This window comes from Lepisma saccharinum, chromosome 13 (genome assembly GCF_977018435.1).
Source record: "Lepisma saccharinum chromosome 13, izLepSacc3.1, whole genome shotgun sequence".
In the NCBI taxonomy this organism is placed as follows: Eukaryota; Metazoa; Arthropoda; class Insecta; order Zygentoma; family Lepismatidae; genus Lepisma; species Lepisma saccharinum.
This window is the reverse complement of record NC_139241.1, coordinates 6,925,915-6,998,003: the sequence shown is the minus strand read 5'-3', so window position 1 is coordinate 6,998,003 and position 72,089 is coordinate 6,925,915. Positions and strand designations below refer to the sequence as shown.

General features: G+C 38.7%; 1 protein-coding gene across 1 annotated transcript; it reads left to right on the top strand.

Annotated features, from left to right (window-relative positions):
• The first annotated feature begins 30,380 nt into the window (after window positions 1-30,380).
• LOC145996862 (uncharacterized) lies at window positions 30,381-59,011 on the top strand. The gene is made up of 3 exons (XM_083133403.1): window positions 30,381-30,445; window positions 47,509-47,823; window positions 56,154-59,011. Exons 2-3 carry the CDS (start codon window positions 47,570-47,572, stop codon window positions 57,280-57,282), a joined length of 1,383 nt encoding a protein of 460 aa, XP_082989529.1. The 5' UTR covers window positions 30,381-30,445; window positions 47,509-47,569; the 3' UTR covers window positions 57,283-59,011.
• Window positions 59,012-72,089: the final 13,078 nt, after the last annotated feature.

Sequence of the window (72,089 nt, the reverse complement as noted above, 5' to 3'; positions counted from 1 at the left end):
TGCAATATTTATATAAATGTCTGCATATGTCCATAAAAATAACGGGCATAACATGCTGCAAATGTCGGCATCTCCGTCAGCGCCGCCGCCACGCTTCTCCCGATCTCTCGGCTGCAGATCGAAATGGACGCACGTTACTTAATAATAATAATAATAATAATAATAATAATAATAATAATAAAAATGTTGGTTCTGGGTTCGAATCCCGGCTTGGAGATGGATGTTTGTGAGTGTCCATTCATCAATTTCATCACATCATCACTCATCCCCCTCTTCGCAAATTAGCCAAAAGTGGCACAAAAGCCAAGTAAGATAAAGCAAATTAATAATAAAAATAATAATAATGTTATTATAATAATAATAAACTATATATAAATATAATATAAACATTATTATTATTAACATTATTAATATTAGCATTATTATTATTAAAATTATTATTATTATTATTATTGGTACACTTATCCTGGTACTTGTCCCCCCCAAACAAAAAATCGAGATTACGATGAAACCTGTAAAACATCCACAGATATTTATTCGCGAGTGGTCCCTTTGACAAAACATCAATATTCTCAAATTTTCCTAACGAACTGTGTAAAACATTGCAATACTCCAAAAACTGAACCTGCTCTGCAACACAAGGAAAATGCCTCATTTATCAATCAATGTGCCTTTGTTAAGTTGGTAAGTTCAGTATGGCACTACATTTTAAATAATGCTGATGGAATAAATCAATAAAGTTTGTTAAATGACAACGACTCCTTACCACAAGAATATAATTATTCTTTACGGATATCCCCTATAACGGTTGGGGGTTCGACGTGCTGACCCCACGTCACCCCATTACTGGTTAAAGATCTCCACCCCTCTAAAATTTTAGGTAGTATTTTGGGAGGGAGACTGTCAGTCGGGAGATAGACCAAGGCCCTTCTAGGGCTGTCGAACCACGGGTTATTTTATATTTATAGATGCTTAAATATATGTGCAACCTCACATGTCTCTCCAGTGACTTATTGCAAGGGTTTGTTATTAATAACAGTAATAATAATAATTTACTTCAAAATTACAAAAATGTATTTACTTGTTCTTGTTTAAATTTTCGATTCTTCGAAAAGTTTGTTAAGGAGTTGAGTTGAGTTGGTGTTTTTAAGTCCACTTTATGCACAGTAAGGCTAATCGGAACTGGACCTACAGTTTAAAGTAAGATCCGGACCACTGTGTACCTCCACCCATGTACCGAACCCGGGACCCCTCGATTACAAGGCAACAACGCTATCACTGCGCAATCGAGGAGGCATCGTTTGTTAAGGAGGATTCTCAAAATCGGTCTTAGGGGCCTCCCCGATGGCGCAGTGGTAGCGTAGTCGCCTTGTAAAAAAGGGGTCTCGGGTTCGATACCCGGTTGAGGCACATAGTGGTTCGGATCCCACTTTAAACTGTATCTCCAGTCCCGATTAGCCTTACTGTGCATAAAGTGGACTAAAAACACCCAATCAATCAATCAAAATCGATCTTCACGATATCTAGAAAAATATGCGACTCGAGAAATCGTACAGTTTGTGAAGATAATTACTTTTAACACGTTGCATGTTTTAGACTGTTTCAATAGTAGAATAGATATTTGGTGCGAATAATACTACTTACCTGAAGATATGAGGCATCCTGCCACCATTATACTTATTTAGCGTGTATTCCGCTCTGATTCGGGACCAGTTGTAACTGTTTGCATATATGTGGTTTACCGCTGCACAAGCGGTAGTTCTTCAATCTACCCAAGCTCAAAACATTGTATGGACGCAAAGCAACACTCAACGCTCAACTCTGCCTCGTGTTGACCTGCGACTGCTAGGGGTGGAAAGACCGCTCCCTCAAAAGTTCGAGAAACAACGCAGTTCTAGGTTCCTACATTGACATCCACTATAGCTAGAACCAGGAAAACGGGAAAGAAATGTGGTTTTGGGTTCGTGCCACTCAAATTAAGAACAGTGTTTCTAACTGAAAGAAAAAATTACTGAAAAACTATTTTGCAACATTTGTCACGAAAGTAAAATTTTCAGCAAATGTAGAACAGTTTGCCGGGACCACGTGAACGTTTCGGGGAGCCAGTGCCCGCCCGGACCCCCTAAGGACGTCCCTGGTTTCCTCACACCTGGAAAATGATACATTTGTTACAATCATGCAGTCGAAACTTTTACATGATTAAAGATAGGTTGAGAAATCCTTCACCACTGCATTTATCGTGTAATTCCAGCCTGTTTTGACTCTATTCTGACTACCGCGCGGGAAAGTCGGGGTGGGTGATCGATGGTTTTCATATTGTGTACTAACCTTGACTACAGAAGGTGTTGAAAATGATGTCCCTCTGCTGCAACACATTCATGGCATCTCCGAAGGAAACTGACATTTATACGTGCAAGTTCGTCTACTGTAATTCTTTCGATTTCTCGTACAATACTCCCTTTTAACTCACGGATTGTGTGCAGATTGTCCTTGTATACTTTATATTCCTATTTTAATATCCACTTTCATTCAGAACTGACCCTGTTACTCTAAACCTTTTTACGAGGTTTAATATAAGCGACTGTCGCTGACCCGTTCACCGGGAAAGACAAGCTCTGATGCCGGGCCGCTTGCCGCCGAGTCTCGTAGCGAATGTCAGGGAATGCTCTGTATAACACGTAAACGTTTATTCTTACTAGTAGCTGGAACTCGAATATGAAATGGTTGCATTTTCTTCTACCCGCTGTATGGTTGACGCAGTTTCAGCTGGATTCAGAAACTGTAGTAATATCACAACATACGTCATGATAGAAGCAGCAATTTCAAAATAAGTAAACACATTTACTTAGTTTACTGCATATGCATATTATCATTATTATTATTACATTGAATGTGGACAACATGTATTTACATAAATATAATGCCCCGTCCCGGTCACATAAATTGTCAAACTGCATAGCATGTACACATATTATTCACTAACATTAAGCATGAAACTTACATTTGCCAAGGTAAAAGAGAATCTAGTTACCTTTGAACTTTTCACATCCTTTTTTTTCGGGGAGGGCGGGGGAGAAACCCCTTATTTTCTTTAAAAAAATATATTATTCAGGGGATGTCCCCCCCTTTCCCACTGCATATGTACGCCGAATGTGCATAAATTATATATCGTCTGAATCTGTGATTCATTCTGCGTACAACGGTATATCGTTCATATCTCCAGGGCAAATAGTCTCTGAGCTAAAGTCATTTCAAGGTACCACTGCATTTTGAAGCTTGAATCAGTGACCATTCCTTTTGGGGGTACAAATCACATTACATTGGTCATATGATAATAATGCAAATATTTATGTGTTCCTTACATGTTAGCGATCATTTCCATGTGCATGTCGACACTGTCATGTATTTTTTTCTTGGGGGGACCCCATTTTTTCCCCGAAATTTTGGAATTTTGAGAGTTAGCTCCCTCCTCACCGCCACATATACGCCGAATTTTCTTAAATTTCATATAGTCTGAATCTCTGGTTCATTCAGCGTACAACGGTATATCACTCATCTCTTTAGGGCAATTAGCCTCCGATCTACACTCATTTAATTGAAACTCTGCATTTTGCTCAAAATCGGCTCGGGACCAAGGGGGTTACATGTGAAAATGGTCTTAGGATTCAAAAGGTAAGAAACTAGATGTGTGCATAAAATTTCATATATATCGTCATCATTCTCCAATGTGTACAGTACGACGCCACAAAAGACTCGTGCATGTCCCATAGAATAGTAGTTAAGGGTGTCGCCTTGCACTAAAGGCCGCCGGATTCGATTCTGGTATAAACAATATACATGAGATACCTATCTTGAACTCATTACACAAACATTTCATTTTCGCACCGTTGTCATACTTGTACGTACACCTGATACCAGCACCCTTTTATATCTAAACCCACGGAAGAGGGTTTTCTCTACTTCTTAATTTTCTTCGAGCAAATTTACAAATCTAGGGAGTAAGGACTAATGACATTGTTCTTGGTGTCTCAAAAATCTGACATAAGGGAAAATACATGGATTTTTAAAGACTGTCTAGATGCCATTAAGTTAATAAGTACATTCTGCATTTAGATTCCAGAATAATGGCCGTGGATTTCGCGAGTCTATATCCTTAAATTTTTGGGGCTACAGGAGAAAATAATGTTCTCTTCCAAGAAAATTATATATATACACACACACACACACACACACACACACACATATACTGTACATATACTTATGTAGGCCTATATGGTATATTAATAGTAGTTTGTTAGTTTTTAATGGTTTAATAGAAAAACTATCTTAAGTATTGCCGCCCCCCGAACTGATCAACCTAGCTACGTCCCTGGAGTAAACCGTGTCACATAGATATACTATATCACATCAGCCCCTTCCCATTTAAAAATTCTGAGTTAAATTCAGTATTACGCTTGGGACACACCAATGTGGTTCCCCTAAACCTAGCCTGCTTCTATCATGACCAATTGTACCCAGCCTAACTCCTTTACTCTTTTATACGGGGAGTTAAGGGACTTTCGAATCACCCTTTACGTCCTGATATGTGACTTTGTCAACATGAGATTTAGAATTACACACACACACACACATAAATTATAGTATATATGTATTTGAATTCATATATTCATAAATAAATAAATAAATAAATATATATATATATTATATTATATATAGCCTGTATATTATATATTCATACACACACAGACATATATATATACACACACACATATATATACTTGTATGTAGAGGGGGCCTTTGGTAATATCTTGCTGGGGGCCCAAGATTTGTAGATCCGGCACTGAGTGTACTTTTATGTTATTACTGGATGTAAGTGTATGTGCTTATTGGATTGTGTTTTTTTAGCATTGACAAGGGCCTAGCAGGGAGGGAAGTGGAAGCAATGCTTCCGTTAGAGTTAACGTGGAGATGTGCTGGCAGTCCCCGAAAGGGAAGCGGCTTCATATACCTACCAGTTTGCCGCTTGTCGCGCGCCAAGTGAATTTGAAAGCTCCACACAGCGCAACGTGACGCAGTAAGATAGCGGTAGTATAAATATTTAATTTTCACACTAATGGCAACAAAATATAATTTGTTCGGGGGGTGGGGCTGCAAGATTGCAGCCCCCCTTCATCGGCAGCTACTGCTGATATTGAATTAATATTTCCCGACATTGTCATTTCAAAAGTGATATGGTCACCCGATTTGACCCCACCAGACTTCTCTTACAAGATTATCTCAAAAGGCATGTGCACACCAACAAATGACGCACGCTGCAGGATTTACGGGAAAATGAATTGTTGAATGATTTTTTTTAAGCCCACTTTATGTATATAGCCTATAAGCAAATCGGAATTGGACCTACAGTTTAAAGTTGGATCCGAACCACTTCGCAATGTGCCTCCATAGAGTATCGAACACAGGGCCCCTAGATTACAAAACAACGAAGTTACCACTATACGCCATTGGGGAGGCCCGATTTATGAAAGAGCGTTTGACGCGAGAACCAGACTGTGTCTTCTCAGTCTCTGGCTGTCACCTTCACGAATATGGAGCACCCTGTTCAATTTGGACGCTTTATAAGGACACTTCGAGAACATACCAACCTCCGTGGCAGAGTGGTTAGCATGGTGCGCTACGACGACAGGAGTCCTTGCTTCGAATACCGGGCTAGACATTGGTGTTCTTAGTGAGTGTCCCTTCATCAATTTCATCTTTACCGTCGCGATTATTCACGAACTTGCGTAAAAGATATACAAAATAAAAATATATGTAAAAGAATATTTGCAATGCATGTTGGGTGCGTCCCCTATTTCTCAGACATACAGGAATTATACAGCGGCGTATACTCTGGGTCATCTAGGTAATCGCAGATGACCCGGCTGTATTTCCTTTTTTTAATATATATATATATATATATATATATATATATATATATATATATATATATATATATATACACACACACACATTTCTTCGCAATATTCTTCCAAACCAATTTCGATGCATACATTTCTTTGCTTCCAGCGCGCGAATGCTTCCAACCGTTTGCCGCTGAATGTTGGGGAACCTTTCTCCAGCCGGTGGAATGACTTCAGGGAATCTCACCCTGACGTCATTCCTCCCGCTTCCCTTACAACCCTTGGCGAGGAGGGAGGAGAGAGGAAGAGGGAGAGGAAACACTGCTTTTCAGGCGCGGTGATTCCGTGGCCAGGGTAAGCTCCTTCTTGTGAGAGTCCACCCCCACCGGTCGCACTCTCAACCTTCAGAGCCTTTCCCTTTCCCTCCGCTGAACTAGGGAAAACATACCTGGTAGAATGCGAAGAACAGGAAAATTTAATAACATGGGCAAACCAATTCTACGCTAATTTTCACTTTACATTTGCTTCTGTCTTGCTGATTTCTGTTACTTGAACATAAATTTATCAAAAGGAAAAAGCTTAAATATTGAAGATGAAGCAAACTAAATTAAAATTCAAAGCTTAAGCAATTAAAGCACCTATATGCTGACTCCCCCATCCTTGTATTTACAAAAATAGTGATTGTTTCTCCTCTCTAATCTTCAAAAGCAGCGAGAATACTTCTTTCACGGAACTGAATATCTTTTAAAGGGAAAGATATCAAAAATAAATTATATATATATATTAGTTAATTTAAGTTGCTATATTCCGTCTCTTTAGATTAATAGTGATGAAGATGAACGAATTAAACATAAAACGAAAAAAAACAATCAGGCACGTAGCCAGGTGGAGGAGGACTCGGGGGAGCTGAAACCCCCCTCCCCGAAATCCTACAAATATCTAATTTAAAAAGTGTGTAGTGGTAATTAATTTTACTTCATTAGGAGGATTAAACAGCTTACATAATACGTTGTAATAATCTGAGATTCATAGTAGAATGACAGCATTTTGTTCCTACGCGTCAGCAAAAATTTGATGCGCCTGGTGTTACGTTACATCCGGTTGTAGCGGGCCACGAGGTGATTTTATTGTTGAGTCAGCAGAACGTGTCTGATCACCTTGAAGACATCGGAAGCGGTGGGGGGAGGGGGGTCAATGGGTTTGTCACGTTGTTTCTTGATGTATGTTAAACTAACACGTGCGTATGTTTGTGTGTGTGTGGAGGAAATGCGCGCGCAACCATTGCGTATGATTCAAAGACATGAAGAAATGATTTAAAGATGGCGCCGAAGGTGCTTTACCCCCGAAAGTTTAGCGGCTAAGGTTATTGCTCTGTAAAACAAGAGGCGTTGAGGGTTCGATTCCTGGTAGAGTCAATATTGATTGGTTGATAGATTGAGTTAGTTTTTTTAAGTCTGTTTTATGCACGGCAAAACTAATCAGGATTGGAGCTACAGTTGAAAAGTGGTGATTCGGACCACTATGTGCCTCCACCGAGTATCGAACCTGGGACCCGTTGATTACAAGGCGACGATGTCAATATTGAATGGTCTCGATTAGCCTGTGTGTAAATAAAGGCAACAAAATGGTTGAGTTCGAAAATCGAGTTGGGTTAGTGGTTAATGTTGTCACCTGGCAATGAAGAGGTCGCGGGTTCGATTCTCTAGGTAGTTAAATTAGGCCAATTGTTTTGCCCCGCCATTATAGGTCCCGATTAGTCCATCTGTGCATAAATAGTATTTGAATAAAATCAAAATGGCGGCCGCGTTTTGTGTTTAGCGGCGGCGGCGACCGGGGCGCGGCGCGGCGCGGGGCGGCGCGGCGCGGGGGGTGTTTTTTATTCCGCGAGATGTTTTAACCAAGTGGTTGAGGGTTCGATTCCCAATGTTGGTGAAAATTGGATATTCAATTGTATTTGTTTAAAAGTTCCGATTAGCTTTTTGTGCACAAAGAGAAAATGAACTAATTGGAAATAGGATGTTTATGCTGTAATGAAAAGGTCCCCGGGTTCGATTCACAATGTCAAATTGGCAGATAATGATGTTGTTTAAAAAAAAAGAAGTGTGTTGAGTCCCCATTAGTATTTAGGCAGGAACAGATATTAAAAATCAAAACAAAATGGCTGTGACTGGTGTTTAGTATTCGAAAGGTTCCAGGTTCGAGTTTCTAGTTTTAATTATTTTTTTTTTAGTTTACAGAATTAGTCCCCATTTATTGCGTTTTGGCGAACACGTTCTCCCCCTTTGTGGCATTTGGACATGTTGGAGATATACATAGAAATTGTTGTCAAAGTGGCTAATAATGATTTTCTGTTTAAATAAAAAAGAAGTGTGTTATCAGTCCCGATTAACACGAACAGATATTCAAAAAGCAAAACAAAATAGCTGATATTGTTGTTTAGTATTCAAAAGGTTTTGGGTTCCAATGCTGGCAAATTTGCAGAATAACATTGATTTGTTTAAAAAGTGAGTTACTATTCCCGATTATTTTTGATACACAAATAGAAAATGGGGTGATTTTGGAGTTTTGCAACCAAGGGGCTAATGTTGGCGTTTTTTTAACGCAGTCCCGATTAACCGTAATGCATAAAGCTGTTTCAACAAATATCGAACCTGGAACATTTTGATTACAATGCAAAGACTTTACCGCTAATGTATGCTATGTTTTAAAACCAAAAATAAATAATAGTATCGAATTTGTTAAAAAATGCGTTACCAGTCTCGATTAGCCATTATGCACAAACAGATGTGTTTTGAAACCAAAGGGGGTGGGTCGAGGGTTCGATTACAACTGGGTATGTGTGTTGAGGAAACTAAAGGTAAACTGGCATGGAAAGTTTTTATTCGCCATCTCAAAATAAGTTTTTGGGCTTGGTACAGGTAGCTTTTTGTAGAAAGCCCCACAACGACAGCAACGTGGCTACCATCTGTGGGGGCCTCTTTTTTTTTTTAAGTTGGAGAGGGGCACAAAGCCGTTTGTACCATACAACGTTGCACCGAAGAACCAACTTGTCAACTAGTCACTCACTCCATCATTAAAGTGCACAACATAATATCAGATTTGCACTGATAATAAGCAAAAAATTATAGCGGCTGCATAATTATATTTCAATGACAGCAAATGGTTTCAAATGAATGGTTTTCACTTTTATTTTTTACTAAGTAACAGATTTTGTAATGAAAAGCTTTAACATTTGCATATAATATGAGATTTGTTTTGGTATCCAGTTTGTATGTTGACCAAATCACAGATATACTATTACTAAGGATAGCATTAACTTAATCTAATAAAAATATATTCCACTGCATTACAAAATTAACTCATTCTGTTTTCTGTTGTTTGAATCCATATGGTAAAGTCTCGAAACTTGATGCACATCTTTTTCTTTTGGTATATACCACCTGAAAAACCCTTATTTCCGGCTTACTAACAACGGAATGTGTTTTTGTGCGTACGATTTTGTTCGAGTTGAGTAAAGTTAAAGAGGAGGTGTTGTTGAGAATAGCATTGGTGAGTGATTCGAAATTGATTGTGCTGCTGTTTTTATGGTTTAGACATATGCCTTTCACCTTGCAAACAGTAGTAACATTAGTATTGTCTGGATTTATTACCTCAAATGCATAACTTTTCGGCCCACTGGATGAAAATGCTCTGATATAAGCATTTTTCCCATAGAGTTCTAGTTCATTTGTTAGAAAAGGCGCATTTAAGAATTCCCCGAGTCACAGGTAGTAAAGTCCAACTTTTGCCCCCATCCAGCAGAAAGTGATTATTCAGTATTTTTAAGTTCAAAAATAGTTTCAAAAACTCAGTTTGCTGTGCTCTGTAGTGAGAAAAAGTTAAGCCGATTGTTTCGCTGCTATACTTTTTTATTTCTGCTGCAACCCCACAATGCAACTGGAGGTAAGTGCGTGATATAAGTTTGTTTTTCTAGTTAACTGTTATTTCAAACTGCTTACCCTACTTCTCTAATGGTTACTTATTTTAATCTCTAGTGCGTGTGTGTCTGGTGTGTAGTTTGACCAATGTAGCTCAACCAACAGTAGAATTCACCAACGATAAGATGTAAACCAAATTGAAATGGAATAAAATTAACACTGCAATAAAAAATTCTAGGGTTCGAATCAAAGCGGGTTATATGTATCTATATAAATTTGTTTTTAAAAACTGTGTCACCAGCACCAATCAACCGCTGTCCGCAAACAGCGAAATTGTTTAGATGCCCGCTTTATGCACAGATGGGGTAATCGGGGCTGGACCTATAGTTTGAAGCGGAGCCTTATGTGTGTATTTAAATTAGTTTTTAAAACTGTGTCACTAATCCCAATCAGCCGCAGTGCGCAAAAAAAAAAATTGTGTAGATGCCCGCTTTATGCATAAATGGGGGTAATCGGGGGTGGATCTACAGTTTGAAGCGGAATCATATCTATCTATTTAAATTAGTTTTTAAAAACTGTCACTAATCCCAATCAACCGCTGTGCGCAAAATGAGAAATTGTTTAGAAGGCCGCTTTATGCACAGATGGGGTAATCGGGGCTGGATCTACAGTTTGAAGCGGTACTATATGTAACTATATAAAATCACTCTTTTAAAACTGTTACCAGTCCCAATCAGCCGCAGTGCGCAAAAAGAGAAATTGTTTAGATGGCCGCTTTATGCACAGATAGAGTAATTGAGACTGGATCTACAGTTTGAAGCGGTGTCATATGTATGCATTTAAATTAGTTTTTAAAAACTGGCACTAGTTCCAATCAGCCGCAGTGCGCAAACAGAGAAATTGTTTAGAAGCCTGTTTTATGCATAGATGGGGTAATCGGGACTGGATCTACAGTTTGAAGCGGAGTGATATGTATCTATTTAAATTAGTTTTTAAAACTGTGTCACCAGTTCCAATCAGCCGCAGAGAAATTGTTTAGAATGCCGCTTTATGCATAGATGGGGTAATCGGGCCTGGACCTACAGTTTGAAGCGGTACCATATGTGTGTATATAAAATAACTCTTAAAACTGTTACCAATCCCAATCAGCCGTTGTGCGCAAAAATAGAAATTGTTTGGAAACCCCGTTTTATGCATAGATGGGGTAATCGGGACTCTACATATAGTTTGAAGCGGAGTCATATGTATCTATTTGCATTTGTTTTTAAAAACTGTGTCACCAGTCCCTATCAGCAGCTGTGCGTAAAAAAAGAAATTGTTTAGAAGGCCAGTCCCAATCAGCTATTGTGCGCAAAAAGATGAACTGTTTAGTAGACCGTTTTATGCACAAAAAGGTGGGTAATCGGGACTGGACCCCACAGTTTGAAGCAGAGCTATATGTATTTACATATTTTTTTTAAATTGTCACCAGTTCCAATCAGCCGCTGTATGCAGAAAAAAATGTTTAGAAGGCCACTTTATGCACAGATGGGGTAATCGGGACTGGGTCTACAGTTTGAAGCGGTGTCATATGTATGTATTTAAATTAGTTTTTAAAAACTGGCACTAGTTCCAATCAGCCGCAGTGCGCAAACAGAGAAATTGTTTAGAAGCCCGTTTTATGCATAGATGGGGTAATCGGGGGCTGGAGACAATTTTACAAACACAGTTTTATATAGATTAATGATGGAGTGAGTGACTAGTTGACAAGTTGTTAGGTAATTTTGAACTTTATAATTTTCAGATATCTTCGAAAAATGGAAACTGGAAGTACTACTAATTTTGAGAAGGTTATTGAAATAAGCACCCAAGAGGTGTTGAATAAAATCAGAAATGAAATCGGAGAATTTAGTCAAAGTAGCTGTATAACCACCCAAGGTGTGCTCAATGATTTGGATTTGGCCTTGGGTACAACTGGGGGAAATAATTCGATTGACAACATAGACAAAACCGTAAACATTGATACTCAGAATATTTTTGTTGCTGTTGCCAATGAATTGGGGGAAGACATTGCTAATAAATCAACTGGGGTTGATTATTTACAACAGCATAATAAGCACAAACAAAATGTCTCTTCTACTGTTCATAGTTATGGTAGTTATAGTGACTACATCCAATCTACGCCCTCCACCTCAATGGAAAATGCAGGCACTGCTAATTTTGAGAGGGGTATTGAAATAAGCACCCAAAAGGTTTTGAATACAATCAGAAATCAAATTGGTGAATATAATCAGAGTAGCTGTATATCCACTCAGGGTATGCTCAGTGATCTGGATTTGGCCTTGGGTACAGATGGAGCAAATAAATCGATTGACAACATAGACAAATCTGTAAACATTGATACTCAGGATATTTTTGTTGCTATTGCCAATGAATTGGGGGAAAATAATGCTAATAAAACAACTGGGGTTGATTATTCACAAGAGCATAATAAGCACAAACAAAATGTTTCTACTACTGTTCATAGTTATGGTAGTTATAGTGACTACATCCAATCTACGCCCTCCACCTCAATGGAAAATGCAGGCACTGCTAATTTTGAGAGGGGTATTGAAATAAGCACCCAAGAGGTTTTGAATACAATCAGAAATGAAATTGGTGAATATAGTCAGAGTAGCTATATATCCACTCAGAGTATGCTCAGTGATCTGGATTTGGCCTTGGGTACAGATCGAGCAAATATATCGATTGACAACATAGACAAATCTGTAAACAATGATACTCAGGATATTTTTGTTGCTATTGCCAATGAATTGAGGGAAAATAATGCTAATAAATCAACGGGGGGTGATTATTCACAAGAGCATAATAAGCACAAACAAAATGTCTCTTCTACTGTTCATAGTACTGTTCATGACCTCAACCAATCTACCCCCTCTACCTCTACTGCTATTAACAGCAATCAATCCAGACCCTCTGTCTCTATTTCTAGTGAGACCAACCAACATGTTGAAATGTTTCCTAACAACTATAACAACCAGGATACAGAGATATTTGGGTGTATTGGAACAATCGATGAAAAATGTGGAGATATTTTCCATTTAGAATCTGTTTTAGACACTAGAGAATTGGAGCAATGTACAAATCATATTTCGCCAGCGTTATACCAAATGGTGCTTAGGGATTGTATTCAGGAAGCGGAAGTGTGCAGACAGGTAGGCGGTGGCGATGATGCAGTGTTACATCATGTTGAAGTTATAGAAGAGACAAAAAGGCGTTACCAAAGATTCAATATGGAAGGACGAATGGTGCGTGCTCGGTTGCGGGGGGCACCACACAATGAGAATCCGGTGATATGGGTTCAGGAGGGATTGCAAGAACTGGTCCAATATGTTCTACGTGATGTGGCCGCGCATGACCAAGTTGGTATTACTATCAGAAATGAAGATCACCCTGATCGCCCTTTTTGGTTATCTTTTCGGGAAGCACAGGCGGTAAATATGGAGATATTGTGGGCAGCATTGGAAAAAGTATTGCAGAGCAATACAACATTTCTTTCTGACAACAATTTCTATGTATATCTCCATCATGTCCAAATGCCACGAGGGGGAGGACGTGTTCGCCAAAATGCAATGAATGGGGAACAATTCTGTAAACTAAAAAAAGGAATTATAACTATTAAAAATTCCGATAGCAGGTGTTTGGCTTATGCGTTGGTTGTGGCAAGAGGTATTAATGTTTACAAAAATGAACCTAAAAAACGTTATCAATATGTTAGACAACATAAATGTGTTATGGAAGAAGAAGTGGATAAACTGTGCAGAGAAGCTGGGGAAAATTTGAATGATGGTGGAGGAACTACCGAAATTCAAAAATTTCAGAACTATTTATCTGATTTCAAGATTACCGTATATAATGGATCTTCCGGGAGTGATGTGATATATGAAGGTCCTTTATTACCTAGGCGCGAAACTTTAAATTTGGTGTACATAAACAACCATTTTAGTGTTATAACATCTCTTACAGCTGCATTCTCCGCTAATTTCTATTGTGAAACTTGCCATAAAAAATATGATCATGTTTCTAGACATCTAGGATCCTGTACAGCTGTTTGTTCACAATGCCAAGAAAAGCCCAAATGTACTGTTTCAGAAACCAAAATAAAGTGCACTGATTGTAACAGATTTTTCTATTGTCAAAAATGTTACAATAATCATAAAACATGTTACAATAGAAAAAACTCTCTTTGTCAGACAGTAAAATGTTGTGAAAAATGCCTGAAAGCGTATGCTATTCGTACAAACAGAAATCCTCATATATGTGGAGAGAAATTCTGTGTCAGCTGTAAAAATATGGTACCATCTGAACATCTATGTCACATCCAAAAAATTTATGGCAAACAAATATCTTCTCTTATATCAAAAAAAGCAATGCTTGTTTTCTACGATATTGAATCGAGGCAGGACACAAAACTAGAAGGCACTGAAAACAAATTTCTGCATATTCCAAATCTTTTGGTGTGCCAAAATGTATGCTATAATTGCATTGAGAACAAAGATATGTCTCAATGGTGCAGTGTATGCGGAAAAAGACAGCACATTTTTGATAGTACAGAACCTGTTTACAATTTTCTGCAATTTGTTTCAGCTCACCGCACCAAAATTAACAATATTGTGTGTATTGCACACAATAGTAGAGGGTATGATTCGCACTTTGTACTGCAAACTATGATCGAAAAAATGAAATGGACACCGTCTGTGATCATGAATGGAGCCAAAATATTATCTTTGAAGATGCACAATATCCATTTCATAGATTCTCTCAACTTTATTCCAATGGCGCTCAACAAATTACCGAAAGCATTTGATCTCCCAATGTCCAAAGGGTATTTTCCTCATTTTTTTAATACTTTGAAAAATAAAGAATATGTCGGATGTATCCCTGGTACTGAATTTTACGCTGTTGATTCTATGATGGAGAATCAGAGAACCAGTTTTTTGGAATGGCATAGTGAACAACAGAAAACAGGGGTAGTTTTCGATATGCAGAAGGAGTTGAGAAAATACTGTGTAGAAGATGTTAATGTACTACGTGCTGCCTGTTTGAAATTCATGACCACTTTTGAAAAAGAAACAACAGTGAACCCATTATTGGAAGCCATCACCATCGCTTCAGCTTGTAATAAAGTATTCCGTAAAAGATTTTTGAAAGCAGAACATATAGGAATTATTCCTAAAAACGGATACAGATGGTGTGATATTCAGTCTATAGAGGCTATTCAATGGTTGGTATGGGAGGAAAAAAAACATAAAATCGAAATCCAACATGCAGCCAGAGGACCAGAAGTAAAAGTTGGAGGAAATTTGAAAGTAGATGGATATTTTAAAGATCAAAAGGGGCAAGAGCATGTATTTGAATATCAAGGATGCAGAACACATGGTTGTGTCAAATGTTTCCCTACTTCACGTACAGAACCTCTTCATGATGACCCATATGATACTTTGTCTTTTCGGTACGAAAGAACAGAAAATAAAATTACCAGATTAAAAGCACTTAACTACATTGTCCATGAGATGTGGGGGTGCGAATTTCACCAGCAGTTGAGAAATAACAAAACCATGAAAGATTATGTTGAAAAACATCCGTTATCAATTAAAGCCCCCATAATTCCCCGGGAAGCGTTTTATGGTGGTAGAACTAATGCTACCAAACTACATTACACTGTGAAAGAAAATGAAACAATTCAATATAAGGATGTATGTAGCCTGTACCCTTATTGTTGCAAAGTTAAAAAGTTTCCAGTTGGCCATCCGGTGAAAATTTATGTGGGGGAAGAATGCCCCGATATTTATTCTTTTGAAGGACTTGTCAAAGCAACAATACTTCCACCGAGAGATCTGTACCATCCTGTGTTACCATATCGAACCAATTCAAAATTAACTTTCCCTCTATGTAGAACTTGTGCCGATGAAATAAACCAGGCGGAATGTAACCATACTGCTGGGGAAAGAGCTATAACTGGAACCTGGGTTGTGGATGAAGTTCAGAAGGCAGTTCAAAAGAAATACAAAATTTTAGAATTACATGAGGTATGGGAATATAATGTTGAACAATATGATCCTGCAAAAAAATCAGGTGGTGTTTTTGCAGAGTACATCAATACATTTCTCAAAGCAAAAGTTGAAGCAAGCGGCTGGCCATTGTGGTGTATTGATGAAGAATCAAAAAAAAAAAACATAGCTGACTATTTTGAAAAGGAGGGTGTGTTGTTGGATGAAAACAGAATATGTGCTAATCCTGGATTACGAAGCTTAGCAAAACTTATGCTGAATTCATTTTGGGGTAAATTTGGACAGAGAGAAAACCCTGGTCAAGTTAGTATTATCAACAACCCTAAGGATTTTTTCGATAAACTAGAAAGTCCCAATGTTGAAGTACATCAAGTTATACCTATAAATGAAGATATGTTGATTGTTCACTGGCAATATCTCGAAGAATCTGCACTTCCATTATCGACTGTAAATGTAGTTATTGCAGCATACACTACAACACATGCACGATTAGAGCTTTATGAATATTTGGATACATTAGGTGAAAATGTATTGTACTATGATACCGATAGTGTTATTTATATTCAAAGGCCAGGTGATGTTGATCTGCCTGTTGGAGACTACCTAGGGGAGTTGACAAATGAACTAGAACTCTATGGGAAAAATGCTTATATCAGAGCATTTTCATCCAGTGGGCCGAAAAGTTATGCATTTGAGGTAGTAAATCCAGACAATACTAATGTTACTACTGTTTGCAAGGTGAAAGGCATATGTCTAAACCATAAAAACAGCAGCACAATCAATTTCGAATCACTCACCAATGCTATTCTCAACAACACCTCCTCTTTAACTTTACTCAATTCGAACAAAATCGTACGCACAAAAACACATTCCGTTGTTAGTAAGCCGGAAATAAGGGTTTTTCAGGTGGTATATACCAAAAGAAAAAGATGTGCATCAAGTTTCGAGACTTTACCATATGGATTCAAACAACAGAAAACAGAATGAGTTAATTTTGTAATGCAGTGGAATATATTTTTATTAGATTAAGTTAATGCTATCCTTAGTAATAGTATATCTGTGATTTGGTCAACATACAAACTGGATACCAAAACAAATCTCATATTATATGCAAATGTTAAAGCTTTTCATTACAAAATCTGTTACTTAGTAAAAAATAAAAGTGAAAACCATTCATTTGAAACCATTTGCTGTCATTGAAATATAATTATGCAGCCGCTATAATTTTTTGCTTATTATCAGTGCAAATCTGATATTATGTTGTGCACTTTAATGATGGAGTGAGTGACTAGTTGACAAGTTGGTTCTTCGGTGCAACGTTGTATGGTACAAACGGCTTTGTGCCCCTCTCCAACTTAAAAAAAAAGAGGCCCCCACAGATGGTAGCCACGTTGCTGTCGTTGTGGGGCTTTCTACAAAAAGCTACCTGTACCAAGCCCAAAAACTTATTTTGAGATGGCGAATAAAAACTTTCCATGCCAGTTTACCTTTAGTTTCCTCAACACACATACCCAGTTGTAATCGAACCCTCGACCCCCCCTTTGGTTTCAAAACACATCTGTTTGTGCATAATGGCTAATCGAGACTGGTAACGCATTTTTTAACAAATTCGATACTATTATTTATTTTTGGTTTTAAAACATAGCATACATTAGTGGTAAAGTCTTTGCATTGTAATCAAAATGTTCCAGGTTCGATATTCGTTGAAACAGCTTTATGCATTACGGTTAATCGGGACTGCGTTAAAAAAACGCCAACATTAGCCCCTTGGTTGCAAAACTCCAAAATCACCCCATTTTCTATTTGTGTATCAAAAATAATCGGGAATAGTAACTCACTTTTTAAACAAATCAACGTTATTCTGCAAATTTGCCAGCATTGGAACCCAAAACCTTTTGAATACTAAACAACAATATCAGCTATTTTGTTTTGCTTTTTGAATATCTGTTCGTGTTAATCGGGACTGATAACACACTTCTTTTTTATTTAAACAGAAAATCATTATTAGCCACTTTGACAACAATTTCTATGTATATCTCCAACATGTCCAAATGCCACAAAGGGGAAGAACGTGTTCGCCAAAACGCAATAAATGGGGACTAATTCTGTAAACTAAAAAAAAAAAATAATTAAAACTAGAAACTCGAACCTGGAACCTTTCGAATACTAAACACCAGTCACAGCCATTTTGTTTTGATTTTTAATATCTGTTCCTGCCTAAATACTAATGGGGACTCAACACACTTCTTTTTTTTTAAACAACATCATTATCTGCCAATTTGACATTGTGAATCGAACCCGGGGACCTTTTCATTACAGCATAAACATCCTATTTCCAATTAGTTCATTTTCTCTTTGTGCACAAAAAGCTAATCGGAACTTTTAAACAAATACAATTGAATATCCAATTTTCACCAACATTGGGAATCGAACCCTCAACCACTTGGTTAAAACATCTCGCGGAATAAAAAACACCCCCCGCGCCGCGCCGCCCCGCGCCGCGCCGCGCCCCGGTCGCCGCCGCCGCTAAACACAAAACGCGGCCGCCATTTTGATTTTATTCAAATACTATTTATGCACAGATGGACTAATCGGGACCTATAATGGCGGGGCAAAACAATTGGCCTAATTTAACTACCTAGAGAATCGAACCCGCGACCTCTTCATTGCCAGGTGACAACATTAACCACTAACCCAACTCGATTTTCGAACTCAACCATTTTGTTGCCTTTATTTACACACAGGCTAATCGAGACCATTCAATATTGACATCGTCGCCTTGTAATCAACGGGTCCCAGGTTCGATACTCGGTGGAGGCACATAGTGGTCCGAATCACCACTTTTCAACTGTAGCTCCAATCCTGATTAGTTTTGCCGTGCATAAAACAGACTTAAAAAAACTAACTCAATCTATCAACCAATCAATATTGACTCTACCAGGAATCGAACCCTCGACGCCTCTTGTTTTACAGAGCAATAACCTTAGCCGCTAAACTTTCGGGGGTAAAGCACCTTCGGCGCCATCTTTAAATCATTTCTTCATGTCTTTGAATCATACGCAATGGTTGCGCGCGCATTTCCTCCACACACACACAAACATACGCACGTGTTAGTTTAGCATACATCAAGAAACAACGTGACAAACCCATTGACCCCCCCTCCCCCCACCGCTTCCGATGTCTTCAAGGTGATCAGACACGTTCTGCTGACTCAACAATAAAATCACTCGTGGCCCGCTACAACCGGATGGAACGTAACACCAGGCGCATCAAATTTTTGCTGACGCGTAGGAACAAAATGCTGTCATTCTACTTTCATCTTCAGGACTTCTAACCCCACTGTCTCAAATTTATGTGGCGGCTGCTAATAAGGGATGATCCCCATCCCGAAATAAAATTCTGGCTTTGGCCTGCAATGATTCGAAGTTTGCAAACCTGTGATTTCGAGCTCGGAAAGGGATTTTTTTTATCATTCATAGGGAACTTCATTCTGAGCCAGGAACACAACAACAGAAGTTTGGCACGTGAAACTGAGTGCGTGTAGTCGTTGGCTTCGTGCTGTGCTTCGTGTTTATTATTTATTTAGGTGTTAGTGTTTGTCGTGATAGTGCTGCGTTAAAGGGTAATGGATGTGATACAAGATTTGCTTGTGAAACCTTTTGGAACAAGATCTTTTCAGGAGAAGTTGCAAATTGTTAATGCAGGTAGGCCAGTGTCATCGCTTGAACTTATTTCTACACACAAAGACAAAAATCGGGAATATGTGAGGCATTTTCGCAAGCAAATTATGACAAAACATCATGGTTGACAGGAAGTATAAGTGTTAATAAGCTTTGCTTTTTTGTTGGACGTGCTTACTTTTCGGGGCTGAAAAGAATGTATGGACGCGTGGCGGATACAGTAATCTTTGCAGCGCTTGTGCCAAACATGAAAAATCCAAAAGTCACATAACTTCCTTTGTTAAGCTGCAATCTTTCGCCCAGACACGTATTGACGTGCAACTGGACAAACAGCGTGCTTTGGATGTAGTACGGCACAAGTAATCGGGTCCTGGGGTAAGTTGAATTTTGCACTTAAATTAATATTGCGGGTTTTTATTTCACTAGCGCACGTCTTTCATTTTATATTTCACAGGTTGTTTTTTTTTTTATAGCTTTATAATACTGTCTTGTTTTATTATTTGAAATTCTACACGTATATTAAACTGCAATAACGAGAATTATTTGATTGTGGTCGTAGCAATAAGACAAACATTCCGACACAATATTCCTAAATCCAATATGGATCCCGACATAAATTGCACGGAAACTTTTGGAGTTTGAGGATCAAGGGTCGGAGATTACCCACTCGTTAGAACCAGCATACGCCACTGGAAGGATATATGAACATTTCGCATTATTTGTGTCTGCCTTGTTAATTTGAATCAATGAATGATTTATTTTACTTCACATTTTGCCATTTTTGGCTAATTGCAAAGACGATGAGGAATGGGGAGAATCTATTTAATCTTGTCACCTTTTATCTTAATCTTCGCAATGAGCCGAAAGTGGCAGAAGTAAAAGAAATAAAGTCATTCATTCAAATCAAATCGTTCATGAAGGGACAGTCACAAACACATATGGACAGCACACATATCACAAGTCTCATAGAGGAATATACTGGGCATGGATTGAGACGTCAGAGCCTCGATAGTATGCATAATGCAGTCCAATTAGATTGGCATTAATGTGTCTTAAGAGAGAGCCCCCCTTGTTAATTTATACTGGCACTTTTCGAGGCTACCTTTTAAAGGGGACATCCTGTATGAGTGTTATGGTCGTCATGAGCGCACACAGAATTTTCACAAGTCGAAAATTATCTCTTTAAATATGATGAATGACGCACATGCGTGCTCACGGGGGTGTGTCTGGGCACCCCCTAATTTATTTTTACATGTTGAAACCACCGTTAAAATAATGCCTATCTCTCTTTCCATCCCTCCAAAACAATGTGATATGCTTACAACACTAATAAAGAATCACGTACTTAGTAAATAATATATTTTTCACTTTTCAAATCGCACAAAGCTCCTCCACAAGTCGGCCCGCACGGATCTCTCTACCGAACACAGCCTCGATTGCTAATAAAACCTTCAACTCACAAGGCTTATTTGTTTATTTACATTTATACTTATCAAGAACATTGCACTAGCAATCGAAACAGCACAGCAAAAGGAAAGAAGAAATGCAAACGGCAAATATATATATTAATTATGAGATGTACTTTTTGTCGAGTAAGACAGAAGCTTTGTTTTGACGATTTACCTTGCAGTGGACTTAAAGTGATAACGAATACTTAAAGACGGTACGATAATGTTCAAATTCCATTGACATATACCTAATAGTTTCTGCGAGAAGGGAACATGATTTTACTGCAATGAAGCTAACATTGTTCAGAAAGGGATTAGTCTGCGCACGCCTATGGTATGACGTCATGTTTAGGTGCCAGGAAGAAAAGTTTAAAAGAAGAGAGAAAGGAGGAGCATAAAAGACGGCCGTCTCCAGGCACATCCAGCTGTGGACGCCTAAGGCGGTAGAGAACCCGCAATAAAGGGAGAGGAAGATAAGGGAACGAGGAAGAAAAGAGAAACAGGACACAGAAAGAAAAATAAATCGAGAGACACAGAGCGGAGAGAGAGAGAGAGAGAGAGAGAGAGAGAGAGAGAGAGAGAGAGAGAGAGAGAGAGAGAGAGAGAGAGAGAGGAGCAGAACAGAGAAAAATAAAGAAGAGAGAGAGAAAGTTTGAGACCTCAAGATGCGAGACACAGAGAGATAAAGATAAATATATATATATATATATATATATATATATATATGACCGCGGTGGCTCAGTCGATGTCGACCTCCGTGGCGAAGTGGTTAGCAGAGCGCGCTACAACGCCAGGGGTTCTGGGTTCGAGTCCCGGGTAAGGCATGGGTATTCGTGTTCGTCCAGTTGATAAGAAACAAAGAAAATGTAAGAATTTAAAAGTGTAAAAGTGAGAAAAAGAGTGAATGGTGGGGGATACCTCCGTGTAGGGGGTATTTCCTTTAAAAAAAAAAAAGTCGGTAACGCGTCTGACTACCATGCTAAAGGTCCCGGGTTCGATCCCCGGCCGGTTCAAATCCGGGAACTTTTCTAACGATGGAAGCGGCCCCGGCGCCCACCCAGCGTCGAATAACATGGGTACCTGGGGGAAACCCTGGGGGGTAAAGGCGGTCAGGGGCGTGATGCTGATCACATCACCCCCACTCACGACCGGATCAAGAAAGTGTGGGGCGTTACCCCCACACCCCCTATACGCCTTCATGGCGTGGTGCTATGCACAGGGGAGCACTTTACTTTTTTATATATATATATATTGATGAAGGAATTTTTTAACATAAAGGTAGAAACATTAATTTGCCTCAAACATCGCTCTGAAGCTCGCAAGTTGAACGCTCATTCACCCCACATTCCACCGGATGCAGAGCCGAGCAACAAGAATTTTCCACTTGGCTCTGCACAATCAGCAAGGCAACGGCCCTCGCCAGCGGTGAGTGCACCTCCACTGTAAATTTCCATCTGCATCCAGGGATACCCCAGGTTCACAGTGGAGGTGCAAAGTCCACAAAGTTATGACTCAAATCCAATGTATAAAACCCCTGGAGACGGTAAATCGATCTCTCACTTCGCTCCAATATCACCACCAAACTGATCGACGAGACGACGACGACGGCCTGCTGAAAGATCGCTACGTTACGAGGCGGCAACAAGCGAGAAGTCCATAAGCAGTCCGGATTAAGCCAGCCGAAGAATCTGCAGTTCATTTACAATCAAGTCGCCGAATTGCCTGCCGTCTCTTATCGCCACCTTGGATCTCTCCAGCGGGCACCTGTCACCGTGCAACCGTCGCCGACGCCAGAAGTCGAGGGCCAAACCTACAGCAAGGGGTGAGTAGAGTTCAACACCACAGGCTCCCAACAATCCTTCATATCCCAGCGTTTAACTAACGCCTGGAAGGCTTCGGCATAGAAAGATTTATCCTTACGGCGTAACCATTGTAGGACAGCATTCTTCACTTCATCATCAGTGTTGAAATGTTTTCCTCCAAGGAATTCCTTCAGGAGTCCAAACAGGTGAAAATCACTTGGCTCTAAGTCAGGACTATAGGAGGGGTGGTAATATCCCCCAGCCGATTCCCTGGAATGTTTGGAATGTGCGTTGAGCGGTATGCTGTCGTGCATTGTCTTGCAAAAAGAGAACACCCTTTGTGATGAAACCCGGACGTTTCTTCCGTAAACTCTTATGCACATCACGCAGAACACAGTAGTAATACTCACTGATGATAGTGACACCATGGGGTAAAAAATCAACGTGAATAATCCCCTGTTTATTTAAAAAGGCACATTCCACGCGCTGAATGTTCCCACGAATGACTGCCGTGGGCTGTGATCCACCACGACCGGCATCGTCAGTAATAGAGATACGGCAATTTTTGAAGCGCTTATACCATTCAAATGTCTTACTGCGACAGAGTGTCTCATCACCGTACTGAGCCTGAAGTCTTCTGTAAATTTCAGTAGGTTTTCTGTCCTCGTTCACTAAAAACTTCATCACAACACGCTGTTCCATGTAGACGTTCACACTGTTGTCCGCCATCTTGAATAACGGTCTATGCAGAAGCCTGGGAAATGAGCGCCGCCTACCAGTAACAGCACATAGTTGCCAGTTCGTACTGCATACAAAACCTCCAGCCTAGGCGTCTATTTAAACCTGGAAAAAAAAGTCCCCGATTGACTTGAACGCCCTCGTATATATACATGTGTGTGTGTGTATATATATATATATATATATACCTGTATGTATATATATATATATATATATATATATATATATATATATATATATACCTGTATATAAAAGCAAGAGAAAGAAAGGGTGAGAAAGAGAGAGGGAGAAGAGAAGGAAAATGAAAAGAATTAAATAGATATTGATTGATTGTTTTGGTTTATTTTACTTCGCATTTCCGCCACTTTTGGTTAATAGCGACGATGAGGATGAGTGAGGAAATTGGATGAACTAACACTCGCACACAACACCCACACCCAGGATGGGATTCCAACCTGAGGTCCCCAGGAAAATGAGGGGGAAAATTAAAAAAAATAAATGGTGAAGAACACAATAAAGATCAATAAAACAGAAAAGTATCTCTTTTTTTTCCTTATTCAAGGAGCAAGCTTGTTTGGCATGCCTGCGGAGACCCGGTGCCCTGATGTCCGAGTTCGAATCCATCCTGGGTACATCATCATTGCTTGTGTTCACCGAGACGGTCTTTTAAAAAGCAAGACGAGAGCAATTACGAGAAAGACGAACATGGTGATGGACAATTTACACGGTAATAATTATGGATTCCACTGTACCTTGGTGGGGTGGTCAACATCAAATTCTGCGATGCCAACCAGAGGAGCTCCAAGCATCGAAACCTGGTCAAGGAATTGATGTATCATTGTGCTTGACAGGGTCATCCATTTCATCTGCTCATCATCATCATCGCGATTAGACCATGAGGTAGAAAATGCACGTAAAATAAACACAAGAGAAGAGGCATCGAAATAGCTTCATAAACAATAGCCTAAAAAAAAGTTTCAAATCGTGGAGCAGTATGATATTTTCTGAATGCTTTGGTTTCTAAGTCGAATGTTGTAGCGTGTTTCGGTGCAGACCAACGGCTGTTTCTTATTCTTAGGCCGTGTCCCAAAGGTGCAAGATTGTACTTGAAGCGAGCATCCTCCGAGTATGGTCCTGGAGTGCGGTCTTGAAGTCGTGGACTGGAAGTGAAAGTCTTTCGACTTGCGCTTCGACTGCAGCGCCAAATACGATCAGTAGATAAAGCTGAGTACTCGTTGTTTTCCCCACGTTATAAACACTTTTTTTCACCATAGAAATCACGTTGCATTTTCAAATGTTCGTACACATACACTTCCACACATTAGAAGCACTTAAACCAACAACTTGCTGACCCATAACGTATATTTAACCTGTGTTGCTGACCTTCTACCTCCGCGATTTTAAACAAACGAACAACGAGTGTGGAAATCACGTGACCGAGTCAGCTTCCATCTGCATTGCGAGATATGCACTTGCGTACTCCTGTACTTGGCGCTTTCGAACTGTACTAGTACGTACTTTGTACCTTTCGGACAGAGCCTTAGATATGTAATATTTCCATCACTTCAAAAATGTTTTTGTTGTGTGTGAAGGCAGTTGATTATTGACATTTTTCAAGTTGCGGGGATTTCTGTTGTTCGTTTACAATATCATACCATATTCAAAACTTTTGTGTGGCAGTTGTATCACTTTACCTTCAGGTACCCATTCATTTGTGGCTGGGTTAACCCTAGGGCTGCTTTATGCATAGACAAATCCGGAAAATTTACGACTTTTGATCACGCACCAGAAATCAAACCCGCAGTGACACTAAATAGGGTCAAGATGATCTTCCCCCATAGAAAACCAACTGGTCCCCTGTTTTTAGGAGGAAAAAATCTTTTCATTGTCAATATATAGATGACATCATTATAACCAGGGTGGGATTGGAAGCGGGATACAGGGAATTTCCCCTTCTTATTTCAATGTGCTAGAGAACGGAGTTGAGATCGGGTGTCGTTAGGAGGGGAGAAGTTGTTTCTGCTAAATTCTTGTGTGAATAAATGTGAATGAATAAATTAACACTTTCTACATACATATTGTTTCACTGCAGCCACCTACATTCTGAAGCAGGAACCGCCTCTGTTTGATATCTTTAAAATGCTGTGTTATTACTTATCCGGACTGTACTTCCTGGTAAATGTTTTTTCGTACACTCAACGACAAAAGTAAAAAGCAGCCAGATTGTCCATTACCATTTTCATTTAGGTTAGTAAATTCCACAATATAAGCATTATATGAAATAGAAATGTCTATAAGGACAGGACAACCTTTGCTTTGCATCAACAGAATTCTATTCCTTAAAACATCACGGTGAATAGAATAAAAATAATAAAAATAGTGATGAACAATTTTCATACTAATTAGAATGAAAAAAACATGAGAAAAGCAATGAGCATGTTTTATACTATTATCTTTGTACCTGGCTGTACCAAACATTTATGGAAATACAAAACAATACGCCATTCTGAAATGGTAAATGTGATTTTGAACTCCGCTCTCACAATGAAAGCTGCCATCTTTGTCACAGGCAGGCGTACGCAGGGGAGTGAGCCGATGGGGCAAGTACTTCAGTACTTTTCTTGCTGGAGTGAAGTCCCTACCTCCACCACTATTTCAATAATATGAGTTGTGGACACGACCTTCTTGTATTTTTCACACATATATTTCCTAAAATCAAAACTTTCAGAGGAACAACCACGAATTTTTGTCTGGGGGGTGTAACGTGTTGGTCGCGTACTAGAAAAAAGGGGCAATAAAGCCTTATGGGAAGCGTGAGGAAGCAGGTCCGGGATCAATTAAAGTACGCGCTTTAAATTAAGCAAGAACCAACAGTTACAAGTCACAAGTCGTTGAGGTTATTGGCCAGTGTTTATCACCGCCACCTCAGTCTCAAAGGAGAACCAATGACAAGACTGTGTCCAAAGAACAAGAAAAATATGTATATATAATCCTCCGTTCTGGTCTCACCTTTAAATTAATCAAAATAAACTTATGGGCAATGGCATTCACAAAATATCGTGGAAAATTTTACTCAGGTTTGACAATTCTTTAAAGTATCCTGCAATACAAAAAATACACACTAACTATTCACAAAAAACACCAGGATCAATACTACTCAATGAAGTTCATAACTTCCTTTCTTACCAATAGCGACTTCGCAGCTTCGCTTTCTTATGTGGAAGGTTCGTGAACAAAATGTATAGAACAGTATGCAGATTTTAAAGACTTGAGTCAAAAATTTATTAGATTCAATCTCGAACAAGAAACGATCAATATCTCAATTATCATCAACATGAGAAACATTTCATCATGAACAAACCCAGTTTAATTGCATTAGAAAATCTCTCCAATTGTAACTTTAACAAATCCTTCTTTCGATCTATCACCCGTCATTTGACGTATCAGGAATATGTATTACAAATTTAAACGTTAACAGCAACATGAATTACAATCACAATTAAATCCTTTCCCTTGAACACATTGTAAAATCCACTTGGGCATCAAACCGAATATTTACAATTAATTAACTAATGACTCACTTTAGTCTGTTATCCTTTTGTCACATTAAATTATGCAATTCTCCCTTTTTTACATTTGATGCTCCCACTACATTAATTTGGTATTGTGCCACCCTAATATTAATTACTTCAAGATTTAAGGATTCGCGACGATGGATGGGAATTGACACGCGTACGCCTCGCTAAATTTCAATGTTACGTGAACGTCGCAAGTTCCATCATTTTCATTATCGTATCACAATATATTTAACAAGTCGTGTCTCATTAATTAGCCAACGTGCGTTAGATGCAATTTAGAATAGTTTAAACTTTCGCCGCCCGTTCTTCCTTCGTTTGCTCATTTAAGTTTTTGACTCAATCGTGATAAAGACACGGGATTCTAACCCAGTTCACGACTTGGACTTCGCAGAACTAAAAGAACGTATCGGCACTGTACATACCTCCATTAAATTCCTCCAAAATGTTCCAACCTCTAATTCGACACTGTAAAGGGCGATCAGTCAAACGGAACTCTGTCTTCCTTCTCGTTCTGGCATCAGAATATTGGGATAACGTCTGGAAACGTCCATCAAATTCGTCCCTCGGCTATAGCTCTGGATACAGGTCCTCGTTGCTGGAAACTGACGAAATCTAACAGGGCGTCGTTAAACTTCTCACTCCATTCAAATGCAACTTCCTTGCAAGCGTATAAGGTCCGTCCAAAAAAAAAGGTAGTTCTGTCTCGCGTTGATGTGCCGAATTTCAGAGAGAGTAGCAGTAACATAGCGTGCAAACACAATCAGAAAAAGTTTAAGTCTCGCCCGCGAGACGACTTGCACACTTAAACCAGCACCATACTCTCTGCCTGCCTTCCTCTCGTGACCCAAGTCACGCTGACAGTTTCGCGAAGGTCTGCCCAGTCGGTACTGATACTGCCGTTTTTTATTATATTATTATAACATTTTTATTATTATTTGCTTTATTATACCTCGCTTCTTGTGCCACTTTTGGCTAATTTGCGAAGACGGGGATGAGTAATATGATGAAATTGATGACTGGACACTCACAAACATCCATACCCAAGCTGTGATTCGAACCCGGGACCAACATTATTATTATTATTATTATTAGTAGTAGTAGTAGTAGTAACAAAGACCTTATTGCCTCGTAAATTATGCAAAAAGGGGGTAGACGTTTGTGCTAAAGCATTTGTGTTCGAACAAATTATTTGAATTTTTTTTCCAACGCGTTCAATTTCACATTAATAATGGAAAACAAGCATACAAACTAATGTTAAAAGACAGAAAATGCCTGATAAATGCATTCCAAATATAATTATTTTTTACATTAACATGTATAACTTTCATGCACAATATATGTTTCACATACATGCAACATGGAGCGACGTGGACACTAAATTGTGTAGGTATTCAAAGTTTATTTAATATTACATATTATATACAACTTATATTATTTAAATACATTGCACAACCAATTCATCGATCTCACAATAAACCATCAGCAAAAATTACATAAATTATCTCACAAATATGCATGTTCTCTTTCCTCAAAACAATTGTTCATGCATTTGAAACAAAATCAATTAAGACAAGTCTTATTTCTCTGCCTGGAAATTCACAATGTATTACAGGGAACAATGAGAAATTCCGAGCGAAGCGAGCAAGAAAATTTTTGGATCCAATTTTTTTTTGCAGGCTCAATGTTGATTTAATTAGGCACAAACAATTTCACGGGACGCCAATGCATTCTCTCCTTAACAACTTTTTTGCCTCCCTGATGGTGCAGTGGTAATATCGTCGCCTTGTGATCAAGGGGTCCCGGGTTCGATACCCGGGGAAAGCACATGGCACAGTGGTTCGGATCCCAATTTAAAATTTACGTCCAGTCCCGATTAACCTTTCGGTGCGTAAAGTGGACTTGAAACAAAAAATAAATAAATAAATAAGTCTTACAACTTATTTTAATTTAGATCGTTCGGCGCCCAGGGCCGATTCCCGCCTCCCCATAGCTAGTGGCGGAATGCCAAATAGGCCCACTAGGCACGTGCCTAGGGGCGGCAAATCTTTTTTCCAGAATATCAAGAATAATAAAAAGTGTCTTACGTACACATTACAATTTAGACCTATGAAACAAATGTTTCAAATCAACGGTTTGCAACACTTTCGCTTCATACGAAAGAAACCTTGATGTATCGGATTTATGTGTTATCAAGAAATGTTTCGTCTGGCCTGCCTCCTTCAGGCGCCAATCAATTTGTTTTTAACCCGTGCTGTGGCTTTTATCGCTTACAATGACAATGCAAGCCGCCAGCCTTTGTTGGTTTGTTTTTGTAAATACATACCCCTCGATCTTCCACTAAGCGTTTGTTAATGGCCAGGCAGGAAAGAAGACTGATTGTTTGAAACTCGCATCTGTAACAATGCCAGTCTTAAAAAAAAAAATAAACACATAAACACTGCTGATAAGTGAGTGAGTGAGTGCAGCTTTCGCGTGGACCGCAACTAGTTTTTGTATTACTGTATTCTCTGGCTGGTGAATTCAGTTTGTTGCTAGTGCGTTTTCGATTTGGTGTTTTTTTTTTTTATGCAGCAGGCAGCATGAAGCGAACAAAGTTAAGTGGGGCCGCTTATCGTAAACTTGCAAACGAAAAGCGTGAAAGAGAAGCAACCTTACAGAAAAAAAGCTTGGTACAGTGGACACGTTTTTTAGGCGAAAGTTACAAGTGATTTCCGAAAGCAGTTCAAAAATTGAAGTGGAAGCGGCTACATCGAGTGAACTCTGTGAAACGCAAATATTGTGGGTTTAGTGGAGGATTTTGAGGTTATTGATGTTTATCCTTTGTTTTTTATTTCAGTATGTTCACTAATTTTTATATTAGCCTGTAAAAATACTGCAAATAAGTTACTACTTTTCTTTTGAGAAGGGCGCACATTAAGTTTGTGCCTAGGGGCGGCAAGGAAGCTTAATCGGCCACTGCCCATAGCTACGGTTCTGAACTTGACAAGACTAAATGGAGGCACTGCGAGCGAAGTGAACAATACAATTTTACGAAAAGTATTATTATTTGCATAAAATTTGAAGTTGTGGTCGGTAATTACCTCCTGCAGGTACACTTGGCCGTCAATGTTTGCCCACCCTTGAACTCATTTCAGTCTAAGGGTGACCTAACAATGCCCCCCTGCTCCCTCCTGTGGTTGTGCCCACCAGGTGATTTTGCCCCAACACTTTAGGGTTATCACTCTCTAGTACCAACACACTCCAATAAAATGATGTTTGGCAACACTTGGTATATTAAGAAAGAAGAAAAGCAGAAGACGTAAATTCGTTCGTAAAAACCATTGGTTCCGAAGGTGAGAGTTGAAAGAAAAAAGATTTAGATTTACAATTTTATTACAAATACATTGATTGTCAAGTATATTTGATTTGATTGTAATGTTGCTTTTACGTGATTCGAAATTTCATTTTTGTGAAGTTCTGTGAGGGACACTTTAATTTCTCATACGTTAGTCTTCATACGTTAGTGCAAATTTAAAAACGTGTAAAAATTTACTATCCTTCGGACACCTCTAATTTTTTCGTTTCGTCAATTTTTGACATTCGTACTTACGTATCTGCTTCGCGGAACATTCCTGAAGGTGTATCAACGTTGTTTTGATGAAATTTGAACTATGTTTCCTAACCTAACATAACTAACGTAACCACGCGTGGGGCTAGCTCCAATTATTTCCAATTTCTAGATCCTGATACTAACACGACATCAAATTTTGGTAAATGTCTGTTATATCGGAGACACATTTCTAACGCATATTTTCAATTTTCAAATGGTTCGTACTTACCAATTGTGTATTGCGGAACTTATTTCAAGGTGCCATTATGCTTTTTACACGAAAATAACGGTAACACTTTACTATACCGGAGACGGATTTCTTCAAATTTACAGGAGAAATTACTTACGCAAATAATTTTCTGTAGCGTTGTCAGGTGCGGTGCCAGAAATTTTCGACCGGGTGTGCAGAAGCTCCATATTGATAGATAGGGTGGGTAGTATAAATTTAAGATCATATATATGTGCACGTAAGACGTATATGTATCCCCCTCTCTCTTACACTCCCGATTTTATTGTTGCTTCTTTTCCCTTTCCTTCTCTTGTTTTCCTCTTTATCCTTTTCTAATCTATTCTCGCATCTTGTTCCATTTCCTTTCGCATTGTCTCTGATGGACACAATTATTTCAACAAAGTGTTTATCCATGCGCAGCCATACATTCACAGTCACATTCTTTCATGCATGTTAATGTAATTAAATAAATGTGAATTAGGTTTAAGCTTGTGTTGCATCACATTTTGCACTTCGAGAAAAGAAATACAAGGCACACACTTGATTTTATGTATTCGGCGACAGTGATAGAAAGTGCGATGGTAGACAAACGTGAAGTTTCTCGTAATTTAAATGCACGTTCCTGAGGATAGTATTTTCATCGTATGAGTTTTTCACTAAAAGAGTTCTCTTACTCCTTGGGGGTCACTAGTCTTAGCTTACAAGGTTTGTACAACTGACAAATATATCTGAATGTTTGCGGTAGGGGCGATTGGGTGCCAACATTTGAGGGGCAAGGGCATTTTACTTTATTTTGGTAGAAAAGGCTTAGCATAAGGAGGTCATAGTGCTAGGGCAAAAAGTGGCAAAATGTGCAGTAGTAACTGCATCCCCGACCTCCCGCTCCCGCCGCCACTGAATGTTTAGATTAAAATGAACGTCTATTAGGAATGGTTTAAAACACACATGGAAACGAATTCGTTGTTCATTGACCATGAAGTATTCCTAGGCTAATGAAAGGCTATTTTGACAAAATATCACTCATAAGTAATAAACAAGCAAGATTGAAAAATCTATTCAGAATTGAAGAGATTATTAGCTAAGTTGATTTTCGTTTTCTGATCTAAAAGTCATGTTACTCATGCGGGAGAAGCAAGACACGTATGCTTACATGAACGTATTTTTTGAGTTAACATAATTATTTAGGACACAAGGAATTCATCGGAGTTGATCACCGTACCGGAATAATTCATCTATTTTTCATAGATGTCTTGGGTTGTATGCCATGACCATTTCGAACACACTAGAATGTCAACCTCTGTCCTGTACAGCATACCCTGCAAACTTTATTCGTGAGGGAAACGAGTCCTTGGCGCCTGGAACCACAGTCGAAGTAATTATTTATGGGGGTTTGTATCTTGAGTTGTGTGTTTGTTTTCGCCCCTTCGTCACTTTCATCTAATCACCATTGAACCTTATTGTCGTCTTTATCAAAATCATCCACAACTTACTCTTCCAAAAATGGAGTTTCATTAGTACATACCACTTCGAAAGTTGAGGTGGTAGTTTCTACTAATGAAACACATTGCACAGTGTTCATTAGTTGATCAAGCCAGTGAATTCCGTGAACAATGACGTTATTTTCCAAAAGTCTCAAATATTTGTCTCTGGCAATACACGCTCCTAAAATGGACGCATATTCTGTGGTGGTAAAATGACACGTTTGTTGCGAGTTCTTTTTGTATATTTTTTCTCCAGTGGCATAACGCTGTCGCATTTTAATGAAGAGGTCCTGTGTTCGACTCCCCCCTCCTCTGGTGGAAGCACAATGCACACTGGTTCGGACTACACGTTAAACTGTAGGTTTAGTCCCGATTAGCCTATCTGAGCATAAAAGTGGGCTTAGAAACAAACTCACAAAAACGTCTTAGAACTTTTTTTCTTTACTTAGCTGCATCTACAGAGTGTCGACATTTTCGGTTGATTCATGTGACAAAATTTGTGTTGAATGAGGATTTCTAAATATGATAAGCCAGTCATTAGCAATTGAAAAATTCTGTAGCTTTTTCCATACATAACTTGTTTATGAAAATTTATTCAGTTCGGTATTGTAGTGATTATTGCGATTCCCTCTTATTAGAACGAATATAAAGTTGATATTTCACATAACATATTGGTATTTGAAGATGACAAAAAATTGTAATGAAATAAAGAAAGGGACACTTTGGAATTTCAATGCAGAACAAATTAAATCTATACTACACTCTCTAGCATACTTAAACCCAAAGGTTTATGGCTGCAGCGACACAAGCCTTCTATCTGTCCCTATCCTGGGCAAGATCAATCAAATCTTTTCCATCCTTACCAATTTCCTTTAGGTCCATCTCAACGTTATCCCTCCATCTTCGTTGTGGGCCTTCCTACTGATCTCTTACCATCAGGTTTCCCAACAAGAATCCTGTAAACTTTTCTTTCCTCTGCCATTCGTGTCACATGGCCTTCCCATCTAATTCTTCTTGATGAAATTATTCTAATAATAATTAAAAAGGCGAAATAATTTATTGTGTTGTTGGAGGAAGTAACGCTAAGATCATGTTTCTATTTGTTTATTTGGAGATTATTTTAACCATACTCAGGCCGCGATTTATATACGTATGTAGAGGCCCGGAGCTTATAGCACCAAGCCTTCACTCCAATCCCCTCTACACAGTTTCAGTTATAACTTCTCGCCAAGTTACATGGTGTGGTTTGTTATTATATTTTTACCACATCCGAAGTGCCTACTTTTTAATTATGTGGTACTTTTCAAAGCAGTCTTTCCCAGTGAAGGCCCGGAGCTGCAGTCCTCAAGTTCACCCTCAATTCTGATTTAATCTTGATCATACCCTGCATAATTTTGAGCCTCCTAAGTCTACTAGCTGCTTTTAATCATAGAAGTATTAATTTCATCAGAGTTTTTTTTGTTTCAATAGCTCTACTAATTACTTTCACTGTCTATTGACAAAATTGGCTTTTTATGGGTTGATAATATGTGAACATTTCTAGCATAGATAATATTCACAAGTAAAATATACATGTTATGAACACCAGAATACACTTATTTATTGAGTCATTTACATATCCCCAAGTATATGCACTTATTGAATTTGATTGGGTGGGCAATCGGGTGGGCACAGGAATTTTTGGGTGGGCGCTAGCCCACCCGTGCCCACCCCTGTCGCCGTCCCTGAGCGTTGTTGATGTTCGGAAATGTAGTTTTGATCCATTTTAATGCGAATGCATGTGGTTTTCTACGAAAATCTATTTCCGATGCACTATTGCTGCTGCCGCCATTTGCTTTCTGCACGAGAGCACAATACGCGCTATTGCTGCTGCTACAAGCCGATGTTGTCCGTATGTGTTAAATTTAACGAAAGGAGTGCTAATGGAACCTAACCTAACCTAGTAGGCATACCTCGTCCCCGTGATGGTTCGTGGGGCTATCGTGAATTTTTGGGCTAACGTCATTCTGGGAAATAAGGAACAACAGTAAGTACTAGTTAATGTAAAAAATATACATTATTTTCGTTAGAAATTCATTATTTCACCTAAAGAAATGTTCCGCAATGCAGAATAGTACATTAGCAATGTAAAAAATTGTGAAATATATCATTGAGAGGTGTCTCCGGTATAGTAAAGTAGTACCAAAATAACTTCGATTTTTCACATTACGAGTAATTCTTTTGGGTACTTTCTTCCGTTGCGGAAGCTGTGGATCATCATGCATCGTGTTTGTGTTTTGTTGATTTGGAGTGGGCATGCAGTGTTGCAACCTTCTTAACCGAAAAATACCTACTTTCGTGTTCATTATGTCATCACAAACCATTGATGGATGGAAAGCTCCAAAAACCATTCCCGATAGCTCCAAACACCATTGACGGATAGCCCCAAAAACCATTGACTGATAGCCCCAAAAACCATTCCCGATAGCCCCAAAAACCATTGACGGATAGCCCCAAAAACAATTCACGTTAACCCCACGAACCATTTACGGCAAGGTTAGGTAAGCATAGTTAAAAAAAAATTCTGTTAAAAAAAAGGCACGTTTGGAAACACTTCTTCCTCTCGCGAGACCGCGTGACTTTCGACACTCGCGCCATCTGCAGGTTCATAATGGAAACAACGGCATAATGTTGTTGCTTCGCACAAAAGGCTACTTTATTACATCAAAAGTGTTTATTTCCTGTTGTGCAGCATTCCATAGTGACAAAATACCTCCACGAAGTTTGATAAATGCAACAGAAACTCATTTCTGTAAGTAGTTTCTCCTGTAAATTTGAAGAAAAGTGTCTCTGATATAACAGACATTTACCCAAATTTTAACTATGTTTCCTAACCTAACAGAAGTAACCTATCCACGTGCCAATGGTTCGTGGGGCTAGCTATTCTCCGTCGGAGAATTAATTTTCAACGAACAACATGAATTTCAGCTATGAAACATTCCCACATCACACAAAACACCTTCCCGTTGTTCGACAATGCTACAGGAACTTATTACGGTAAGTAGTTTCTTCTGTAGAAATAAATAAATGTGTCCGAAGGATAGTAAACAAGTACTCTCATATGCATAGCGGAACATTTCTCAACTTTGGATTTCCTTTTTTCCCATGAAAAAAGTGTTATTTTTAACATTATAATTATTTATTGGTCGTTGCTAATTCAGCGGGGAAATCTTGACTCATGTTGTCTATCGTCAGCTGATGTGCAGTGTTTCCAAACTTATGAACCGATAAATGCCGCACAAACTATTCACAAAAGGTTTTTAAGCAAAAATTGATCCACAAACCATTCATGCAAGCTTAGGTTAGGTTCAGTTAGGTTAGGCAAACATAGAAAATTGAATTGAAAAAAAAAAAAAACAGCTCACACGTCATCTTGTAAAACTACCGCGTGGTTGTTACACTAACACCTATTAACTGAAAAATGATTGTTATTAATCCACAAACCATTCGCGGAAGGTTAGGTTAGGTTCAGTTAGGTTAGGCAAACATAGAAAATTAAATTGGGAAAAAAAATCCCGTGTGGTTGCTAAACTGACAGGGAGTTACATAATCGAACGCATGGAACATTTGATTCACGTAGTCGATGGTAATGGTGGCACGAGCTATCGTGTAACAGAGATACATGAATGTCGAAAAATACCTTATTTACATGCCAAATAAGTTAAACGATTCGAAAAAACACTCTCCCCAGCTTCAGAAAGTCCACAAGAACTAAATTCCTTAAGTACTTTCTCGTCTTTTCTCCTGTAAATTTCAAGAAATGTGTTTTTGGTTTATCTAGTCCTTTACCATACTCTGCTGCTATTTTGTGTGCAAAAGAAGAGAATAATTCGGCCCAAGTTCCTATTGTTTAATTCCGATTTCAGCATGATGGTATGCATGCATTTTTTTATGGTTCGATTTCAATTTATGTCTGTCAACACATACTAAGGAGTTTGGTACTATTATACAGGGTATACCAAAAGTCCCATTACCCCCCACCCCCCTTTGAATTGTAGACAAACCTGCAAAAAAATTATTTTAACAGCATTCGTATGATGTGAGGATGGTAGACCATTAAATCAGACCAATGACCACTATTTAATCCAGAGGCTCTGTGTGCACACCGCCATTTTCATGGCACAGTATTATTTGCCTCAAGGTGCGATGTGAAATCCTACGTAACATAAGATGTCAGATCTGGATTTCGGGGTGGCCATTTTAAGAGAATTCCTCAATTATGTGTTCAGAGACAAACGGATTGGATGAGGATCGCCAATTTCACCAACACCTTTAAAATGGCCACCCCGAAGTCCAAATCTGACATCTTGTGATAATGCGCTATGGGGGCACATCAAACAGAAAATCGCCCATAATAGTTATCAGACAACTGAGGAACGTCAAGAAGCTGTTCGCAGTGCGTTTGCTTCCTTCACGCCAGCCAAGTTACGGAGGATTTCACATCGCACCTGGAGGCGAATAATACTGTGCCATGAAAATGGCGGTGTACACACAGAGTAAATGGTGGCCATTGGTCTGATTTAATGGTATATCATCCTCTCATCATATGCATGTTGTTAAAATAACATTTTGCAGGTTTGTCTACAATTCAAAGAGGGGGTAATGGGACTTTTGGTACACCCTGTAGTATGGGGGTGACACCTATAAATCATTCGCGCTGCGACGCCAAGGGTCCCAGGTTCGAATCCCGGTCGGGCTTGGTTGTTTGTGAATGTCCATTCATCAATTTCATCATTTCATCCCTCATCCCCATCTTCGCAAATTAGCCAAGAGGCACAAAACGCGAAGTAAAATAAACTAAATCAAATCAAATCAAAACCTATAAATCATATATTTCGCATTTTTTTACATTGCTAAGGTACTATTTTGGAATTCGGAACATTACCTAAGGTGAAATAATGCATTTCTAACTAAGATAAAGTCTATTTCTTACATTTACGAGTACTCACTGTTACTTGTAACTTCGGTTCTGTAACACATTATGGCGGGCGAAAGCGTACTGGTTCAGGGTGCGTTGTGATAGTGTTTTGTTGATTTATGCAATGTTGCAACCTCGTTCACCCAAAAATACCTACTTTCGTGCTCGGATTTAAAATTATGCTAATACCTCACAAATTATTGACGTTAGCCCCAAAAACCATTTTCCGTAAGTTTAGGTTAAGGTAGGTTAGGCAAGTATAGTTAAAAAAAAAATTTAAAATACTAGACATGCCATGTTCTAGTGAAAACATGTTGAGTTTGAAACACTGACTACGAGGTTACGTCATCAAACACACGGAACATTGTGCTGTCGTGAAGAAAGCAAATGGCAGCAGCAGGAAAAGCGTGTCGCACAGATTTTCGCAGAAAACAAAATGTATTCACATTAAAATGGATCAAAACTACATTCACGAACTTCCACAAAGCTACAGAAAATGATTTCCGTAAGTACTTTCTCCTGTAAATTTGAAGAAATCTGTCACCCCTAAGGTTACCAGGAGTTTTACTGATTACTGCGTGTTTGCTTGAGAATGATTTTTTTTTTTTTTTAATTTCTGTATACTTCTATAGGTACCAGTTTCATAGATCGGAGACAAAATGCAATTTTTCACATTCTGAGTGCTTTTTTTTTTTATTCCTTTCTTCGCTTCCGGAACACACAATATGGCGGTCACATTTTGACTCACGTTGTGGGTATGCATTGTTTCAACCTTCTTCACCGAAAAATACCTACTATTGTGTTCGTCACCGGTGGAAATTATACATTATGCACGGTAGCTGATGGATAGCCCCACGAACCATTTCCGATAAGGTTAGGTTTTATTTTATTTTTGAGGAAGAAAAAGCTACATGGAAAATAAAACAAATTTTCTCTATCCGGTTTCTTTGTTAGTGTCTCTTGCAGAACAATCTATCTGAGAGACGGAAGATTAATGTAAAATAATATATCTTGAAGTTGATTAGGTATATTTTTTTTAAATATTTTTTTTGGTACATTGGAATCATAAAAACCCTTTATATTGTTAATATTTTTGTGTGTGGAAGGGAGGGTGAGAGTCGGTAATACATAAGGTTGGAATAGAGAAAACATCTGCTTGTATCCTTGAATTTTTGGAAAGTTCACCTTGAAAACCAGGAACTATACTTGAATTTTTTCATGGTCCTAGTGACCACCATGAATCTTTTTGCATTATCAACACTCAGACTCCGCCTTTTGTCTGTGAGGATCATTTCATGTGCTGAAACTTTCAACAAAATCATAGTCAGTAGTGCAAATTTTAAATGTTGAAACATTACTTCGCAAGGCGTGAATGCCAAAAAGGATTAAACTGCCACGAGAGTGAGCAAGGCTGGACAGATCAGAAGTTTGCACTTGGGATTGTGTAGGCAGTAGAGACGATGGGGTGCCAAAACTGAGAATGGGGAGGGGGACAAGGACAGTTTACTTTATCTTAGTAGGCAAGGCTTAGCATTAAGAGTAAAAAGTAGGGGAGAACTGTCCCGTTTCGCTGAACCAAAGTGGAGGGGCGATAGCTCACAAATATGCTCTACTAGTAATGTGAGTTTAAATGATGAATTTTGTATAGCAGACGTAATAAGAAATTGATATGTTCGTGTTTACCGAATATCATATTCTGCACGTTTGCACATATTATAATAAATTAATAATTATTTAACAGTAATGCGAAGATGATGGAAGAAGTAATAGAATTCTAACAGATTTAGTCGTAGCATTTTTTACCTTAACAGAGGGGAAAATTCAGAAGAAGGAATGTTAATTTTTACACAGCTCGATAAGCACAATGACTAATATTTACGTACATTGATCATGAAAATTTCTAGTAAAAAAGTTACACGGAAAAAGTTTCCTGTGCAACATGACTAATTGATATGTGAAATAGGGCAACAAAATAAATACCTCACTGGATAGGTGATATCTGCGTTACCAGAAGCTCTACAGTAAAAACTTCAAACTTACCAGAAATCTTCTTCAGACATGTTTGTAACTGAAATTCATCCTTCTGTCCTTCAACGGGAAATTTGCGAGTGAACTCACGACCTCCCACCTTACACACTTGTTCTAGATTCAAATTCAGCCTAGGTTTTTGATGTTTATTTTTCATCCAGACTTCTGGTAGAAAAACTTCGCACCAACAATTTATCCACACTGTTCATCGCGACAAATGCACAACTACAGCACACAACTATCAAAAAAGCTTCACTTTTCCATGGAAAACTAAGAAGATCTTCCAACTGGTCGTTTTATTGCTTCGGGGTTGCCAGACAATTTTGCCAAATTTTCAGAAATTTGTAGTTCACAGGTTCCTGTAGTGGCTCTTGGTGAGTTTAGATGACGAGTTTCTAATTTATTTAACAGCTGGCTTGAAAAGGAATTGGACAACTTAGTCACATTATCAGGAATTTTTTCAAACGTGCTAATCAAAACATGTAATTAAATGTACATGATGTACTCCACATCATTGTAATCCAAATGTACTTTTCACTATACTCAGAAAAAATACAACACATATATATGATAATTTTGCGTGTAACAAGAATCTATAGCCGACTTCCGTGGCTAGCATACTGCATTACAAATCCAGAGCACCTTGGTTCAAATCCTGGCATGGGTATGTGTGTTCTTTGTGAGTGTCCCTCCATCAATTTCATAACATCATCACTCATCCTCATCGTCGTGATTACCGAAAAGTAGCAGAAAGCGACAGTAAATAACAAAAATCAAGCAAGAGTCTGTACTTTTTCAGTTTCAGTTACCGGTAACTTTGTTACCTCCCAGAATGGGGAGACTTAGTTTATGATGTTTTTTATTTTCTTTTGTTATGAATTTGACGAGCACAGAAATTTGATATTGCAAACCATTCAGTTAAATTTTACAATATTATTTTGAAGATTCATGAAAAATGAGGATTTTTTAAGTAAATGGGATAAGGCAGGAACAGAAAGTTTAAACACATTGTTACAACAAATTGTCTTCTCAAGAGTCATGGGAAATGTTAACAAAGTCATTGTTACATCAAAGTCTCGAGATTTCTCTATTTCCCAACACTCAATTTTGCTTTGTTACATAGATTCAGTTTGTAGTATGTTACAGTAGTGTTAAGTGGATTTGGGTTGTTGTCATGGCCTCTTTGGAGTTGCGAGAAAAGAAAAGGAAGTATTACTAGTTTTACTTACTTATTTGTTTACTTACAAATCATGATTGTTAGGTTTTTTGATCAAGTTTATTGACAGTAGCAAGAGCACAAGCAAGTAACAGCTGATTATCAGGACATTAGCCTTCCAGAAAATTTTAATCCTAAAAGTTTGAAGGCTCTAAAAAAAATCTCCTGGAATTTTATTATTTAAAATTGGCAAACCTACCCCTCACTCAAACATGCCACTGGATTTGTTAGACATGGAGTTGCAGATTCAGGTTGTTGACTGATCAGGAATAATTGGTGACATGTGGTTCATTCCATGTGAATTCAACACACCACTCAAGCCGACCCTCTCCGATTTCTTCCAAATTTGGTGCATTCAATGATCCTCATAAGAGATGGAAAACTACCAATTTGCAGAGGTATATGACAATTGTGAGGAAAGTTACAGGTCTGCAAAGTTTGGAAATTGTGTGAAATTTAAACACGTCTGTCTCAAGATGAATGACTATAATTCTAATCTAATCCAGATACAGCAATGAAAGTTATATAATTGAAAAGGTAATGAGTAGAGCTTTACATTGATATGCAACATGGCCTGTTTCTAAGAATTTTCACGTTCAAGGTCATTGACCTTGACCTTTGACCTTGAATATCTTAAAACACCCCACCTTCCATTTTTTTTAAAAAATATATATATTTCATTGTTCCAATATATTACTATAAACATGGTAAATATCAAGATGGCACACCAAAAGCATCATGCCAAAAAAATATTTTGTCTACATCATTACACTATCAAAATGCTGTAAACAGCTATATATCCAGTTTTACAGTGTTTTTTGAATTCTCATCCAGTCTGAATTTAATGACAGTTGATATGAAGTAACATCTGCACTTGGTTAGTGAAAATCTATTTTATATTTTAGTCCTGGTGTGACCAATGATGGAACACACAGTGCCCGTGTCACTGTTATTCTGACCAAAAAAGACTGTAGTTCTGTGAAAGAAAATAGAGTTCGAGTACATAAGCAGAAGCAGCTAGTGTTGCACAATCTTAAGGAAATGTATGCATATTTCAAAGACACATACCCAGATTTAAAAATTGGATTCTCAAAATTTTGTGTGTTATGGTCAAAGCAAAGTGTTCTTGCCAATGCCAGTGGGACCCATGCAGTTTGAGTGTGTCTCACACCAGAATTGCAAGTTAATGGTTGAAGGGTGTAAATTAAAAGAACTAACGAAGCATGAAGAACATACAGGGTCTGTATTTTAAGTAATGAGAATATTTTTTTTTCTGGCGCGACTAGCCGTCAGAGCACACTGGGACTGTTTAGAGTCGGTAGTTGGGGGTGTGACCTTGAAAGTGCTCCAAGCGGCAGTTGCCTGCTGGAATCTGTTGAGGCATGATAACGCTTGGCGTGGACGTCTGCAAAGTAATGTGTGCAAGAGCAAAATGCAGCAAAGCATGGAACATAGGTACACGATCAAATTTTGTGTGCGCCTTGGAAAATCTGTTGCAGCAACGCTGGAAATGATTCGGCAAGCATTCGGCAGTGACAGTTTATCACAAGCGCAAGTGTTTCGGTGGCACAAAATGTTCAAAGAAGGCCGGGAGAGCGAGGAAGGACAAACCCCGTGCAGGGCGCCCATCAACTTCAAGAACCAGAGACAACGAACAACGTGTGCGAGATTTGCTGAACGCGGACAGGCGTGTCAGTGTGCAGTTTATCGCGGATACGCTAGGACTCGATAAAAGGGTTGATCACAAAATCATCACCGAGGATCTTGGGATGAGAAAAATTTGCGCCAAGCTCGTCCCTAAAGTTTTGACGAACGAGCAATTGCACAACCGCGGGATCGTGTCGCAAGATCTTTTGGAACGCATTGAAGACGTGATCCATCATGACAATGCGCCATGTCACACGTGCTTCGTGGTTAGAGAGTTGCTGACGAAATCTGGCATAACGATTCCTCAGCCTCCCTACAGCTCCGACCTTGCCCCTGCAGATTTTTTCCTCTTTCCCAGAGTGAAAACAACCCTCAAAGGACACCACCACGGAACCCTGGATGCGGTCAAAGCGGCTTGCACGCGTACACTGAAGGATGTTCCAGTTGCTGACTTTCAGGGAGCGTACGACGCGTGGAAAACTCGCCTGCAGAAGTGTGTTGATGCTCAAGGGGCATACTTTGAAGACTACTAAAGGTTTGTAGCGATATCTGTAATAAATTTTGTTTTCTGGATTTATTCTCATTACTTAAAATACAGACCCTGTACAGTACCATCATACAAGCACTGTGTAGCATTTGTTACTTGCAATCCTGCTCTTCCAGCATGTGTCTTAGATGCATGTCCCAAGTGTGACAAAACTGACTGATTATCTGTTTGACCTTTTTGGTAGGAATGGCATTCATGAAATTGCATATAATATTGGTTAACTACAGGCAGACCAGTTCTCGAGACTATAACAAAATCAACAGACGATTTCATTGAGATGTTTGCATCGAGTTTACAACAGTTCCTATCACACTCATTTATCACACAGCAGCAGTCACAGTTCTTTAAAACCACTAAAGGAGAATACAAAGTAAATGAATATCATGTTGTTTGTGATTGAGCAGAGAATTACTCCTTCATCATTCAGGACGAAGTACAGGGATTCCATTGGAATAATTCACAGGTCACAATTCACCCATTCGTAGCTTACTACAGAGACTGTTTACAGCATTTTGATAGTGTAATGATGTAGACAAAATATTTTTTGGGCATGATGCTTTTGGTGTGCCATCTTGATATTTACCAAGTTTATAGTAATATATTGGAACAATGAAATATATTTTTTTAAAAAAAATGGAAGGTGGGGTGTTTTAAGATATTCAAGGTCAAAGGTCAAGGTCAATGACCTTGAACATGAAAATTCTTAGAAACAGGCCATGTTGCATATCAATGTAAAGCTCTACTCATTACCTTTTCAATTATATAACTTTCATTGCTGTATCTGGATTGGATTAGAATTATAGTCATTTATCTCGAGACAGACGTGTTTAAATTTTACACAATTTCCAAACTTTGCAGACCTGTAACTTTCCTCACAATTGTCATATACCTCTGCAAATTGATAGTTTTCCATCTCTTATGAGGATCATTGAATGCACCAAATTTGAAAAAAATCGGAGAGGGTCGGGTTGGAAATATTACTTTTCTGTGTTGAATTGGCATGGAATGACCCATGTATGAAATTATTTTTCCTTAATTTTTTCTCTTTAGTGTTCCTTTTCTCCTTCTGTTCACTAATCAGGACTTTTGGGATTAACTATTAACAGATTATATTGATGAGGGAATGTAATGTTATTTGTTCCTTGTTATTTTGAGTTGAGTTTTGAGAAGAAATTTTTCTTTCCATCCACTAAAGGTTAAAATAATTGCCATGAGTTATTGGAAGAAAAATAAGCTTTAAGAAAAATGTTTTATTTGAATTTTCTTTCTGTGCTAGAATATTATTCACTCTAAGAATATACATTGGTTTGGTTATCACGTCCTATTCTTTATCTGCACCTTCCAAGTATTTTGAGGGGGCGGGTTCCTTTTTAAGTAAGGTCCATTTGCCAAATAAACTGCACTGCCAAATTTTTAGTAAAAATGTATTTTATCTGAGATTCTACATCTATTTTTCCAAATAGTATTATTTTTCATAACTTACGATGAGCTTTTGCGGACCTTCCACATTGAAGTTAGCCGCCTGCGACGGAAGCTATTCCTCAACTCCCGTTTTCACTTCTTTGTTATCGCCAAGGAACTTCTCCCAGCCTGGGCATGGATGTTTGGTCACCAATTTCATATCATCACTCATCCCCATCTTCTCAAATTAGCTAAAGTGGCACAAGAATCAAAGCAAGATAAAGCAAATCAATCAATTACGTAAAAAAGCCAAGGAACTTCTTCAGTTTGTTGATTTGTTGTTTTAAATCCACTTTATGTACATAAAGGCCAATCGGGATGACGTAGAATTTAAAATGGGATCCGAACCACTATGTGCATCCACTGGGTATCGAACCCATGACCTCTAGATTACAAGGCAACGATGGTACCACTGCACCATCAGGGAGGCCCTTCTTTAGTTTGTGAATAGCCTTTTTTCATGTATTTTGGCATCTACTGCATGCACGAAATAATCACAGGTTACACATGGCTGACCTAAGCTTGGCCCATCAGACACATTCTCCCACCTGTCCTTAAACATTCTCACCCATTTCTGCACTTTATCACTCATTGCATTAGGGCCATACACTTCACAAATCTGGCGATGAATGTCTGCTGCTGCCAAGAACTAGATCACTGACAGTATCTCACAGTCAGCGGGCGACTGATTGTCTTAAACATTGCAATCACACAGTACAAAGCACATACACTGACAATGTGGCTGCAAATGATGTCTGCTTGTGTGCAAGGGATGCCGGGAGTCCGTGTGCATGTGCAGTACTACGCCTGTGCGTAATGTTACAAGTTATTGACAAATGTAGCTTACTTAAAGAATACACCTCATACTTCTGATTTAGATACAATTGTGTTATATAATTTCTTTTTTGTATTTTCAAAATGTCCAATAATTGTCCTTCTTCTCCTCCTTTTCCCTTCTCTCTTATGACACTAACGTTTGGGTTGACTTTGGCCTCCTATTGGTTCATAGTAGCACCAAATTATTCAGTAGAATAGAGATATAAATAAGGTCAAATACAGAACTCAAATCTGTGCTAAGATACAAGAATTTTGTTGTAGAGAAGGGTGTACATTTTATACAGGATTGATATTTTTTTTCCTGTGAGTGAGTTACATTTTGCGTGCAATTTTATAAACAGTGTAAAGAAACAGAAATAATAGCATTTGTGTACACCAAGCAAAGGAGATGGAATCGTCCATTCTAGGGTGTCTGACTACCACACGCAGTTGTTTATTTCTCACGACCAACTGACCAGACAAAATAAACAAAACCAAGAAAATAAAGAAATATTTTAAAATTATAGTACTCACCCAGTGTTGAAAATACTTAATGCAACTTTGCTTGGTAGTGGAGAATTTTTCTTTCACTTCCTTTGTATCCGAATTTTATTAATATCAGCGATGTAGATAGGAGCTCTCACATAGTACTCTCACCTTTGGTAGGAGCAGGCCCTGATTCAATACCTGCTGGGTGTCCCCAAAATTTCAGTGTTGACCCAACATCGTGAGAACAATTGAGAAGCTACTTGAAAAGCAGCGATGGGACTCGATGCTTTGACCACACTTCACCTAAGCTGCCTGGCAGACCGTGGATCCTCGAAGGGCTAGTCTGCCATGGAATGTAGATTTTAAAATAGATAGGCTTGGAAAACAAAACTACTTTTGCTGATCACACAATCACCCGCACAATATTTTACACTTTTTCTGTTTGTTAGCATCAGAAATTGCTTGTATTGTGTGAAGTTCTGAATTTCTATTGGTATTTATGTCCATTTTGTGCCGCTCTTGGTTAATTGCAATGATGATGAATGGGCATTAAATGAAATTGAGGAAGGGACTGAAACCCAGAACTTTTGGTGGCAAGATCATTTGTCAGTCACTGAACATGTTCGATCACTGAGGTGGTCTCGACTTCTAAGTTTTAGTGATGGATTTTATATTCAGATTTTCTTCCAGTGACATCTTCACAAATTCTAACATTCAAAAGAAATATAGGTTCCTTCTACACATGCATGATAGTAAGCATGTGCAGCACGGAAGCTTGCTGGATTTTTGGGGAGGGTCCAGTCCATGTGCTCCTGACCTCTTAGCATTGCCATTGTTTATTATTTGTGCCTAAAACATTTATGCTAATGAACATATGTATGAAACACTATGAACAGGATTGATGTTTTCAATAGTTACAGGACTAGACATAATACAACGCTAGAGCTGAGCCAATACAAATGCAGATGTATCGATACCAGCTGATAACCTTTATGGCATCTTGGTCTTTCACTGGGGCTGTAAAAATGCCACACGATACATTTGCAGAGTCCTGCACAATTCGAAGATTCCATTGATTTTCCACAAATATTGTGTGGAAAAATCTATTTTGTTTGATTACAGAAGAGGTATTTAATAGTCTTATGTAATTCTTGAATAATATAAAACAAAACTATGATAAATTGATGCTCATAATTGGAATGCAATCCTTACCCACAAATATTAATCAATATTTTGAACAAAGTTTTCACTATTACAGAGTTCAAGCATTGGTATCACCAGGGGTAGACAAAATTTTAAAAATTCAGTCACCAGCCCTTTTTTCTCAGAAGTAGACATATATTTTTTTGCAAATACAAGCTAGGAAAGCCATGAATCCAACTAAACATTTTGAAATGTGACCGTGAAACCTTTAATTTTATAATTAATACAAGATTGGATTGGATGTAATTAATTCTTGCACTGAAGTGGCCTTCCTGAAGAAGGTTTCACGGGTAACATAACGAATAGCTATGCAAGGCATTCTAATATGTGGCTGACTCTAACATATCACTAGATTTAAAATTTCATGTAGCAACATTGCAAAATTTTATAATGGATTGCAAAAATTTATAATGGCATGTTAATATTTTAATTTAATGACACACATGATAGTGAAAACACATAAACATGAAAAACCATGTACTGTACTCCTTATTTAAAAGAAAAAGGTAATGGGAATTTCCATAAGTGGGTTAGAATTATTAGAAAAATAATAGAAGTGGATTTGAAAATTCAGGTACCAGGTGAAAGTATTCAGGTGCACCCTGTAGTTGTCTACCCCTGGGTATTGGAATCTGTGAGAATGTGTACAGGGCTCAGTTGAAAGAATTGTCAGCACAGATCAATAGTTACAGATATAATTTCGTAGGTCTCATGTACTGCTTTTGCTTACAGATGGTACAAGCCTTGAAATTCGTCTAAGCAGTCATAAATTTGTTGCACCTGAGAATGAACAATGGAAGATGGCTTAGTTGAGGCCGAACCAACAATTACATTAATTATCAAGAGTGAGCTCCAACTTCCAGAAGATACCATATCACCAGAGACAGATGATGCGAAATCTGATGCCAGCGACCAACTAGTTTTCCCAAATGATGACACAGCTGCTGGTTGTAGCGTTGTCGAACAAGAATTGTTACCTCCTCATAGGGAGAAAATCGAAATTATTGATGAATCATATGAAACCACATGTTCACCATCGTTATATAGGTAATATATATTGTTCATTTATTTCTTAACTTCATGTTGTAATATCAAGCTCTTGCCTTCTTTACCAAAACAAACTTAATAAAGAGCCGGCCCCCGTGGTGGAATAGTTAGCACATCGTGCTATGATGCTAGGAGTCCCGAGTTCGAATCCCGGCCTGGGCATGGATGTTTGTGAGTGTCCATTCATCAATTTCATCATGTCATCACTCATCTCCATCTTTGCAAATTAGCCAAAAGTGGCAAAATAAAGCTAAGTAAAATAAAGCAAATCAAAATAAATAAAAAAAAAACTTGTGAAAGATGTTTACAGTATAATTAAAATGGAAGATTTTGTCCCCAGAATTCACTGTAATTGAAAAGTATACAGGTTTGCTATGCATCTTGAAAATGGGGAAATGTCAGGGAATTTTGTAGATCATCTGGAATTTATGTGCATGGAATCTGCATGAGAAAAAGTTGCTAAATGAATAATTGGTTCATTTCCACTTCCGAATTCAGTTCTTGCAATTCCACTTCCGAAAAAGATTCAGTTCGAAAACGTGTTCCTCTCATCCTTATGATTCTCAGTCTGGTACAAAATTACGGTTTCTTGCAATTTCAGTTCTCCACATAGACTCCTCGTAGGTAATACATTTAATTTTCACTTTTTGAAGCTAGGTTTTAGAAAGAATACGATAGCAAAAGTTGTAGTCCAGTTGTACTGATTGATAATTAAAATATGTTGACAACATCATCACAATTACTGGAAAGGTTGGTGAAGAAGAGTTTATCATTTTTAATATTATCTTTCATTTTACAGATGTTGATCTTGTTAGCATTTGCATTTTGATGTAGCAAGATTATAATGCAGGTAAATTTTATGTAACAAACGTTAGCCTGACTGCTATCTGTTGATTCTTCAATCTTCTTTGTTCCTGAAAATTTTCTGTTATTTTTGATGATGCAGATGTGTTATGGTGAAATAATGTACTTTTGTATTATATCACCTCACATGTTTGATGCCGATTGTAATTTTTTTGTATAATTTGTTTGCAGCGAAGAGCGAAAATGTAGACAGCTCACAACTTTAAAAGATAAATCCACAGAATATGAACAGCAGTAGTGGCTGCCCCCACAACCCCCACAATGTGGTGGGGCAGGATGTAGGGGCCCCGCAATGTTTTCCCTGCACTCCTGAAATTTTTATATAATTTCAGAAATTCAACACATAGTGCCGGTTATTAAAAAAAAAACAAAAAAAAAAAAACGAAATAGGCAAAATGTAGGTCTACAATCACAAAATTTGAACTCGAAATTCACTGAGGTGAGCACTAAATAGAAAACCCCGATCGGTGAACTTTGAATATGTATCAATAGAGTTACTGTACCTAATTTACGAGTCAGGAGACACCACGGGCAACTTCACGACTGTTTTATTTATGTATTTATTTTCATGTGGAACATGGTCGAGTGGGTTCCCAGTAACATATCCTAAGACAATGTCTGCGATAGTAAGCAGGGCAGGGCGTATTGGCTCAATTAAAGAGGCCATGGCAACTTAATGTGTGGGCTCTCAGAAATACTGTATGAAGTTACTTGCTCCCATATCGCCTAAAATAGGAAAAAAAATTCCCTCATCTCACTCCTTTACAGATATACCGTTTGTCGGAATCTTTAGAGTATAAATTTGTTATGAATTCAGTAGGAAGATTAAGTTGTTCGGACAGTCTTTTTTTTTTTTGCCATGCGAACAAGGAAAATTGGTAATTCATGAACTTTTACCACTAACATTAATTTATGTGTAGTATTTAAAATGTAACTTCTCACCAAATGTTTTCAAAGTGGGCCGAAGTCTTTTCATATTCAAATAAGAACCGAGACAAATTTCCCACATAGTTCACACCTGTTGAGTGTTAGAGATTATGTTAGATTTTTAGCTATAGTGTGATAGGGTAGTTTAATTTTGTTTCAATTGTTAAACACTTCAAGAAGGGGGGGGGGTTAGCTAATTGTTGTACATCCGTTACCCTCTGATGTCATCAGTAATATATATATATATATATACGTTGTAGTACTTCCAATAATTTTTTTACTAAGGAACCCCCAATGTAGTTTACGTTTATTGCAAGCATAAGAAAACAGTTTTTCGTTGTGACGTTTCAGGAGAACACGCTCCCTTCATCAGACATTTATTTTCATTTTGACTAAAGATACAGTTATAACAATGGTTAGTAATTTTTTAAACAAAAAGAATCCCTTATATAATGGATGTTGTCAATGTTACCCAGATAGCATGTAAGTTAACTATGCTATGCTATGTGGGTACATTGTTGTAATATAGCAACTTAACTGTGAAAAGAAGCAGTCTGTTTTTTGTTTTTTAATGAATCCCAAATATCATCAGGTAATTCAAATTCATCATTGTTTTCACAAAGTTTCTTGATGTTTTCTGTTACATTAAATTTTAAAGATGGTGTCTTACCCTATTTGTGAAAAAGAAAACTCCATACTGGATCTATGTTACCATTTTCATTATTTAATTTATTCCAGTGTTCTTCTGCAATGAACGAAGCTTCCCAGACATTCAACTCTGTGTTTCCCGTTAATCTTTTTAAAACCCTTCTCTTTTTAATCAAATGCTTCTCTTCGGTGATATGAGTTGACAAACCTGTTGTTGGGTTTAGATTTATAATGTCCAAATCGTGTTCGTGCCATCTTATTGCCATTTTCCTTGCTGTTTGTCCCACATAATCCTTTGAACATGAACAACTTATATTATATATTCCTGTGGTTTCCACATCTGGTAGAGAGTTTCTCATTTTGAATTCATTAAATGTACATTCCAAACTTCTTGTTGATTTAAAAACAATTTTGAAATTAAAACTTCTAAAAATTCTTATGCTTGTAATAACCGTAAACTACAGGAAAATAATTCTACAATGCAAGCAATGCGTACATACAAGAAAAAGTTATTTCATGCGGGAGCTTTTTATCTGTACCTTCACTGCCTCTGTTGTGGTCTCCATTTATTCAGAAATTTCCTTTGCATCTGCATCAAAGGTCAACAGCTCCCAAGTTTTGGGAACGAAGGAGAGTTTCATTGATTCGGCCGGGACGGAATGTACATACTGTAGGCACTGTGATTGAATATTCTGCACTTTATGTGTGATATAAATATCTGTATAATCTATAGCAGTATGGAGTGTGTAAGGGATGATGTCAGTATCAGTCAATTAACACTTCAAGATATATTTTAAAAGATGTAGAAAAATGTAGTATTTGTGTGATATTTATAAAGTTTGTGTAACGTAATGACCCCTCCCCTATCTTATCCCCTTATCTATCTTATTGCTGCAGGCTGGAAGAACGAATGAACTGCCTGCCAAGCGTTGGAAACACTGAACGGTGAACGAGGGAAACATGAATGGACAGGGCACCTCCTTAACTGCCCAGAGACGGCTACGAATTTTGCGCGTTTCCATTGTGAGGGGACCGTCCCTTGCCTATGCTGTAAATATTTGGGTCAGTCAGTGACGTCACGTCTCCGGGGCAGAGCCGAGATTGGACTCTCTCCAACAGGACGGAGAAATATATTAACCTCGCACAGGGTGCATACCCTGTAAGTCTGGTTGCAGCAACGTAGGGGTTGAGGGAAAAAAACAAAAAAAATATTTACACGTATATACCGATCGTCTCTTCAGATGAACTTTTTATGTTAAAATTGTTGTGGGGCAGTGCCCTAGTTGCCCTTTATGTAGCATCGCCACTGCAGTTTTTACAATGCTCAGTTAGAGACAACAATGATATTGTTGTATAACATTATGGTATCTACAATGCGGCCAGTTTCTACAATCCTGTTGTTGCATTATCGTTATTTCAAATGAGAAATCAGCACATTTTTAACAGCATATGATTCGACAAAATGTCATAATGTTTTAAAGGTCGCGAATATAAGATGCATCCAAACTTTTCACAATTGAAATTTGAATAAAATGTGTGGCTTATATTCGGGGCCAATACTGTATATTCTTTCACTTCCTTTTTCATTGGGGAGGATAAAAAAAATATATTCTACAGCATCCTCCTCCTGCTCCAAGGTCCTTTGACTTGTTTGCCTCCTGCATTGGAAGGTCTGTTCATAACGACCCTTTTGAGCAAGCTGAGGTGGTTGTAAAACAGTGACATCATACTAATGACAGATCGCTGTGGAAAGTTTGGTATCTGCTAGATTTAGTAAGAGAAACTTGTTTCTCTGTTCTTTCCTTGCGCTTGTATTTGTGTATTTCCAGTAATTTTTTTATGTGTTTCATATTGTAGTGTCTGGGTGACAATAAATAATGTATCGCTGTGCTGCAAGCACATAAATATATATATATAAAAACAAAAAATTCCCATATTGTTTACCACATATTTCCGTCCGATGAGAAGTTCTGAGCAAATGCTATTGAAAGACAAATTTCAGGTTGCTATTTTTGTTTTTATACCTGTGTGTTACGAATGTGATTTATAATCCGAATTAGTAGGAATTACAGCAAAGAAGAGTCTGAAGAAAGGCGCCGTTCCTACAGTGATAATCCCAGTTACACTAGCTTAGTGACAATAACAGTGTTCTTACAAGACGTGTGAAGTTGGGGTTGTCAAATGCGGACTTTTTCTTTTTATGGAGTATAATATCTGACTACCATTCTGGAGACTCGGGTTCGATCCCCAGTAGGAGAACCGGGATTTTTTGCACATGTTCAAGCGGCCCCGGCGCACAACCAGCATCGTATAAAGTGGGTACTTGGAGGAAACTCTGGGCGATAAAATCGATACTTAAAGTGCAGCACATTAAGAGCTTTGTTAATAAATTTGACATGAAAAATGGAAAGTGCTTATATATAAACCTCTATCCCCGAAATTCAGATAGTAAAATTTCCGAATCGAGATTTTTTTTTTTTCGGAATCTGGATATTTTTTGGCCATCCTTAGTGTGAAGGCAAGATTGCTAGGAAAATGTTCTGAGTAAGTGTGTCTGTCAGATCAAGAACAAGAATCTTGATTACTCCTATGATTCGTCTGTTCAATACAGACACGTATCTAGAAATATGTTTCGGGGGGGAGGGAATAATAATCCAAGTGTCTCAGGAATAATAATAATAATAATAATGTTTTAATTAAAATAATTATATTAAATCAAATTGATACTAATTACAATACTTAAATTAATATTATATTATTATTATACGATTAGATAAAAAGACTGTATAAGAATAGATATATAACAGCGCATATTCATTACGTAGCTTACCTGTAGTTAAGATTGGAATAATTTACATAAATGCAAGTGCCCTGGAAATGAAATTAATGTCAAATAGATGAAGAATTGAATATTTATCGAATAACAAAAATGATGTTACATGTAGTTTGAGAAAAGTAAGTTTCTGATTAATATTTTATGCATCTTATTTTGAATAATAATGTACATAAATTTTCCTTGTAATGTAATTCAATGCCGTATGATCCCAATATATTCCTTGCCTTCTAAAATGTTCAAAGAGAATTAATAACCAACGATTATGCAACAAATGCTAATATTTTAATTGCTTAATTTTTGCACTTAATTAGTCTTTCGGATGGGGAGGGGGAGTTTGGACCCCTTAAATACTTCCTTCCTGCTCTGATTAAAGTAAGTTTCTGATTAATATTTTATGCATATTGATTAGTAGTGTACATAAATCTTCTTTGTAATGTCCTTCAAAGCCATATAATCCCAATATAATCCATGGCTTCCAATAAGTTCAGAGGAAATTACACAACAAAGGCTAAACGGATATATTTTTCCTTATCTAATTTTTAGTACTTGATAAGTCTTTCAAGGGGGGAGGGGGTTGGTCCGGACCTCCTGGATCCCTCTAAATACGTCCTTCGTTCAATACAAAATGAAAAAAATAGTAAATACAAAACAACAGAAAGTACTTCGTGTTTTGTCAAGGAAGAACATTATTTTTTCCGAATTCTATATTTGAACCACAGGATCCAAAAATTAAAAGGAATGAATACCATCAAGCAAAAACAATGGATCCACTGCTGCTCTTTTTCTTTCCAGCACTAACCGTGAGTAAATTTGTGATTTTGCTTGCTTATAATTTTTTCTATGCACCATCACATTCATGTATTCTGTGTAAGTTGTGTTGCGATGCTCTTCAATATGTGTTTTTCTCTTAAAAACAAGAGCGTTAAATGCTTTACAGTGTTTGAAATAGCAGATACTCGAAGTCTCATCCTGATGATGTCACAGAGATCCTGCTGGGGCTGTAAACATGCGGGCTGAAAAGAAGTCGAGTTATGACCATACCTTCAACAGAAGGGGAAACTAGCAGTCTACGGATCTTGCTCCTCCTCCTAACCCCCCCCCCCCATTGAAAAGAAACTGTATGATTAACATACGTACTGTGCATTATATTTATGCAATCACCATTTTTTAAGGATCAAGGGATCCCGGGTTCGAACCCGGTGGAGGCACATAGTGGTTCGGATCCCACTTGAAACTGTAGGTCCAGTCCCGATTAGCCTTACTGTGCATAAAGTGGACTTAAAACACCAAATCAATCAATCAAACCATTTTTTAAGGCTTCTGAAGATACATTTTGCTGATTTCCTGAACTGAGGACAGAAACGTTATTTTACAAGTTTCAGGTAGATCAGGGTGGTTGGTCACTGGGAATCACTTAATCCAGGAATTTAGCTTGATTTTTTGGCTCTGGGAATTATGTGTGAATTCTGCTTTGCAACTTTTATTATTCCAAATGCTATTGAATTTATACATATTTATAAATGCCCTCGGGCAAGTTTTTCACAGTGTAGTTTTTATTTGTATTGAGTAAGGAAAATAAAGCTGCCTGGAAAGTAAAACAGAATTCCCTCAATATGTTTACTTTCTTACTGAACTTTAAAGAACAATCTGTCTGACAGACTACAGATTATTGCAAACTAAGATATCTTGGAGTTCATAAGGAAAAATGAGTTTGAAATTCTCATACAATTAACAATTTCTTGTAGATTCACACATCCCACATATCCGCATCTTGAATTAAATATTTTAAGTTGGCCTATATAGTTTAATTGAATTGAGAGAATTTTTGGATATATTGCAATTACAAGGACCCTTATTAATATATTTGGGCCTCCTCCATGGCGCAGTGGTAGCGTCTTTGCCTTGTAATCAAGGGGTCCCGGGTTTGATACCCGGTGGAGGCACAAGTGGTTCGGATCCCACTTTAAACTGTAGGTCCAGTCCCGATTAGCCTTACTGTGCATAAAGTGGACTTAAAACAGCAACTCAAACACTACCTTATTAATATATTTGTGTGTGTATCTCTGTGGCTGTTGAGAGTCTGTAATACTTAAGATTGAAATGGAGAAAACATCTGCTCGTACCCTTGAATTTTTGGAAAGTTCACCATGAAAAACGGAAAGTATTCTTCAAGTTAAAATTAAAATTCTAATTTTGGGTGCATCAGCAATTTGGCTATTTTGCACCCATCATGTTATATGTGGTCCAGCTCCAGCCCCTTACCATAACCAAAATATAATTAATATAACGGTAATGTCGGACTAAAATTTTCTTACTTGGTTTAAAAGCTGAGGCACTAAGCACATACAAGGACAAAAAATAGGATAACACGCACACAACCTTACAAGGATTATACTGCCAGCCCCCGTGGCAAAGTGGTTAGCACATTGCACTACAATGCCAGGAGTCTCGGGGTTTGAATCCTGGCCTGGACATGGATGTTTGGGAGTGTCCATTCATCAATTTCATCATATCGTCAGTCATCCCCATCTTCGCAAATTAGACAAAAGTGGCACAAGAAGCGAAGTAAAGTGAAACAAATCAATCAACATGGATTATACTGGCCGTACGTCCAGATGCCAGAGTCTCGTTAGTCTGTGGAAGTGAGGTTGATAGTTGGGTGTACTACCCTTACACCACAGAAATTATACTTAAATGTATTATGGTCATAGAATGGCCACCCTGCAGGAGGTCCTGAATTGAGAACATTATAAAAATACAGAGTCATTACAGAAGCCTTTACTGAGTCCAATGCAAATTTTATGACATGACAATTTCACTCGAAAATTGAAGGATGACACATTTTATTTTGTAACTCAAGAATAATCAAAATGTCACTTACCATGTTACCATGTTTTACACCCGAGCCCTTCATATAATGAAACCACATTACTTTGAGTAGAATTAGATGATGATAATGATCATGTTGTTGACTTGAAAAGCACTCATAGCATCAATGTAGATGATTTTCTGTGTGATAGCAATTGCCAATGATTCCTCTGTATTTATTTTCCAGCCATGTCCAAGGTCATCAGCTTGGTCAACAGAGTAAGCATGTTTTCCAGTGCCAGGAGTGCTTCAAATCATTTTGTCGGAATCGAGATCTGGAGGAACATACACGGAGCCACACAGGGGAACGTCCGTTCATGTGTAAAGAGTGCGGAAAATCATTTTCAACAAAGAGGAACTCCATAATACACATGAGACTTCATGCAGGAAGTAAGTTTGTGTGTACATACTGCGGGAAGAGCTTTTCTGCAGAAAGACACCTTGCGAGACATTTGCGCAGGCATACAGGTGAAAAGCCTTTCAGCTGTCTCCTCTGTGAGCAAGCCTTTTCATCGAAAGACAGCCTCGTGGCTCACACGTACAGTCACCATGCAGAAAGTCCTTTCAAGTGCCAACATTGCGGAAGAACATTTTCTAGGAACCAAAGCCTGCGAGATCATACGAGAACCCACACGGGGGAGCGTCCATTCTCGTGCAATGAGTGTGGAAAATCCTTCACTAAGAAGCAGACTCTCGTGAGACATTCGCACGTCCATACTAATCCTCTTGAGTTCACATGTGCAACTTGCAGAGAGAAATTCTCCACAGAAGTTGAGCTAAAGATTCACAAGGTTACGCATGCGGAGGGTTCGTATCAGTGTGAACAGTGTCCGAAAGTTTTTGTCAAGAAAAAATACCTTAGAGCACATATACATACTCACAACAAAAGCCAGTTGTATACTTGTGAAATCTGCAACAAGGATTTTACTCTGCAGTGGAACCTTCACACCCACATGAAGATCCACACGGGTAATTTTCGTTTCCTGTGCGACCACTGTGGAAAACCGTTCTACCATAAGGGGCACTTTATAGCTCACGTGAGAGGACATACGAACGAACGCCCTTTTCTTTGTGATTTGTGCCACATGGCATTCTCGACTCAGAGTGATCTGAAGAAACACACGAAGGTCCACACTCGAAGCCCTGCTATCAAGTGCCATCATTGTGATATGACATTTTCATTGTCTAGTACTTTGAAAGCTCATGAAAGTTTTCATACAGCTAAACGCTTATTCACATGCCAGGTATGTGCCAAATCTTTTGTGAGAATGCAACATCTAAAGAAGCACATTGTGCAACATGCTGGAGTTAGTTGATTTTGGGGTAAAGAAAATTTAGAATCCTTTAAAATTATATCAGTAATTTTCTAAACCATACAGAAACTCCAAGTTTGTTGATATTGATATATATATATATGTGTGTGTGTTTGTTTGGTTGGATGCTAGAGGTCCCAGGTTCAAATCCCAGCCAGCCAGCCTTAGTGACGGGGTGGTTACCACATCACGCTATGATGCCAGGGGTCGCAGGTTCAAATCCTGGCCTGGGCATGGATATTTGTGAGTGTCCCATTCATCAGTCTCATCATGTCATCATTCATTCTCATCTTCGCAATTAGCAAGAAGTGGCAGAAATGTGAATTAAATAAAATGAATCAATCAAAGAATCAATAATATTCTTGAAGACCTGTTTCAGACATATTTTTTTTCATGCCAGTCTGTGTAATGGAGTTGTTAGAGTAGCTTTCTGCAATGTCAGTAGACCTATGCAACCCCTAGAAGTTTTTTCTTCTCTCAGCTATTTTACCAATTCTCTTTTTCAAGAAATTCAACATTCATGAAGAATAACATTTCCAGACTCTTCCCATTGGCGTAGTGGTAATGTCGTCACCTTTTAATGAAGGAGTCCTGGGTTTTGATACCTAGTGGAAGCCCGTAGTGGTTCAGATCCCACTTTAAACAGTATGTCCAGTCCCGATTACCCTTCTGTGCATAAGTGGACTTAAAACTCAAATCAAACCAAACATTACCATGACTAGGGTTACAAGACATCCTGTGTTTCTGAGACAGCTCTGTTTTTTAATAAAATAATTCACTTCCCTAAGAAATGCTTTCGAGATGCTTATTTGTCCACTTTGATTCCTTTTAAATGAGAAATAGTTTCTATTATAATTCTATTCTTTTGAAGTTGGCAGCCCTGCTCCATTGTTGTAACTTAAAACTACAATGATGATACAGTTCTCGGTTGTATTTGTTTCCAGCCGTGTACCAAATTATTTCTTTAGACCTCTGAAAAATTTTGCTTGTAGGCCTTTCACCCACCCAGGACCGGCAATGTTCCCATTTCAGACCATAGAAAACTTGCAGAAAACCATGTTTGGTTTATTTTACTTCACTTTGCTGGCACTTATGGTTAATGAGGATGAGTGATGATATGATGAAATTGATGAACACCCACGTCCAGGCTGGAATTGAAACTCAGGACCCATAGCATCATAGCATGCTGTGTTAACTGTTTCACCACAGAGGTTGCACTAAACACTATTAAGTGAAAGCACTTTTGAATATTGATGAATGCCTTTATCAATCTTGCTTGTCTTTTGTTGCAAATAAACGAGGAGTGTGGATTGTTTCCTATCCAGTATTGCAAATAGTCAGTTAAAATACTTGAACAGAATGAACCAAGAACTATATATTAGGGATGGCCAAACGGATCTGGACAAAATTCGGATCTGGATCCGATAGTTTCATATCTCAATCCCATTATAATATTACCACACCTTAAAAGGTATTATGATCTTCTATTACAAAGAAATTTTTCATTTGTTAGTCCTACAAGATTTTTTTCAAGTATTGTTCCTAAAATAATTTGCTATTCATCGGCTAACACACTCATGCACAAAAATAATCTTACTTGTTTAACATAAAATGTCAGAGGTGATTTTGTAAATGCTATTGAAACGAATATGTATTCATTCGAATGTATTGGAAATGGAAACACACATAAATGTGAGACATTCCATTTTAGGATGAAACCTTTAACACATTTAACAAGATAGAAATGTTATACAAAAATTATACAATTGTTCTACAGTTACAGTTTTAAAAATTAAAATAAAACATTGTAATATATGTATTGTTATATAATTACAAAGTGTAAGACTAACAAGGGAGGTTATTTAAGTGTCCCCCTCCAATTTCCATGAAACTTGACAGGTGTCTAGAGGGGCCCAAAGGAAGAAATACATGTTTTTTTGTTTCGGCTAAAAAACTGTTCTAGGGGGCAACCCCTCCCCCCTTCCTCTATGTCAAGATGAAAACAAATTGAAGTGAGGATCTGACCCCTGTGTCCTCTCCGATTTCCATGAAACTTGGCAGGTGTATAGAGGGGCCCAAAGGAAGAAATATGTGTTTTTTTTTTGTTTCAGCTAAAAAACTGTTTTAGGGGGCAAAACCCCCCTCAAATGTCAAAATGAGGACAAATTGAAGTGGGCATTTGACCCCTGTGTCCCCCCTCCGATTTTCATGAAACTTGGCAGGTGTATAGAGGGGTCCAAAGGAAGACACGTGTTTTTTTGCTTCGGCTAAAAACTGTTTTAGGGTGCAAAATCCGTCTCAAATGTCAAGATGAGGACAAATTGATGTGCGGATCTGACTCCTGTGTCCCCCTCCGATTTCCATGAAATTTGGCATGTGTATAGAGGGACCCTATGCCCCCTGTTTCTTCCTATGCCATATGCATGTGGTTTCGGGGTCTGATCCCCACTTCAATTTCTCCTCATCTTGACATTTGAGAGGGGGTGGGGGGTTGCCCCCTAAATCAGTTTTTTAGCTGAAACACAAGAACATGTACTTCTTCCTTTGGGCCCCTCTGTACACCTGCCAAATTTCATGGAGAGGGACACTTAGATAACCTCCCTTGTAAGTGTATTAATTACAAATCGTGCACGCGCACTATGAATATATATATATATATATATATGTGTGTGTGTGTGTGTGTATTAGCAGGTAACATAAACACATTCTTACTTTCCAAAGAAGCGCTCATGTGGGATGGCCAAACAGATCTGGATCCAGATTTAGGATCCGGATCTGGCCATCCCTACTACGTGGGTGACACTAAAAGTTTTTAGATGCGGCAACACTGATTGCAGCAATACATTGTCTCTAGGATATGTTGAAGTTAGTATTCTGTGAAGTGTTATAATTCTGCAGAATTTATAGTTGTTAATTGTTGTGTGCCAGAAATTAGTCAATTATTGTCGTGTGTGTACAGTAAAATGGATTTAACACGGGAGCACTTCAGAGCAAAGTTTTTTACGATTTTCGAGCAGGTTTAACGCAGCAGCAATGTTATGAAAGGCTCCGAAATGCATTTCAGGGGGAAACTCCATGCCATGCGACTGTGTTTAATTGGTTTTTAGAATTTTCACGTGGACGTCAGAAACTCAGTGATGAATTACGTGATGGTCGTCCTGTGACAGCAACTTCTCAAGAAAACATCGACAGAGTGCATCGCATGATAGAGGAGGATAACTGGGTGACATATGCAGTTATTAGTGCAACACTGGGTATTGGTATGAGTCAGGTTCAAACAATCCTGCATGACCGCCTTGGTGTCAGGAAGCTCTGTGCCAGATGGATCCCACACCATCTTACTCAGGAGCAAAAGCAGGCACGGGTCACATGGTGCATGAAAATGCTGGACAAATTTAACCAAGGACAATCAAATGCAGTGTATGACATCGTAACAGGTGACGAAACTTGCTGTACTGTTATGAACGCGAGAGCAAACGACAGTCGATGCAGTGGATCTTCCCGGATGAAGACCCACCAACAAAAGTCAGGAAGGGACGAAGTGTTGGCAAACAAATGGTTGAATGGTTGCCACTTTCTTCAGTTGGATGGGCCATATTGCAACAGTGCCGCTACAGGGACGTCGGACCGTTAATGCTGAATGGTACCCTACGGTTTGTTTACCGGAGATCGTACGGAAAGTTCGTGAATAACACCCACGAAGTCGCATTATTGTGCATCAAGACAATGCGCGCAGCCATACAGCAGTATGAACAATTGAATTCTTCAAAGCCTCCAACATCAAAGAAATGACTCATCTTCCTTACAGTCCCGACCTCGCCCCTTGTGATTTCTTCCTGTTCCCTAAAATCAAGGATACATTATGATGTTCTTCATTTCCTACTCCCGAGGAGGCAGTCACCACCTTCATCCAGTGCATTCAAGAGGTGCCTGCAGATGTGTGGTCCCAGTGCTTTCTCACTTGGTTTGAGCGGATGAACAAGTGTATCAACTGTCATGGAGAATACTTTGAAAAATTATAGCATTCATACTTTTGGTCTCCAGTGTTTTACTTGCGCGTGTCTAAAAACTTTTAGTGTGACCTATCGTATATATGCTTTGTAACTGTAAAACTAACTTTCCTGTTCATTATGTTTTAATGTTATTTTATGCTTTTATTGGCTGCACATGCAAAGAAATATGTTGACAACTTACAAATCTTCTAGTCAAATGTATTCACTGGAATATTTTATTTATTTATAAAGGTTTTTAAAGGCAAGGAGTTGTACTGATTGAAGCTAATACCTACCCTAACAGTATGAAATAATTGATAGTGTAAGTTTAGTTTCTGCCGGGTGAAAGGCAAAGAACTAGTAAGACATTTTAATGAACTTAATTCACCATAGGCACTCCCCCCCCCCACACACGCTTACTTTGTAAAAACATTTTAGCTTTTCTCATGTTTTACATACTCATGATTAGGGAGCAGATTTTTTAGGTGCTAAAGAACTGGAAAATATTTATTATTTATGTTCTATGGACAGTAGAATTATGCGGCTAAAAGTAAAAAAAAATATTTTCATTCAAAATTCTGTCAAGCAAATAAATAGCTACTCACAAGTGACAACAGGTTGTTGGTTGCTTGTTGCATTCTGTTGATTACAATGAAGAACAACCAAATTGTCCATTGAAAATGTACGTGACTATCTCTGAACAATGATGTATTGATTGATTCATTTTATTTTTCTTTGCCTTTCTGTCATTTTTGAGTAATCGCAACGATGAGAATGAGTAACATGATGAAATTGATGAAGGGGGACTCACATAGAACACCCATGCTAGGCTAGGATTTGAACCTGGGACCTCTGGCATCATAGCACACTATGTTAACAACTTGGAATGACTTGTATTGTGATAATGACCCTTCCACATCACACGTAGCCAGATATACATATTTGAAGTACGAGACATTATGCACACTTGCACTATCAATTTCATGTACACATTCACTCTCCATAACCTAAGCAACTTTACACAATTTTTGATACCCTTCATTTTTTTTTTACCGACTTCGACATTTGTTTTTAAGCACCTGCAAGTGTGTCCCTGATAGAGTTCAATTTTCTTTGAAATGCAATGCACTAATGCCCTTCACTGTTTAACAAAGCAATTGTGCAGAAGTTTCCAGATTTTCTGCAGGAACCCCAAATCATTTGGTGGACATCCATCTTTCAATAAATCTTGAAGTATCGCAAAGTGTTTCGTCTATTTTGTGCAATAACTCCAAAACATGAATTGACACAAAGAATTCGGAATATTTATTTTGTTCTGAATGTCTAAAATATGTACATTTTATGTTATTTCTTTGAAAATTTGTGTTTTATGTGATATAAAACTTTGCACATTATATCGCAGCCATATGGTCAGCACTCCTACCAGTATGACTGACTTTTGATGCAAGTTAAAAACTATTTTTACCTAAAAACCTACTCCCTAACACATAAGGCTCAGTCAATCCACACTTTTGCTTTAAATTTCATTAGGTTGGCCATATTACTATGTACATGTTATTAGAACAAGCATTTACAATTGCTTAGCTCCCATTTTATCTTCGTTACTCCTTTACGTTTCTTGTTGTTGCAGGGTAAACATAGACATGCCACTCTCAGTTTCCTCGAACCAGGATCCAAAATCTACTGAAGGTTTGCATCACAAGATGGTGAAAAAGCTATACCATGGCATTGTGCATCGAATGGATTGAGAATTTCAAACATGGTCACACGAATGATAAGAAGCAGGATACCAATCCACATCCCAGCATGCCATGCCATGATTGACAAACTGATGGGGGAGAGCGACTATTGGTGAAGTGACAAGTCTTTTGCACATCAGTCCTTCCATATCGTAATGCAAGCCTTGGTGGACTTCAGCCCCTTGGTGAACCTTCAGACCACCAAAAGGGATCTCAGGTCACTGTTCTTTTGTACAAACAGGAAGTAGCACACCCACCCATGTTCAGGCTGCAACAACAAGAAAAGAAAATGAGTGGTGATCTTAAATATGTTTATTTATTTATTTTTAACTTCACTTTTCTGCCACTTTTGGCTATTTGCGATTATGAAATTGATGAATGGAAACTCACAAAGAACACTCATGCCCAGGCTGGGATTTGAACCTGTGACCTCTGGCATCATAGCATGCTGTGCTAACCACTCTGCCATGGAAGTCAGTGGTCATATGTGCTAAAGCAACAGCAATGCACAGTCTATTGGAATGCATGTGCAGAAAGCAGTACGGCCAGAAAAAGTGTACATAATTATAGTCTGACCCTCGTATTATGATTACCAGGGTGTCGACCAGTTAAGAATGTCAAGAAAGTCACGAAATCAACAGGTAGGTCAAGAAAAAGTCAAGAAATTGTGCTTATGGTCAAGAGTTTGCCATATTTTTACAGTATAGTGAATTCACATTTTGTATACCTGCACTGGGATTTTATAAAATTGAATGTTTGGAAATCTAAATTTGTATTGAGTTGTAGTTTAAGATTTATTCACTTTGTTTCTTAAGAATTACGTTTTTAAAACATGAAGTTTTGTAAAAATATTAAATAAAGTAATGTGGCCATTTCCCATTCAGGATGAAGTCTGAAGCATTAATTTTTACATGCAAAGGTAGTCTAAACCTTTTGTTAAAATACAGCTTCAGTGTTCATCTTAACCGGCTTTGTGGAAGGTTTTTTTTACATTCAATAAAAATATCTTATTTTCTTCATTTCCAACTATACCTTGGTAGGGGGCGATTAAATAAATGTTAAGAAAAAAAGGTCAAGAATTTGGGATTTGTCATTTTGGTAGACATCCTGGATTACTGACTGAAGATTTCTGGCTCAACCACTAAATTTTTGGCCCTGACATTTAATGCTAGTGATATACCGCCATGTGAGAACTAGAGAAACATAACTCCAAAAAAATGCAGTTCTTGGCTTTGTTTAACATATCTCCTCTTATGAGCTCTATTCATCATATCTCCACTTCTTCTCAGTAGCAGTAGAGTGACTCCAATTTGCTGATTTTTTTTTAGTCAAATATATTCCTAGTAATACTTTTTTCCTCTCTCCTGTACATTTGATATATTGGAGTTTTGTCCATATGGTTCTAACCCAACGATACTGTGGGTCACAAAACTTGAGTTTACAGTACCTAATTGAATATGCAAGATACAGATGATGCATGCAGTTACTGCTTAGGGAGATTTCAGACTGAAGTGTTGGGAGAGGACAGAAGAGTTTGCAGGATTCTTGTTGGGAAACCTGCTGGTAAGAGACCCGTTAGAAGGCCAAGATGAATGAAGATGGAGGGATGACATTGAGATGGACCTGAAGGAAATTGTTAAGGATGGAAAATATTGAATTGATCTTGCCCAGGATAGGGACAGATGGAAGGCTTGTATTACTGCAGCCATAAACCTTCGGGTTTTAGAAGGTTTTGCTAGTAGTAACACAAGCACAAATTGCATGCATCAGAATTGGTATTTCCCTCCAATCTGTTAAAAAGAAAAATTCACTGCAGACCAATAGACTGAAGCAAAATGTGCAAATTTTCATGTCTCTTGTGTGAAAGGTATTTATTTCTGCAAGTTTGTTTCTACATGGCAAGTGTCACTAGTGGCTTGTAAGTTTGAAAGTTCAACTACAGGTGTTGCAAGTTAGCACCACAGACCTGAACATAAGAAATCTGTCCAGGACAACATGTGGACATTGATTCTGACCAAGAGATATCATGTGCTACACATGTAATACCACATGTTTTTCAAATTACCCACACATGCAAAGTGACCATATCTGGTAAATGAGAAAGCCAGAGATGAATGGCGATATATCAGTCACCTGAAAATGCTGCAGTGCTGTGGTACGTGGAATGTTGGGATGCATAGTGTAGTGGAAGCACATGCAACAGACCCACGACTCCTGTGCACCATACTTCTGCATGGAGGGGAGGGCAGAGTGAAGTAGGCTTCTGTATGTAAGGTCGTGTTTTGTATGTGTATCTAGGTAAGCTTCAAAATGTTCTGGGAAACCAGGACGAAACGTCGCAAATAAAATTAAAGCCACTAAAAATAAATGTTAAATTATTTTGCATGTACAAAAAGTGGTTATACGAACCTTAAAGAAGAACATAGATATTATGGTCCAAGTTGAACAATGTAGGGGAAGGTGCATGAAGGCTTCTGGCCGAAGGTTGTTTTGTTTGTGGTCGCTCCATACAAGTCTTGCAGGAATTAACCATACTCCTTTCACAGTCTTGTCAACTGGATCTATAATTCTTTGAATATCTGAATGTATACAGGGCTGTTGGCATTCGTGTACAAGAAGGTACAATATGAGAGCACATATTAAATCATCTCTGTCTTTTCTTCTCTTTAGGCACCATTGATTACTGGGTAGATAAAGAAAGAACACTTGGGATTAAGTAAAGTGCTCTGCACTACATCATCAAGGGGTATAGGGGGTGTGAAGTTAGAGCCCCACACTTTCTTGATTTTGGCTGAAGGTGAGGGGTGATCAGTACCAGGTCCCTCTCCACCTTTACCCCCAGAGTTTCCTCCAGGTACCCAATTTATTCGATGCTGAGTGGACGCTGGAGCCACTTGAAAAGATGAATAAAATCCCTGTTTTCCATTGCTGGGGTTCTCCCGGGTCTCCCACATGGATTCAGACACCCTAATGACTGAGCTACCACAAATATTAGAGCAATAAATCTTTCTTTTCTCTATTGGTGCATAATTTGCTTGGGCAGAAATTTCTTCCAGGATGGAATGCCATTTTATAGTTTAAGTAGAATTCACTTATTAATTCCAAGTGAAGTGCTGAAGTTTCAAGGATGATAGTGTGTTTTGCATTCTTGCAATGGAGGAAATAGGGAGAAAGTTCAACAAATGTTTTTAACTGGTCACTTCTTGGATTTCCTCAGTCCCTTCTGAATTCATCACCTGCTTAGAAAAGGAGTATGTCTTCAGGACCTGGCATTAGAATCGTCCATTATTACACACTGAACGATCATATTATAAGGAACACATACCTCGTGTTGGTCCTCCTTTGCGGGCGATTAAAGGTTACAGACGATGGGGAACAGATTCCACAAGGCGGCACACATCTTCCATGCTCAAGTCAAACCACGCCTGCTGCAGCATCTAGTTTAGTTGATACACATTTTGCAGAAGAGTGGGAGATGCTCTCACAGCCTGTTTCAGCATATCCCATACATGTTCAATGGGGTTACAGTCCGGTGAGTTTGGAGGCCAAAGCACAGTGGAGAATTCATTATCGTGTTTTTCCAGTCATTCTGTAGTGACCCGAGACTAATGACACGGTGTGTTGTCCTGATGAAATATGGCATTGTTGTCAGGAAAGCCTGCCTAGAGATATGGGTGCAGATGGCCAACTAGCAGGTTCCTTTAGTCATTGCCACTCAAACTTTCTGTCATGATGACCGATGACCAATGGCCATAGGCCACACAAAAGCTCCACAGACCATGACACTGCCACCACTGGTGTGTTTGACCCCCCACGGTACAACCAGGGGATGCAGCCTCATGCTGTTTACTCCAGATTAGGACACGGCAGTCAACACGGTGCAACAGAAAATGAGACTCGTCACTCCAGACAATTTTCCTCCATGTGCCCCAAGGTTCACTGACGATTTTCTTTGGCCCACGTGAGGCATTGCTTGCGATGAGGTCAACATGTTGGTCTACAGCTCTGGAACCAGAGTCAACGCAAAGTACGTCGCAAGGCTATTGTGGAAATCTGACATACTCAGACGTCACGCCATGGTGAGGTGAACCCCCAACCCACTAAACGCTGGTTTACGTTGGTCGAGTGAGCGGGAGAGTTACTGGGTCGAGTTACTGGCCTGTCTGCTCGACTCGACTCTTCTATAGCAAATAGCCGTTTACACACTTTCTATTCGACTCCAGGAAAGTCGGATAGTAGCCGCAGCTGTTTGGTGTTCTTTTCACAGAATGAACCCATCGACGTCGTTGTCAATTAAAAAAAAAAAAAGTTCTGAAACGGTTTACACACTTTTTTTTTCACGAGAAATGAATACAAAAATGTACAAGGACATGTCTGGGAATAAAACTAATTTCTTTGATTTTTCTATTTTCGATCATTCTTGGTTGAACGTAAATTCCTTATTTTAAATTTTATTTCCCCTACGCCAAATACATCAACTCTCATCTCTTCAACTTCATACACCCGTAGTTTATTTTGTTTGTTCCTATAATCCAAGGTAACTTAATACAGGGTGTCCGAGAAAGAATGTGCCTTTGTCAAAGAAATATTCTCGGCCCCCCTGATGTGATCTTAGAATCTTTTATATACCAAAAGTAAGGTAATATATCAGTTTTTTTCCTACATTACAAAGATTCAATATGGCGCCCTTCGTGACACAGCAGATATAGAGTCGATAGTCCATTTCCTCCCATACTCGAATCAACATGTCTCTTGTAACTGCAGTAAAGGCTTCTGTGATCCGCTCTTGCAGCTCCATCAGATCTCGAGGCAATGGTGGGACAAAGATGCCCGGTTCAGTCAACGTGCGTTAAATTTTAAAGTAGTAGATAGTAAATGTACCTTTGACTGCAATTCTGATTTCTTGACCAAACGACCGCCAAAACCTCAAAAACTCACTTTCTCTCCACGTTCCGCGCCTTATTTATTGCGCTGACGATGTTTCACGGCGCAAAAAAAGCCGTGATGAGTGAAAGATGAGCTCTCATCCTCTCATCCTCCAAAATGTTTGCAGATCGTGACCTTTGTAAACCTCTCTCTCGAGAACGATGTGCCACACACACACATACACTCACTTTCTCTCCCCGTTCCGCGCCTCCTCTCATCCTCTCATCCTTCAAGGATGAGTGCACCTTATCGTAACCAAATGTTTGTAGATCGTGACCTTTGTAAACCTCTCTCTCGAGAACGATGTGCCACACACACACACACACACATACACTCACTTTCTCTCCACGTTCCGCGCCTCATTTATTGCGCTGGCGATGTTTCAGGGCGCAGAAAAGCAGTGATGAGTGAAAGATGAGCTCTCATCCTCTTATTCTTCAAGGACCAAATGTTTGTAGATCGTGACCTTTGTAAACCTCTCTCTCGGGGGAACGATGTGCCACACACACACACACACACACACACACACACATACACACGCGCGCGCGTGTATTGTGACGCAAACAAACAAACAAAATAATAATTGTTGTTTTTTAGGATACCTGGCCCCTATAACCTCGCCAGGGTGCGTGGTGCCCAGCCAAAAAAGTAAAAGTTTTCTAATGGCTGCGGTTATCTACAACCGCACCTCTGTAGAGTTTCACGTGTTTTTTTTTTCTCAAACTTCCATGAAACTCTACAGAGGACCTCCGTAATGCATGCAACGTGTACTAACGACTCTAGTGTTATTTGATGTTGTGATATTTTTGGATATAGAGTTTTATTGTGAGATATAGATAAAAATAATTATGTTTATTATAATATTTTCTTGGTGAAGATGGAGAATATGTGTGTGTTACAAATAAGGTTGCATGCTTTTTTTTTCTAGTGTGTGTGTATGTGTTTTTGATGTTTCGACAGCATCTGAAACGATAAAAAAAGAAAAAAAAATATTGTTAATTTTCTTGTGTAAAAACAACAACAACAAATTTTTTTGTGCAAATTCTGATTGTCTCGTGCTATAGTGCAAAAAAGACATTGTAACTGATAACTAATGAAATTGATATTTGTAACTGATCTGAACTAGTGAAATTCGTATTGTGCTATTGTAACTGATTGTGCTAGTACAAAAAATTTCTTATTTGTGCAAGAAAAGATGTTAAAAAACTTATTAAAACTGCTCTGTGACCCTCTCGTTCTTCACGTCGTAGGCGAAGGACTTCTCTGCAATCAGGATGACACTGCATAGGGTATCCTCGGGCAAGGCATCGTGGAACTCGCAGACGACCTTGATGTTGGTTCGATCGTTGACCACCACCTGCTTTCTCTTAGATGTGTTGATGACGGTCATGGGTCTCCGTGCTTTGAATTCGCTGGGCGTGTAGTACATGTCCACGCTTCCCTCGGTCACGCGTTTGTAAGCCGAGAACGCTTCGTAAAGTTTGAGGTAATCGTTTTTTGTCATGTCGAGGTTGTAATTCTCGCGCGGGAACACTTCGTTGCGTCCATTCTTGAGATAAATTTTCTTGATCTTGCAGTCGTCGAACTTGCTGGAATTTTTTTCCTGATTCTTGTCCCTCCCGGTCTGAAAGAGCACTACGACGAAATCTGGCATATCGAACTGTATGTTGTTGAACTGCGTCGTCACGTCGAATTCCATGTGACTTCCCGATGCCACCTTCTGTACGCACTGGTAACCGTGAAAGTGAATCGGCACCTGCGGACTTTTCAAGATCTCCGCTTTGTACTTGAGGGCGTAATTCGTTTCGTATTCCACCACCGGCATTCTCAATTCCATGCTCCGGATGACGCATTTTGCTGCTATCGGCGTGGTGCCGTCCGGACCCAAAGTAGCGTATCGCATCAGTGCGTTGTTGTCGTTGGCCGCTCTTCGAAACGTGATCCTCAGTCCTCCCTTCCACATGATCTCCTTGTAGTCCGAGAAGAAACCAGGCAGCAGACGCATGGGAAAGAGCACCGTGTGACTTCTCGTCGATATTTTGGTCCCGGCTTCGAATCCCCCGGCCTGGTAGTACGCTGCGTCCGTTTTGGATAATTTCAACGTTCCCACTGCCGTCGACGTGATGCCTGGATAATCTATTCTGTCGATGACGGTGTTGTGTTTCCTCACCTCCACCTGCGAGAACAGGTGAGGCACGAAGTTGTCCACGAGTATCAAGTTTGCTGCTGCGGGAAACGCGTCTCCGCTTTCCTTCTTCACCACGTCGAATTGAAGGTAGAGGTCCGCTCTGTGAGGATGAATGAACCCGTCGCCTACGTCCACGTCGTATTCGATCTCCCTGTTCGCTTCGTTCAGATTGGCGAACGTGCGACGGTTGGGAGGGAAAGATTGCAATTCGTAATTTTCGATTTGCTCCATTTTACATGTATGGTTATTTATTATATGTTGATCTCCACGATGGCCGTCGTAGTGGCACCTGCGAAATCCACCACCTCTCCTTTCTCGTTCGTCACCACCAACTCTATGTCGTCTATGCGGTTGCGACATACTGGAAAATAGATCGGCGAAGAGGGCGTGTAGATGATCGGTTCCATGAACTCGGAACTTGGTTTGAAAGTGGCTATGATTCCCGTCTGCTTGTGACTTCTGTGACGTTTTTCCTGCGCGATTTATACTAAAGAAGTATTACGTCATATTTCGCGTAGGAAAGCCTTCACATATCCTCCTGCGTAGTACGCTTTGCGTCTCGTTTACCTTGTCGGTTGTGCCAGTCGCCGCTAGGTGTCTCCACCTATCTTTGCTCTGAGTTGCTTTTACGAACGTGTAAGCTGAAACAGTTCCGATCCAACCGACTATCACGAAACAGCCAGTTCTCGCAGGAACACGAGCGAGCAAAAAGGAGTATGACGTGCGATTAGCGTGGAACGTCGTCTCGCTGGACGAGACTTGTATTATTTGGGATCTTAATTGCACGCATTCGTTTTGACTATTTCCCAATACTTCGCACAATCGCTCGAAAGTGGATTCTTTTGCAATTTCACATTTCAAGTTAAGTAGTGGAAAGATTACGTTTCTTGTGAGGAATCAAATATACGTGTTCCGAGTCCCGTTTGACGAGTGCACAGACTGTTCGCTGTAGTATCCAGGATTCACGTTACCACTACTTCTATGAAGCATTCCCACGGAACCATGATTGCGAGGAAAGCGGAGTTACGTCAGGATGATGTGAGGGAAAAGACGACCGCATGAGGAAGAAGCCAAATGCTATTTGATGCCCCAGTTGCAGAGTTCGATTGATCAGATGGGACAGTTTCGAGTGAACTATTGAGGTATGTACTGTGTCAAAACCTTCTTTTTGTGGCATATCGAATAAAGTGAAGTGCGTCGGTTTCATATACTTTGAATCTCTAATTTGAATAATTGGACAAGAAGAAGATATAAGCGTCGATTTATTAGAACTATGCAAATGGAATTAATCACATAATTGTTTGGGCATGCGCGTCGTCGCCACTATTCGTCGAACACAAAAGGCAAATGAGAATTTCTAAATTCCTTAGTAATAAATTTGAGCAAGGCGTACGCTAGAGTAATTTATTATTGCATCTAAGGGGGTTGACAGAATACAATGAGAGATAATGTTAGTCTGGCACAAAAATTAAAAACAAAATAACAAGAGAGAGCATCAAAGTAAAATAATGGGACAAATTGTTACATGGAGAAATAAGAGCTTTTTTACTATAACCTTGTTGAGAATTTAACTTGTTAAAGGTATTTGATATTACATGATTCAACGGTTTGATTGGATTTGTTCTTATTCATTGTCGCAATTATAACGACCTAATGTATGAAATTATGAAGTAAACGGAGGGAGAAATAATTGTTGAATCTATTTTGGATGTAATCTTGGGTGGTTTAAAAGACGGGGTTCTCATTGATAATTGTTTCGATGTACATGTTTTCAAGTTGGGACGTTAATCATTCTCCGCTGCGAGATTAACGCAATAAATTTCGACTTAAGGTCGCAAATGAACTTTACTCTCTCTCTTTTCACCTTTTTTGTTTTGGAACCTTGCTTGTTAACAAGAACGAAAGATTACTAGTGTTAAATGAAGAGATGAATTGATTGGTCAGTATTGTGCATATATATATTTT

Excerpts from the sequence above, each read along its gene's own strand:
- LOC145996862 (XM_083133403.1), top strand. The coding sequence starts at position 47,570 with ATGGAAGATGGCTTAGTTGAGGCCGAACCAACAATTACATTAATTATC. Across the intron at positions 47,824-56,153 it reads TGTTCACCATCGTTATATAG|CCATGTCCAAGGTCATCAGC; the intron begins GTAATATATATT and ends TTTATTTTCCAG.